This window comes from Medicago truncatula, chromosome 2 (genome assembly GCF_003473485.1).
Source record: "Medicago truncatula cultivar Jemalong A17 chromosome 2, MtrunA17r5.0-ANR, whole genome shotgun sequence".
Lineage (NCBI taxonomy): Eukaryota > Viridiplantae > Streptophyta > Magnoliopsida > Fabales > Fabaceae > Medicago > Medicago truncatula.
The window spans coordinates 5319479-5391069 of NC_053043.1; the positions used below are offsets into that span (position 1 = coordinate 5319479).

The 71591-nt window shown below is 33.2% G+C and overlaps 9 protein-coding genes across 10 annotated transcripts; 3 read left to right on the forward strand and 6 right to left on the reverse strand.

Moving 5' to 3' along the window:
* The first annotated feature begins 7399 nt into the window (after positions 1 to 7399).
* Positions 7400 to 10116, forward strand: LOC11440815 (U-box domain-containing protein 17). The gene has a single exon (XM_003593774.4). The coding sequence runs from the start codon at positions 7721 to 7723 to the stop codon at positions 9881 to 9883; it is 2163 nt and encodes a 720-aa protein (XP_003593822.2). The 5' UTR covers positions 7400 to 7720; the 3' UTR covers positions 9884 to 10116.
* A 7364-nt stretch (positions 10117 to 17480) lies between these two features.
* Positions 17481 to 18551, forward strand: LOC11440816 (transcription repressor OFP5). Its single transcript, XM_003593776.2, has one exon. It carries the CDS (start codon positions 17481 to 17483, stop codon positions 18549 to 18551), a length of 1071 nt encoding a protein of 356 aa, XP_003593824.2.
* A 5249-nt stretch (positions 18552 to 23800) lies between these two features.
* LOC11439776 (heat stress transcription factor A-4a) lies at positions 23801 to 26099 on the reverse strand. The gene is made up of 2 exons (XM_003593761.4): positions 25541 to 26099; positions 23801 to 24929 (listed from the first exon to the last, which is right to left on the reverse strand). The coding sequence occupies exons 1-2, from the start codon at positions 25760 to 25762 to the stop codon at positions 24000 to 24002; spliced, it is 1152 nt and encodes a 383-aa protein (XP_003593809.2). The 5' UTR covers positions 25763 to 26099; the 3' UTR covers positions 23801 to 23999.
* An 8536-nt stretch (positions 26100 to 34635) lies between these two features.
* LOC11443334 (transmembrane protein 230) lies at positions 34636 to 37162 on the reverse strand. 2 transcript variants are annotated; one of them, XM_024777413.2, is made up of 3 exons: positions 36978 to 37162; positions 36174 to 36474; positions 34636 to 35010 (listed from the first exon to the last, which is right to left on the reverse strand). In XM_024777413.2, the coding sequence occupies exons 2-3, from the start codon at positions 36442 to 36444 to the stop codon at positions 34931 to 34933; spliced, it is 351 nt and encodes a 116-aa protein (XP_024633181.1). In that variant the 5' UTR covers positions 36445 to 36474; positions 36978 to 37162; the 3' UTR covers positions 34636 to 34930. The 2 variants fall into 2 exon arrangements, with proteins under 2 accessions (XP_024633181.1, XP_003593812.1); XM_003593764.4 differs by having other exon boundaries at positions 36174 to 36594; positions 36978 to 37160.
* A 620-nt stretch (positions 37163 to 37782) lies between these two features.
* LOC11443335 (uncharacterized) lies at positions 37783 to 41485 on the forward strand. Its single transcript, XM_003593765.4, has 6 exons — positions 37783 to 38394; positions 38633 to 38782; positions 39158 to 39310; positions 39418 to 39462; positions 39747 to 40261; positions 40601 to 41485. The coding sequence occupies exons 1-6, from the start codon at positions 37863 to 37865 to the stop codon at positions 41258 to 41260; spliced, it is 2055 nt and encodes a 684-aa protein (XP_003593813.3). The 5' UTR covers positions 37783 to 37862; the 3' UTR covers positions 41261 to 41485.
* On the reverse strand, positions 41480 to 47701 carry LOC25486015 (uncharacterized). Its single transcript, XM_013607159.3, is given in 6 exon segments — positions 41480 to 41971; positions 42239 to 42434; positions 43125 to 43325; positions 46151 to 46350; positions 46353 to 47082; positions 47375 to 47701. Coding segments are annotated over 6 exon segments (1635 nt in total). The 5' UTR covers positions 47495 to 47701; the 3' UTR covers positions 41480 to 41783.
* A 973-nt stretch (positions 47702 to 48674) lies between these two features.
* Positions 48675 to 51161, reverse strand: LOC112419079 (uncharacterized). The gene is made up of 2 exons (XM_024775940.2): positions 50186 to 51161; positions 48675 to 49468 (listed from the first exon to the last, which is right to left on the reverse strand). Exons 1-2 carry the CDS (start codon positions 50223 to 50225, stop codon positions 48849 to 48851), a joined length of 660 nt encoding a protein of 219 aa, XP_024631708.1. The 5' UTR covers positions 50226 to 51161; the 3' UTR covers positions 48675 to 48848.
* Positions 51162 to 51317: 156 nt separating this feature from the next.
* LOC11446096 (uncharacterized) lies at positions 51318 to 55848 on the reverse strand. Its single transcript, XM_003593758.3, has 6 exons — positions 55285 to 55848; positions 54831 to 54980; positions 53478 to 53630; positions 53351 to 53395; positions 52750 to 53240; positions 51318 to 52027 (listed from the first exon to the last, which is right to left on the reverse strand). Exons 1-6 carry the CDS (start codon positions 55790 to 55792, stop codon positions 51377 to 51379), a joined length of 1998 nt encoding a protein of 665 aa, XP_003593806.2. The 5' UTR covers positions 55793 to 55848; the 3' UTR covers positions 51318 to 51376.
* Positions 55849 to 56791: 943 nt separating this feature from the next.
* On the reverse strand, positions 56792 to 57892 carry LOC11440814 (probable C-terminal domain small phosphatase). The gene has a single exon (XM_003593759.4). It carries the CDS (start codon positions 57784 to 57786, stop codon positions 56902 to 56904), a length of 885 nt encoding a protein of 294 aa, XP_003593807.1. The 5' UTR covers positions 57787 to 57892; the 3' UTR covers positions 56792 to 56901.
* Between the last annotated feature and the right edge of the window lie 13699 nt (positions 57893 to 71591).

A 71591-nucleotide genomic window follows, 5' to 3' on the forward strand; every position in this document is an offset into this window, starting at 1 on the left:
TTTCCCACCATGGGAAAGTCTTTTCTAATCATTGGATCATACAAAGAACACACTGTTACAATAGTCTCTCAACACTAGATTTTTATCTTACTATCTTCCCCAACCACTTTCTCTCACATGCCTCTGTCACCCACTATTCATCTTCCATTTCTTTACACATTTCACTGAGTTTTTCTTCCCGGCATCCCTGACTCTTCTCTTGTTCTTTTTTTTCTTCTTCTTCTTTTATTTGCCTGACTCTTCTCTTGTTCTTTTTTCTTCTTCTTCTTTTATTTGTCAACTAAATTAATGAATTTATTTTGCTAGTTATGATTATAAAGTTACACATATAAATCAAAGGATAGCCATTAGTCGTTTACAATCTTTTCTCATATGATTAAATCAAAATCTCACTGTAAACATAAGATACTACAATCAAATGTTTTAACATAACAATTACCCAGTAAAATGTTTATCAAAATAAATCCTAACTCCCCAAATTTTGGTTTTTTGGTCTGACCCCAATTTATTTTCTTCAGAACCAAAATCAAATTAATTATCCTGTGCAATTTTATTTCTCTTCTTGTTTGTTGTATTGGCCGATGCAAATTTCAGAAAATAAAATGAAGCTTGTTGTGGTGATTTTTCAGATCCGAATCTATTGTTATGTTCCAGATCTGGGTTTTAGATATCAACTTGTATGAAGATGAATTATTTGTTTGAAGAACACATAAATGAATGAATGAATGAAGATGAATAATTGGGTTATAGTCTTCTTGGTGAATGAATAAATGAAGATTAGATTCCATAGGTGACGATAATAAACTTAGTTGTTAAGGTTGGAGATGATGTGAAGAAAATATAGTGTGGATAGACTATAATAACAATGGTGGTACTACTTAATCTAGGTGGCATTTAGCATGGGAAGATAAAGTTTTTTCCCTTGATGGAAAAGTGATGTCTTCACCATTGATTTATTGATTATTTTATTCAATGGTTGGGATTTAAGAGAGGCTACCTGCAACTAACTTATTGGAACTGCATTGATAGATTCTTTTTCGGAAAAAAAAGACCCAACCTTATTGCAGAAACCAGCAGGTCTTCTCTCTCACCCATAATTTTTAGTCAATGTTCAACACCACCACCACCACCGCTAATGGTGGGTCTTTTCTTCACTTGCTCTTACTCAAGTATCTCTTGAAGATGTCAATATTCATTTTGAAATTCTTTGTAGCATTTCTAATTTCAGTTGCATACCCATCATCTTCTAGACAACCACTCATTGTTTCTCTTACATCCCAACTCCTCAGCAAGTGTTTTTTACCAAATACAATTCCATGTTTTCTAGTTTTAGCTGTAACTTCTATGGGTCTTCTAAGATGTTTTTTAATTTTTATTATGTCATAGACTAAGATGAAAATTTGTTTAAAGAAAAAATTTGCAACCCAATTTCTACTTCAACCATAAATTTCATATGAACTCAGTTATAAATGTTATCAAAGTGTAATTGCAAAAACGTGAAATAGAAAGATGATAGAAAGGAATCAGAATGAACGAACAAAGCAGTCACCACCAATGACTTTGAAAACTTAATCTTGAGAAGAAAATATTGTTTAAATTCAACTTATATCATTTTTTTTATACAACTTCTCCAGAAAATAATTTTGCAAGAGCAAATGAAAGAAAATTCTATTGTGAGAAGCTGGTGGACGGTGGAGGTGATAGAGGATACTGACAGATAGTTGAGAGAGAGAGAAGTACTCATTGATTTTTATTTTTTTAATTGTTTTCAAATTGCTTTAAAATAAATAGAATTGTTTTCACAACTGCCACGTGCCTGGAAAAAAGTCACTTTTTTATGGTGGGAAAAAATTTCATTGTCCCAGGTTAAATGCCACCCTTAATCTAATGGTAAAAAAAAGATTTTCCTATGGTGGGAAAAGAAGTCTCTTTTCCCAAGTTAAATGCCGCATGGAAGAGAAATAGTGTTGTAGACAAGTTTTACATAGAATATTTTCATATGTTAAATGTCCTGATAAGAATAATCTTTCATATTGTACCAAAAAAAAAAAGAATAATCTTTCAGATATATATATATATATATATATATATATATATATATATATATATATATTACTTAGCTTTGTTAGATTTGGTTCAGCTCCCCAACTTTTTTTTGTTTCATTATTATTTTCTTTTTTGTTGATAATATATAAGATAAAGTGTATTTCAATGTTTTAGAGTACGTTTGATTTGCTAAAAAATAAGGATATGACAGAACAACTCTAATTGTTAGGTGTTTGATTTGTAAAACTGTTTCAGGTACATGACAAACTGGAGGCAAGGGACAGGACAAAAACTCATATTTTTGTCCCTCACCAAACCACAGCACAATTTTTTGTCCCACGTACAAGTTGTCTAAAATACCAAAATAGCATTTTGTCCTTCAAAAATCGTATAAAACAAAAAATTACTCAATGCCATAAAAAATTTGTCCTGTGCTGTTCTGCCTTGTGTTGTATTGTTCTATCTTGTACTGTTCTGTCAAGTACTTACTGTTTTGCAAACCAAACACACCCTTAAAGTGATGGTATAAATGGGATGTCAAAACATCGTACTATGATCCGTATTTTTTCAACAAAAAAAATTGTATTTTAGTAGCTTGAAAATAGAGTTGAGATATCAACCGTCATAATCAATGCAAGTCTTTTTTATCATACCTAGTGTGTGTTTGGGAAGGCTTTTGGAAGCTAAAAACCATTTCCCAATGCACTATTCACACTTCCCAATGCATAAAAAACATGAAAAAGTAGAAGCTCCAATTTAGAGCTTTAGCCAAAACGTGGTTTAAGCTCCCCCCACCACTATACCAAACAGGCACCTAATGTCATAAACTGGTCCTAGTTTTGCTTTGTTTTGCAATTGAACTTCCTTATTTCAATGGATTTCGACCACCCTTTGTTACTTGAAGTGGCACGGGCTTCCCTTACAACTTTGTTTCAAACAAATATATTAGTCTTAACATGTTCATTCAATAATTATTTTTTAATGAAACTTATGAAGTATTAATTAATATTAGTGCAATTTTCCACATTTTTTAATGGCCGCTTCCAACATAGAGTTAGGTAGTAATTCATTTTTTATATGATGGCAAGGACACGTTTAATTGATTTCGATAATCTCCACAAATTATTTCTAGCTAGTTGAATATTAAAACAGAATTTAGAGAACAAAAAGGCTGAAATACTTTTTATTAGCCACAGAAAGGACAACATTAATTAAATTAAATTAAAGCATTAACAACTTTGGACCATCTCTTTCGAAGCCTCCGATCCACATGCGGTGCACATGACAAGGAAGGACAATTACTTCGTTTATTTAATTGTGAGGAACATAAGCTAAGGTTTGACTAATGAAATTTGTGTGATCTTAACAATTTGAAATCCCCGTGGTCGGTCATTTTGTTGGACCAGAAAAACAGTAACCCTTCTTAGAGGTGAAAGAATGAATCACTTGTGCCTTCACTCAAAGGGCACTCATTTCTTCCAGTGAGTTTTATTTTTGGCTCAAAACTCACAAATTAAGAAGATGCAACATTTGCCACTTGTCAAAATCTCATGCCTACTAAAAGTGTGAAAACTAGGATAAACTATAGATTAAAAAAATCTGTGATTAATAATGTTTTTGAATATGAATGTACAAAATATTTTTTGCATGCCGACAAAAGTGCATGTTTTAACAAAAGAAAAACAAATGAAAATATTTATAGATGAATAAAATGTGAACTGAATTCCCTTAAAAAAATGTGAACTGAATTGTCTTATTAGGACTATGAATGGATTGTCTTATAATTGAACTCAGTTATTGACTTTGAAGAAATACAACGTGGATCAAGTGAATAATCTTATTCAAAATGGCTAAAGCTTTATTGTTATTTTCTAATACAGCTAACACAAGTACGTATAACGTATTATTATAAAATTCCTTTTCACGTTCATGATAAAATAGTCCTATATATGTAAGTACTCCCTCCGTCCTAAATTATAAGAAAAAAAAACAAAAAAACTAAAACATAAGAATTTGGACTATAGTTTTTTTGTGTTTTCTTGGGAAAAAGTTTTCATTGGCTATTGGTTATGGAAAAAATGAAAGAGAGAGAAAATTGAATAGGATAAAAGTTTTTCTTGGAAAAGAGATTTTCTAAAAAAACAAGATTAAATAGGATAAAAATTTGTCTTTTTTGCTTATATTTTGGGACAAAGAAAATAAGTTTTTTTTGCTTATATTATGGGACGGAGTAGATATATACATGAAATGATGATTTAATTTTAATGAAAAGAAGTTTTGAATGGGGATGACATTTATCATTCATGAATGGGCAACGCGTTATGTTCGTTGAGGAGGGCCACAATTTAGTGTTTTTCTTTTTTTGGTCAAGAGTGTTTTTCTTATTTTCTCCATAATCTACCTTCACAAACACTTTTATATTTAACAAAGTAGTTTAAATAACTTGCAGAGAGAGATAAACTCTTTAGGACGTTTGTCAAAAAAAATTTAGAATATGTTTGGATTGAGAGTTTAAAAAAGAAAAAAAATAAAAATATTTACTTTTCTTTTTAAATGATAGGTTATATAACATGTTTTTTCAAAAGGGCTTTGCTAACATTTTTTTACACACGCTAACTAGTGTCTCCGTCTGAGGGCACCGGTTAAGGAAGTATTTAAAAAAATATTTGACTTTTTTGATTCATTGCATAAATGATGTATTTGATCTATATTTTATACCAAATACATTAATTACAAAATAATATAAAAAGTCAACTTTTTCTTATAAATATGATCGGATGTAGTAATAATGTAAAATGAAAATAACATGTTTCACGATTAGGAATTGATTACACAAGTTTATGTACAATACTACTATATTTGTTTTCTTAACCAATATTCCGGATACACCGATTAACATTTTTCGATAAATTAAATTTATATGTATTAGAATTACATCTATATATAATTATACAAGACTATAGTCCAAGAACTAAATAGAGAAGGATGTTTAAGACTAATGAAAATCATGATTCTCACAATGTGAGTAATAACCGTGTTGCTATTTTTTTGGTTACAATAACCGTGTTGCTATTGCTACAATTAAATTGTGATCCTACAATTATTATATAATAATAATCCTATAATCGTAGCAGTCAACTTGACGTTCGGAGTGGTTCTTTCTAGCTCTAGTTCTAGTCAAAAGATCGAAACTCGTATTAATGTAATGTTACACGCAACTAAGGTAGCTTCATAATCGCGTGGTCCCATCATGCTTCTCAGGTCAATCTCTTTTCTATAAAAACACTTGACACCAAATCTATTTTTTATTTTTTTGTCAGATTAATCTAGTATAATTAAAAAAATCTACATAAGTGGGTGTTTGATGTCCGAACTCTGATCCCTAAATATATGGTGCATTATTCCTTATCAAAAGAGTTAAGTTCATAGAAACTATTTTTTTAGTCATGCTGAATTTTGGTTTACATGGAAATGTGATTTGTAAAATATGTATTTTTGTTGTTAATGATAACTTGTAAAATATTCCTTTTTTCTTCGGTAGACGTACAATAACAATAATAATTGATTAAAATACAAACAATTAATTAAAAATCATTTTTAATGACAAGACTTAAATTACATTTAAAATTAACCATTCTATTTGCTTCAATTATGCCTCGTTCAAATTTTTGTTTCAAATTTTATTTTTCTTTGTCGCAATAAAAAAAAGGGTTATGCTAACCGGTGCCCCCGGGACACGGGTTAAACATACAAAAAAAAAATGAAATTCTTACCATAAAAGGAAGTTTTTTTGACTTATTTATGGATTAATTAAACAATTTTCAATGCAATAATTAACATATAATTTCCCCTTTTATTATCCTTAATCAGTGTCCCGGAGGCATCGATTAGTATTTCCCTAAAAAAAATTACTAATTAAAAACTATTTTTAATGACAAGAATTAAATTAAATTTACAACATTGCAAATTGAAGGATTTTTATTGCCGGCCCTTCATTAAAAAAAAAAAAATGAGATCCAGCCTATAAAAACAAATAAATCGTAAATTTCAAATATAAATTAAAAACCAAAACTACTGTAAACCAATTGATAACAAGATGTCAATTAAATTTTTCACGTGGCATCTGTTGACAATTTTTAATCCCTGTGCAGTAATTAATAAAAAAATTCTAGGGAGAATTTGAGACCTAAAAACTTGTTTATTGAGACAAATTCGTTTAAAAATGCTTTAATTGCAATTAAAGACATCTATTCCATCACATTAACTATTGCTCCATCCTCCCTTGATTTGTGACAAAAATAAAATTGTCTTAACTGCCGTTAAAAACAACCATTCATAGTTCACAATAAAAAAACCATTCAAACAATAAATAAAATACAAAGAAATATTTATTTTCTATAAATTTTAGAAATATACGAGACAAATATTTATCATTGTTAAGTATCTAAACACACATGATTAAGTATCTAAACACACATGATAAATGTTTCACCATTGATACATAAAATAATACGGGATATATATTTATCATTTTCTATGAATTTTATTTATTAATAAATATAAATTTAAGTAGGTTCATAAGATGAATTATCCTCTTAATTTTCAAAGGATTTTCTTATAAAATGATTGTCAAGGGTTCTTCCTTCGAAAATGCTATTAAAAAATACAGTTTTTTTTTAATGTTGATGTCCCAATTTTAAATTAAAGCAACTTAACCTAAGCAATAAAAAGTTCCAAACGGCAACAAATCTAACCATCCCTATTTTCATTCCTTGTGGGGAAAAAGAAATGTGACACACACACACACATATCAAGAAACTGCAAACAGTATGGACTTTAGGTAAATCTGATATCATAACCAAGAAAAGCAAACTAATAGGACATCAAAGAGGTATCCCCCACTTCCTTTCAGAAGCAAAGTCAATGCCAATACAACCCTACACAATACCACCAAATTTCCCATTTAAACCTCACTCCAAACAACACTACCAATAACCTCAAACTATACCAATAATACCATAAATGTAATTTCCAACTAAAGCCTACCCATCTTTATATTTTTAGAGGGTTGACAAGGTGTACCCATCTTTAATCTACTACTCCTCTTTTTCCCCTTATCTTACAACAAAGCAAAGAAAAAACCTAAAAAGATAAAAACCAAAAAAATGAATGGACTAGAATCTACATAACCAATTCGTCAAACTTAGGAAAAGTCATTGTCACAAGTCTGCATTATTTTTTTTTTTCCACGTTACACTTAAATTAAATAACTTATTAAAATTTATAAGAATACAAAAAAGTCTTTGGAAATTCAGTCCTAATTTTTTTATTTATTATATTTTTCTTATCATACGCGGATTCAGCCGAAATTTTTTCTTCTCAATCTTAATCTTTTTTCCATCTTTATCTATTTGTTCTTCTTAACCCTTTCAAATATTCAAACATAACTGTTTCATAGTCTTTCTTACCTGTTTCCTATGTTATTCTTTGCAAAAATTTCCCACAAAAGAAATTTCCGCAGATCTGTCGGAAAATTTGCCAAGATTGTTCCTTTTTACCATAAAAGTGTTTAGTTTCCATAATTATCATCTGGGTTTTCAAGATTTTTTTTCTTTTAAGAGTGGAATTTCAAAAGGGGTTTCAGAAACCCTAGAATTTTCATTTTGTGATTGAAATGGCTTCAGGGGCAATTTTCTCATCGCTGCGGCGGCGAAGATCACCAACGTTGGAAGCTTTTCTCGCTCCGGTTGATTTAAGTGACGTTGCTTTGGTTCAAACCCTTGTAACGGTTGTGAATGAGCTTGTGTGTTGTTTTTCAAAGCGTTCATTTTTCTTTCAGAGGAAAAATACACGTTCTTTAATTAGAAAAGTTGAGGTTTTTCAGGTTCTGTTGGAGTATTTGAATGATTCTGGTTCGGGTTCAGGTTCGGTTCTTCCGGCTACTGGGTTGCTTTGTCTGAAAGAGCTTTATTTGTTGCTGTATAGGTCAAAGATTCTGCTTGATTATTGCGCGCAATCGAGTAAGTTGTGGCTTTTGCTTCAAAATCATTCGATTTCGGGTCATTTTCATGATTTGAATCAAGAGATTTCGACACTTTTGGATGTTTTTCCTGTTAAGGATGTTTGTTTGAGTAAGGATGTTAGGGAACAGATTGAGCTTTTGTTGAAGCAATCAAGGAGGGCTAAGCTTTTTATTGATATGGAGGATGATGCTCTTAGGGTTCGTTTCTTTGAGTTTCTTGATCAGTTTGAGAATGGGAGGATTCCTGATTCGGAAGAATTGCGAAGTTTTTATGTTGATAAGTTGCAGATTATGGATGCTGCTTGTTGTAGAACTGAAATTGAGGCTTTGGAGGAGCAGATTGTTAACCATGAGGGTGATATTGAGCCTACAGTTTCTGTGCTTAAAGGGTTGGTGGCCATGACGCGGTATTGTAGGTTTTTGATATTTGGATTTGAGGAAGATGAGCTTGATATGGAAAATGGAAGTCAGAAGAAGATCAAGAAGGGTTTGATTACTCAAGAAATTGCTGATACATTTTTAACTGTTCCAAAAGACTTTTGTTGCCCGATATCATTGGATTTGATGAGAGATCCAGTGATTATTTCCACCGGTCAAACTTATGATAGGAGCTCCATTTCTAGGTGGATGGATGAAGGGCATACAACTTGCCCAAAGACAGGTCAAACGCTTGCTCACACTCGTCTTGTCCCGAATCGTGCCTTGAGGAATTTGATTGTGCAGTGGTGTAGTGCTCATGGAATTCCCCTTGAACCACCAGAGGTGATGGAAGCAATGGGTGAAGCTTTTGCATCTGCTTGTCCCACCAAAGCTGCTCTTGAAGCCAATAGAGCAACTGCAAATCTTCTCATTCAACAGCTGGCTAATGGATCACAATCTGGAAAGACTGTAGCTGCTAGGGAGATTCGATTGCTTGCGAAAACTGGCAGAGAAAATCGCGCTTTCCTTGCAGAAGCGGGGGCAATTCCTTATCTTAGGGACTTGCTTTCGTCGCCTAATTCTGTTGCTCAGGAGAACTCAGTTACTGCATTGCTCAATCTTTCCATATATGACAAGAACAAAAGCCGGATCATGGACGAGGCAAGTTGTCTTGTATCAATTGTTAATGTTTTGAGATTCGGGCATACAACAGAAGCAAGGGAAAATGCTGCTGCAACGTTGTTCAGCTTATCAGCAGTTCATGACTATAAGAAGATAATCGCGGACGAGACCGGAGCTGTTGAAGCCCTAGCAGGGCTGTTACAAGATGGGACTCCAAGAGGAAAGAAGGATGCAGTAACAGCTTTGTTCAATCTTTCCACACACACCGATAATTGTGTTAGAATGATTGAGGCAGGAGCAGTAACAGCTCTAGTTGAGGCTTTAGGGAATGAAGGAGTTGCCGAGGAAGCAGCGGGTGCCATAGCCTTGATTGTTCGACAGCCTTTCGGAGCCAAAGCATTAGTGAATCAGGAAGAGGCAGTAGCTGGATTGATAGGAATGATGCGTTGTGGAACACCGAGGGGTAAGGAGAATGCAGTCGCAGCATTGCTCGAGTTATGCCGGAGTGGAGGTTCAGCTGCAACTGAAAGGGTAGTTAAGGCACCAGCTATTGCCGGATTACTTCAAACCCTATTATTTACCGGGACAAAGCGAGCTAGACGTAAAGCCGCTTCACTTGCTAGAGTGTTTCAGAGATGTGAAAATGCATCTCTGCATTACGGTGGATTAGGTGTAGGCTATGCATTTGCTAGCAATTCAGCTCAAACTAGAGATTCAAGCTTTGCTGCAGGGGATGTTTCAGTACCAATGTCAATCTCTGTACCTGTAATATAGTGGTATAATACTTTTTCTGTATTTGTAATTGTTACGTTCACAATTTTTATTGGAAGTTTTTACAGATTCTTTAATTGAAACTTTATAAAGTCATAAAAAAATGTCACCAATACCATATGTATTCTCTTCCAAGAGATACATGAATGTTGTTGACAAGTTAGTTCATCACATGTGTAACGTTGAGTTATATCAAAGACAGAAAAGAGAATGCTCTACAAAAGAGTTTTAGACCATTTCTTGTGTCATATTTGGTTTTATGATTTTTTTCCTTTCTTGGCTACCACTGCATATTAATTTTAATGGTCCCAATTGAAAGGGTTTTCCCTAGAGTAGTAAAATCCCACTTAATGTTCACAATTGATGATTACAATGGGGCCTAACTGTGCTCATGCCATCATTTCATTTGAATGTAAACCATTCTGCTTGCATTTTTTATTTTCCTGCATTGATTAGATGGAGACTTGTGTGCTATTGGAGACATTTATGCGGGTCATGTTATTATTACATTTACCACAAATTCATAAACAATGTTGCAAATATGCACTATTCTTTCTTTAGGAAAGAATCTACAGACACTATGCTTCTTGTCTTCACGTGGCAGTCTAGTTATTTGTATCTAATTAGAACTTGTACATTGGGCTAGATATTCTGAAGTTGATATTGTATGGCCTATTACAATAGTATTTTTTTTATAATCGAGTGAATTACTATTTTGGAACTTAAAATGTAGTAATTGAATAATTTAGTTCTTCGATATAAGGACTAATTTTGTCACTTCATACATTGAGAGATCAAATTATTTGATTCCTACTATTTGAAGTACTAAAATGGCGATTCACTATTATGTTTGGTATCACAGTAGATATGTTGGAATCACGACGATCCATCCTAACTTTATAAAAGCTATAATGTGTAGCTTTTGAAAATCACGGTGAGCTATCTTGATCCTGGCATAGCCAACATAATATCGAACATAGACTAAAACATTTTTCCTCCGTCTTTAATTATAAGAAGAAAAAAGTTCAAATAGTTGATGTATTTGGTCAAAATTTTAGACAACGTATATTAACTTTTTTAAACCAAATTTGCTTATATGTTGGAAGAGGTCAACCTTTAAATAAATCTAAAGTATTTTGAGAGATTAGTTTTCACAAGTACGTGTGTACCATTTACAAAGAAAAATGGTTATTCACTTGTTTATAGGTTATAGGTATAATTCTGCCGGTTCTTTGTAGTCTCTTTTTGCATAAAGTGTGTTTGTATGAATCCCATTTGTTGTCTAATCTCTCTAATCTTTGGTCAACAAATTAGCTGGCAGTTTTTTCATTGAGTTGCTTCTTGCTGGAGATTCCCATGTGTAACATGTAAGAATACTAAATTCTTAGTTAACACACTCCACAAGTTCTCTACCAAGATGAGAATCTTCTAGACAATAAGGATAAGTTTCTTTTCTTTCTTTATGAGTTCATGTCCACGATGACATCAATGGAACATTTTTTTTTCCATCGAATAATGTTAGAACGAAGGTAGATCATAGAAATGATGTTTTTTGTGCCTAGTTTTTTGATTCATGTGTGCTAGGTAAAAGCAATTACTATGTATTTGTGTCATGAAAAGGTACAAGTATAAGGGGTATATTTATTTTTTGTAGAATTTTTTCAGCTTATTTTATGAAAGATATTGGAAAGTTATAAGATATTTCAAAGATGAGATTATTCTTGAGATAAAAGTTGAGTGGTGCAGAATAGTCATGAGACTAATCACTTATTTATTCTACGGTTAATTAAGTTTTTGGTCCCTATAAATATTTGCAGTTTTATTTTTAATCCTTATAAAAATAAATCATACTTTTTAGTCCTTACAAAATTTTTTGTTAGTGTTTTAGTCCCTAGAAAATTTTTCGTAAACATTTTTAGTCCCTATCAAAAATTTCCATCAACATTTTTGGTCACTAAAATGTTTAAAGAAAATATCACAAGAACTAAAAAATGTGATTTTATTTTGTAGGAACTAAAAACAAAACTATAAATATTTATTGAGATTAAAAACTTAATTAACCATTTATTCTACCCGTACTTCTTCTTCTTTCACATTCCACATAATGACTTGTATGACTTATTGACCGCCGATTTGCTTCAATTACATTCTTGCCATTGGTAAACGTCAGAAAAATATTGAATTGAATTTTTAATGTGAAGTGAAGAATGTGGTGTTTAACAATTTGTTAGTATCTGTAAAAAACGATTTGTTTGTTGGTATCATGGTATGTATTTGACTCGTTAAAGTGATTAATTTTACTATAATGAGAAAATCAAGAATTAATAATACTGTTGATCTGTTGTTAATCACAATTGATATTATTTTTTAAATTCTAACGTGAGTTGTTCACAAATTTCAGAGCATAAGACAAAAATCATCCGAAAAAGAGCGTACAACTTTGTTTGGAAGTCACAAGTGAAAAGAATGGAGAGTTTTGGAGGCACAAGAGTTGAAGAGAAATGAAGACTTTTTTTTTATAAAAGTTAGTTTTTCTTGATTTGAGAGTATTGATAAACAGGTGAAAATGATTCAACAATTTATTTAAAATCCTCTAAAATCTTCTCTTAATATGTTTTTAAATTCTACCATATTGAAGTGTTTTAGTCCAATGAAACAAAAATAAAATTTCCATGCAAGATGAGGGTTTACTCTTTCTATTTTTGTTTCTCTCCTCCCTTTATCCTGAAAGTCTTCACCTCCCTTCCATTTCCATTTTTTTGGGTGAATCTTCCATTTCAATTTTTATGTGCAAAAATTTGAATTCCTTATATTTTACGTTAAATTATTTAAACGAATAAGAAAATTGTTAGAAATTTGTGATTTCAAATTCTCTCTTTCTAGACATTCAAAGCAACTGAAATAGGGGTTCCATTCCTTGAAATTCCATGTGGTCCAAACAATGTGTTATGGACATAGTCAGTCACGGTAGCTTGATTCCACTATCTATTTTGTCGTTAATGATGGAGTCACTGTTGATTGCAGTGTTCCAAATTATTGACACTTTAGCTCCATAAACCTCTCTTGAAAGGAAACTTGAGGGTTTTAATAACACACATACATGTCTCTTTGATTATTATTGTTGTATCATTCCAAGCTTGATTTTCTTGATATGAAATATTTGGCACGGGTGAGGTAAGGTGGGGCATGTCTTTTCCCATCATAGTGTTTAATATTCAAGATTAAATTAATTGGATGCTAAAGTAAGTGGAGGCACAAAGGACACATTTTAAAAACAATTGGAGATTTTGCTAGACTCATACTTAAAGACATGAAGGTGGTTGAGCTTGAGTGATAAGCCACATTTGGAGTAAAAAGGTTGCTAATGATGACAATATCACTTAATGAAAATAGAATTTTACTCTTCACCCAGCACATTTCGCTCGCATCCTGCAACCATGCCCAAAATACCCCTGCGTTAGTTAACTAGCGCAAGTGTAAACTAGTGGACAAGTTAAGTGGTGCAAGTGTAAACTAGTGCGCACGTTACGTGGCACAAAGTGGCTACTTTTTTTTTTTAATTCTAAAATATTTTATTTACTTTATTCTAAGTTATTTGGTCACTTTATTCTAATTTATTTATGCACTTAAAATAAATTCGATTTTATACTAATTCAATTTTTATTCTAATTTATTTATTCATTAAATACAAAATTAAAAAATAAATTCAATTTTATTTATTCAATATTTATTTATTCAATACATAAGCATAAACATAAAATAAATGTGAAAATAAGTACAAATAAAAAACAAAATTAATAAATATAACTATCATTTAATTAATATGATTCAAACATTACAATATATAATACATATATTTTACCGTCTTCGGTATGTACCACTAATTCTTGGGCAAAATAGTGATCCGTTCTGTTGGGGAAAACAACATCAAGACCCCTTGAGTTAAATTTAAATTTGGTTCCTTTTATACCCCATGGTGATTCTTTTTACCCACGGTAAAAAGATTTTGGGAGTAAAAGGAAGCAAACCTAATTTTACCTCAAAGGATGATGTCTTTTTCCCCAACCTAACGGACAACTACTTCCCCCAAAAGCCACCGGTATTTACCTAAAGGAGTATAAAGACCCTAGAGACTATAGAAACAAAGAAGAAGAAGAGAAAGAGGGGGAGAGAGTTGGAGGAGAAAATGTGAGGAAAAGAGGAAGTATGTGAGGGTTTTTATAGGTGGTATAAGGTAGATAACACTTAATGAGGTCCAAAAACGTGTGAAACACTTAAAAAAAAAACGTGTAAAAACCAATCAAAAGCATTGACCACCGTCCAGAAACGTCTGTGTTTCAGTTTTTACCACCGTCCAACTTGCGCGAGTTAACTCACGCATAGGCTCAGTGGTGCGTGACTTAAGTCACGCAGAGCTTGAGAGGTACATGAGTTAAGTCACACAGCGTGACTTAACCCACGCAGGTTATATTCGAAAAACATGCACGGCGCGAGCGAAATGTGCTGGATGAAGAGCAAAATTTATGAAAATATGGGTGTGAATATGATGAACTGAATTAGTGTTTACAGTGCATAAGTCTGAAATATTATAAGGTCACTTTAAACAATTAATCCTAAAATGGTCCGTAGCCTATCATATATTTATTTTGTAGAGTCGTATTATGAAAGTCTAATATGATTTGTTAACATGTTTAAAAATAAATTTCATATGTACATATTTAAATAACTATTAATTACATATGTACATATTTAAACAACTAACAATATCTATGTTTAAATAGACTAATGAATCAATAAACCAATGAGATAAAATTCATTTTGACATTTAACATGACATTTAAAAAATTGACTATATATGACATCATATTTCAATTTTAATTTATATAATATATTTAAATATGCAAAAAAAAAAATAACGCAAACTAATAAGTTTAAATTAATCAAAATATAAAATTAAATATAAATATAAAAACAATAATAAAAATACCTGATAGGTCTATTTTTATTTTTTTAATGATTTATAGCCTAATATTTTCAGCTATACAGACTTTTAAACAATATCTTACCTGAATTTGGCGTAGGCTAAATCATCATGCCCCTATCTCGAAATTACTTTAATTGATCCCAAGCCATTAGCCCTTAGTTATCTATCATTTCATCACACCAAGATGCAGCTCAAGTGGAGCATATTGGGTCCCAGCAAGGCAGCAGTGGGTTGATTTACTTTCTTAGTATTTTGCTTATCAAAACTGCATGACTTAAGATATTTTTTTTTTGTTCTGAGTTATCTCTGTAATGTTATGGTAAAATTTTAATGAAATTGTGATTCTGCCTTAAAGAGTCCCTCTTCAGTCACCGTGATGTTTTCTTTTGATTGAAGGAGGAGTAAATCTTTAATTTAGCCTCTGTAAGTTGTAACTTGTATGATGCTGAAATTGATGTTTAAAATTAAGAAACATATTGCCAAATGAGCTGGTTCAATTTGGTTCTTCATGTGATCATGTTGGTTCGGATCAGTATATTTGACAACTTTGAAAAATGGTAATGTATTTTTGTAGCCATAGAGAAAAATTGGCAATAGGACTAGATCATTGATGATTATGATCCGATCGGGTTTTATTCACAAAAATTGTCCATTGAAAATTACGATCCGATTGGTGGAGTAATTTGAGATGATTTTTTTTTGTTAGAGGGAGGCTCCTGAAGCACAATGAGAGGAACTATGAATTACTAGTTGCCGACTTTGCTAGTACATCTGTACAAACACTCCCTTAGCGAAACGTGTGGCGAAAATATATGATACAATCTTTGTACATGAAATCTCTAATAATCTCTGGCTCATTAGCATGATGATGAAATGAAACTAAGACGTTTTCTTAGTGACAAGTTGAACCACATGCAAGGAATCCGAAAAACATATTATTTTCCTAAATTCAATCTACCAACACAGTATGATATCCACTAAAAAATAAATTTGTTGCGACAAAATATTCCACGTTATCAAGGAAGCTAAGATACTCATTTCATCCACTAATTAAGCCACTAGGATCTTGAAAATATTATCCAAACCAACCTTGAAAATAGGATAACAAGATAATTATCTTTTCATGATAATTACACATAATTTTTTTTTTTAGGAAATAAAAATCTTGACTAATATATTATTAGATCAAAGATGTATTTGGTAATTCGTAAAATTATGGGTTATTTTTATTGATGGTCAAAATTTGAAAATCAATTTGTTTACCGACTCTTGTTCCTGTATGAACACAAAGGATTTGTTCCACATAGTTGATGATGTAACTAGAGTTTAAGTGAGGTCAAGAATGTGTGATCATATATGAGAGTAAGCCTCCTATTTATAATGTATTCGAGCTCTCACCTGTCAAATGGGGGAGGCACATTTGGCCTTTGAGGATGAAAATTGCTCTTCTTGTCTTTGGTTTTGCTTATTCCATTAATTCAGCGTGAGTTAACTTATGTTGACATTTTAAGATTGGTTTAATCATTTTTTTCATTTTTTTTAACCGATATTTAAAGTGTCAGTCTGAGTTAACTAACTCACACCGAAAATGCTGTCACCTTATATTTAAAAAAATGAGCAATTTCATGAGTGAGAAGAGCAATTTTCAGATCTTGATGGTGCTTGATCCAATCATCATTTGGGCTGGGCCTTCAAGGCAGGCCCATGGCTCTTTGATCAACTAAGAAGAAACAAAAAAAAAAAAAACAACAATAAGCAAGCAAATGTTGGAATATAGATAGACATTTCTTGCTGGGAATTACACATGCTAAAATGTCTTCTAGAAACCATTGTAAAATCAAAGGAAAACCCCTATAAATTCTTTGTCCACTGTTGTCCTCTTTAATCTTTATCACTAAAGTTAATACCGAAAGAAAATTGACACAATAATTCATCTTAAGATTTCAGATTTTCAACGATGTTAATTTTGATGATTAGTCGATACATACTACTGACTTTAAACGGACCCTTACAAGTGAATGGTTCCTCAAAGTAGTCGTCATTGAGCCGGATGCCGAGTTTTAAAAAACCTAAAAAATAATCCATCTAATCTTTCAAACCAATAACATAAACTCCAACTTTCATCTCAAAGTAAACAGTATTATAATGGAAGTTAGATTGTTACAATTGCACTGGTATAGTTCATCAATTGGTTCATAATATTTCAGTTTCATTTTCTCTCATATAAGACTAAATCTATGTAAGTTAATTAAATTCAAAAAATATAATAAAGTAGTAATAAGTTGTCTAGATGTAACCAACCACTACTTTACGTGGACCTAAAAAAGGGATCATTCATTGACATTTAGTACAGAACTTTCTCTGAGTAGAAAGTAGAAACTGTAAAAAGCAAGAAAAAGTGATTAATTGGTCACAAGATTTGTGGCGGGTTTCTCTTTTAAAAAGAAAAATTTCATATCAAAGACAAAAAACAATAGGAAACCCACGTTCCTATTTAACATTTCTAACCGTCTTTCACAACTCACCGCATCACTGTTCCACTTTCTTCATACAATCTAGTAACATTTACAAAACATCATCAATTATCACATTTTAATTACAAACAACAAAATAATGATGAAGTGGGGTGCAAAAAAACCATCTTCTTCTTCTTCTTCTTCTTCTTCTTCTTCTACTTCTTCTGGTTCTTTTTCTTGGCTTTCTAAGTTGAAACATATGAGAATCAATTCAGATTCAAATCATGCAAAAATTAAGCAGAAAGAAAAGAAGATTTCTCAACCTTCATGTTTTGATATTGGTGGAAAATATGGTAACAAAAGTGGAAGAAAACAAGGTATAGTCAAGTTAAAGGAGGAGGATATTATTGGTTTAGAAGATCAAAGAAAAATGGTGAATGATAAGAAGGGTTTGATGAAGATTGATGAGTATCATGAATATGATAGAGAAAAGGAATATGAAAACATAAGGAGAAGATTTGAGAGGAAAGCACAACAGGTTTTGGAAGAACAATTGTTGAAATTAGAAAGAGAAGCAAAAGAAGTAGAAGATGTTAAATTTCAATATGAATCTCCAAGAACAATTTGTACACCAAGAACAACACATTCTTTTGCTTCTTCTAATGCAGATTCAACGAAGAATTCTTCTAGCTTAAGAAATATTCGTTTTGAGAAAAGTGAAATTGCATCGTCTCAGAAGAAAGAAAGTTATGAGAAGCATAGTTTGAAAAAACATGAAGAGTTGAAGGTAAAGACTCAAGAAAAACAAAGGAGGAAACCAAAGAAAGTTTCGAGGGTGAAAATATATTCACCAAGATTGGTTTCAAAGGTTGAAATAAGCAGAATAAAGGCATTAGAAGAAATGAGGAACAAAGCAAAACAAAAGATGAAGAAAGAAAGGGAAGAAGAAATTGTGGAGGAAATTATTAGTACTAAACCAGAATTAGATAGTTTTGCTGTGATTAAATGTTCATCAAATCCAAAGCAGGATTTTAGAGATTCAATGATTGAGATGATTGAAGAGAAACAGATTAGTAAGGCAGAAGAAATGGAAGAGTTGTTGGCATGTTATTTGACTTTGAATGCTGATGAGTATCATGATCTCATAATCAAAGTATTTAGGCAGGTATGGTTTGATATAAGTCAATATGGTTTAGGTGTTAGATCAGAAATGCAATGGGGTTTTCTATGAATGATAATTACCAATTAGATTAGTTAATTAACTGGCTTAATCAGAAATGTAAATAGTTTATTTATTGTAATTTTGCAAGTATTTGGTGTTCTTGTTATGCTTTTATTTAACTTGAAACTCTTGAGTTTCTATTTATCAACTTATTTAGCTATTTTAGTGTTGGTTTGCATAGATTTTGTCAAATTTCATGTTTCTAGCCTCTAGTTAACTACAAGCAATAATTATTTTGTGCATGCTTAGATATTTACACATGATATGTTTTATCGCTACAATCAAATCAAGATATAGCAAATATTTGACGCCATCAGCTATAAGCCAATAGCTCTGGAAATGGGGCAGGGGTGGATTTTGTCTCTCATATCTTCGTCTAATCCAACCCTACCCCACATCTATAAAAAAGGAAATTTTTTTACTAGTCAATCGGGTTTGCGTCTAAGGACGAGCATCAACATTTTTTCCATGACCCGATATCCAATATTTGAATCGAAACTTACACTTAGTTAAAGAGAATTTTTTCTAGTAAAGTCGAGACAAACTTAGACGGATATTCGATTCAACTCCTTTTGTACGCCTACTCAGCATTGAATTCAGACATAAGCTAGTATTGTTTTTTAAGCAGATTATGTAGGAAAATTTGAAACAATCATATAAAAAAAGACATGTAATTGGAATATTAGCAAACAAGAGTTAATGCACGCTCAACCATGCACATCATGTTTGGATCTATTGGGAAGATATTACGGAATAGAAGTAAAAGAAATTAAATGACTAGATTTCTATATAAATAAACTATATATTTTCAAATTAGTTAATGTGGTGTCAGGGAAAAAAGGGTACTATTTCTCCATCCTGCAGTACTGCAGCCTTAAGAAAAAAGCTTCCTGCATTTGATACTTACTGTACCTATACTACATACATTTGTATCAGCTCTGTGTGCACTAAACTGAACTCCACTTTTAGTTTGTCACATACAACGATTAAATTGTGTGGATTAGAGTTCAAAATATCCCAATTGTTACAATCAGGTCTATCTATATGTTAACCAATCGATTGTTAATATAATGAGCCAATACGATCGATGTTAACAATGTTAGAGACCTGATTGTAAAATTGAGATACTTAAAATTCAATTTGCTAAATTAAAACTTCGATTAAGATTGTGCAATCATTATATCTAAACAACTAAAACCTACATATGAAACAACATTATCATGTATGAAAAATACAATCCTAGTAAATTAGGATATAGATGTCTTATTTCTAACAGGGTCAGTTTAAAAGTAAGGTGACTCAAACACTTGCTTTAGACCCCAGATTTTGGTTGAAAATAATTAATGGTCTCACAAGAATCAAACTGTTTATATATAAAACCTTGAGAAAATATGGTACCAAAATAAAAATTTGTCAGCTCTGATTTTTCTATACACCAGTCCTTTTTTTTTTTTATTGTAAAAAAGTTGCCCCTTTTCATTTCAACAAAAATAAAAGTAAAACACTGCACTTGCTTTTAACTTATTTTTTGTGTAGCTCAGAAAAAAAAAACTTATTTTTTTTGTGTAGCATACTCTTGTTTTTTTTTTTTTTAAATGGTGATATTGAATTTAATATATGACTTGTTAATATTTATTTTTTAAAAATTATGAATTCTATGTTAATTTCTTCCGCATAAAAAACTTCATACGGTACCCATTGAATTCTATATTATTTGATGAGTATGCATATGATGCTAAATTATGTTTAAAAAGAACGACTTAATCTATGTTTGATATTATGATGGATGCGCCAGAACCACGGTGATCCACCACGATTTTTTAAAAGCTACACTTTATAGTTTCTGCAAAATCGTGATTCTAGCACACCTACACTGATACCACACATATACTTGGTGTATGTTTAGAATTGTGGTTGGAATTTCATTCTCACGGCTTGAGACATTCTTCTCGTGAAAACCAAAATGCTACAAAACACAACTTCCACATTGACGTGGTATTTCAATGTGGTTTAAGAAACAAATTAAACAAGTGCTTATATTGAATAAGTTGTTCATATTCTCACGTTGCTTGGGCTTTTAAGCTGTTGGATATATAATTGTGAATTCTGCTCTTCTCCCAATACGTTTTGCTCGCTCCCAACCAAACTTTCGAAAATATCTCACTTAACAAATAAAATGAGAATTCCAACCTAATTATTACAACTCACAAAAGCAACTACAAAGGGGAGATATACTACAACAAAACAAAACAAAAACAAAAACAAAAATAGGAATCACTACAAAAACCTAGACAAACATTGCTAGATTCTCTTAGGGATACAAGAAGTACACGTCGCCAATTTCTTTTCATGCTAGCATAAATTCTTTCATGTTAGGCATTTATGTAATAGCTACACAATGCCAAAATAACTAATTAATAATAATTGTATAAAGCCAAGTAAACAGTCTCAAGTTACAGTAGCAGTTCCAGAGTTTGGTTGCATGGAATTATAGATATAACTGTTAAAAAGTAGATAGCATTAAAATTTCCTTGTTGCAAAGCAGAGGCTTTTGTCCTTAGCTACATAATATGGCAAAACTAGTTGTTTGATACCGTACGTGTAAGAATTTCTGCCTTATGTCTATGCTATCCATTATTCAGTCATAATATGTTTTGGAACTTGAAATTCATACCTACCATTAATTAATAAATAAATACTAACATTGAAGACTTTCTCTTTAACAAAATGTGCATTCCATTTTGGCATGTTTACCATCTAACATTTTACTGCATGCATATGATGCATGGTAATCTATAGTTTGATTTTGACAATTTACCTATCATAGTAATTTTTATATTATATCTGTTCCAAACCGATCCTCATTGTTTACTTGTTATGAGAATTTCACTGTTAACCCTAATCTAATCCCAAAAAAAGTTTGGCAATTGGAAAATAAATTAGTGTGTTTGATTCTATCGTGACAAATATTAATTTTTTATTTGTCCAATAATGACGGATGAATGCAATGGTGACGGTGCGGTGCTCCGGCACGGTAGCGGTGCGGTCCTCATGATGAACGAAGTGTGTCTTCAGACACGTTAACACTTCAACGTTCAAATCAGCATAGAAAATGAGGTTGAATACTAAAACAAGTCTCAATACAAATAGTCAAAAGCATAGTCAAACTAATCACGTTAAGCACAGCATGAAAATACATAAAACTCAAACCAAAGATGTCAAACATGTAGTAGAATGTATCCACCATCGATTGAGTTCAAATTTGAAACCTTAATCATATGTTTTGAGTCACCACCATGACACCAATTTTAAAAAATTGTAATGTTTGAGGTTAAAAAAACGAAATCTTCAACTTCAAGCTAGAATCGATTCTGCAACAAAAGTATTTTTACTTGATAACATTTGGATACATCATTCCTTTCAAAAAAAAAAAATTGAATACATCAAAATCATTTTTATATATATGTCTGAAATCACAAAACTAATAGAAAACATGCATTTTATGTAAAATAATTTTTTTAAAAAATGAATGAGGAGGGTTGAATATCCCTTCTTTTCTCTTTTAACTGTTTTTGTCTTTGATAGTTGCAAGTTGCAACATTATTAGTGAGAAAGTCACCTCAGTAACTGTTTTACAGGTCACAAATCAAAGTCTTGTAGTTTCGTTAAAAAAAAAATGCAATTCTCTTACTACACAGTGAACAAAAAAACAAAAATGCAAATCCATCCCAGTTTGGAAGTATCCAAAATTGATTTATTTCTTAATTTAACAAAATATTAATTGTACTAGATATTGTTATTTTAGTCCACATTCATACCTCAGTATGTACAGTGTGTTCTTTATAAATTTGGTATGAAGTTGATTGTTTATGATAAATTAAGAAGTAGTTGTGTAATACATTACTCACAACGACAGTGACCATTTACATTGCATCTTTTATTGTGTAAAATACATTGAAATTATAGTAGATACATTCTATAATTTTGTGACATCATGGTGACCACTAAATCTTGGCTTATGTAACCTTTTGTAAAACCAATCGCGGTTGTAACTCATTAATCCACACAATAGTGTGATATAACCAACCCCAAAGCTTCGCCAACTTCCACCGAGCATAAGGGTGTAATCCATAGAATTTTAGACAGCACATAACACCCTTCCTCATCTCAAATACACATACCTATCCCTACTCTATCGAGGGATGTTGAGAATGACGCATCAATATTACATTTTAGCCTCCCCATTGCTGGTTACCGCCATCTTTGCTCTGCAGTTCTGCTAGTCTGCTGTTGCGTTATTGCTGCTACTATTATTCCTTGTACCAGCAGCGTGTGCATTTTGAAGTCTGCGCATAACGCCAATCCTCCAATAAGTGTTTCGCGCGCTCCAGAAAGCTGCTAGTTTGCTGCCAAATTCTGAGATTTCTGCTCTTCCACATCTCCAGAGGATAGTAGCGAAACTCTCAACTTGGCTGCTGTTGCCATGTTGTAACATTATAAAGATTACATCTTCCGCACTTTGATATTGCTGAACCAAAGGCTCAAGCCTGCTCCAAACTCCACTTGCGCGCCATACGTTAGCCGCTGTCAAACAATGGAAGAAAAGGTGGTAGCTGTTCTAAATTGCCTCATTACAAATCATACAAGTTAAGGGACATGTGACACCTCTACTGTATCTCGAACAAAATTATATTGACGGAGGAATCATGTGGGGTGAAAATAGACAATAATTTCAACTAATTTGTGACACCTCTATTATACTCTTTTCCTTGCTCTACAAATCAACAAAAGGAAACAATCATTTGTATCAATGTATTGATAGTTGCACATACCAAGTGATAACTACATTTCCAAATGACATATCAAAGTTTAGCCACATCCTTTGAAACTTTGCTGCAGGCCCTTGAGGGCTAGTTCTTATCTACTTCGAAAATAATTTTCTTCAGTAAGTTTTTATAGCTCAAATCTGATACTTCAAGTCTCAGTTCAATAAATCTACTAATCAAACTAACAGACATGTAAAAATATTAACTGGAGAAAACAACACTTCAAGAACAAAGTCTAAACATATACTCAAAATACTTTGTATTTCTCAATATAAAAAATATAAATCCAATAATCTATATTAGATTTCATTTTAATGCAATCCTCTCATGTCTCATGAATTCAATAATCAATGATTCTTTCCATTCTTATAAGCAAACAGTCACAATTATGCATAATCTCAAAATATATTGGTGTCTGTAGAGAAAACAAGGGACAACGAACAACTCAATTTCATTTGCAAAGGGTTCGCAGTATAACCGCATTTGCAATAACAATTTCATATCATGTAAAGTAAAAACAAAAAATGAGACTACTGAGGAGTAAAATAATTGGCTACATTCTACCATCAACCGAAACCAAGGAGTAAAATTGATTAAGAATGCCGCATCTGTTTTGGAATTGAAAGGTAATCTAGACTCTTTTGGTCTGCCAATATTGGCCAACTCGACTAGGTATGTCTTCATTTTCCGATTCGTCCTGCAAGTATTGTCCCCAAAATTCATTATTATAATCAGTAGTAACCAGGGATGTTACGACGGGTTGTTCTTTTGGTTCAACAAAATCAGGGACAACTGCAACAGTTGGGTCAACTGCAACAAGATCGGAAGCATTGATTACCGCTGGCTCAGTTGCAACCGGATTAGGAACAACGATTACATCCAGCTCAGTTGCAACGTGATTAGGAATAACAACTACATCTGTCTCAGTTGCAACTGGATCAGGAACAACTACCACTGGCATGGAGTTCATGTCGACTTCTAGTGACTTGGGCTGAACTTCGGCACCAACATCATTTGTAATCTCCTCCCAAAATGTCATTGATGAGTCGAGCAGATCCAATTGTTCCAAGTTTAATGATAGACGAGACACACCCGGGTCGTTTTCTTTGTGTATTACATGAGAAGTTCCCACATGATCTTCAGTGCTAGCTACATAACAAAAAGGATTGTTTCTCGGAATCTTCCTTTTTTGCTCCTTTTTCCCAGGTTTCTTCAGCACTTGACCAACAGAAGAGAGCACACTTTGATGTTTCTTTTCCAAAGTTTCCAAATGACCCTTCATGTACTGTGATGTTATCTCATTCATTTTCTTCACCTCTTCCTTTCTCTGAATTTCCAGAAACATTTGTTCTCTGTCGTGTTTAAGATTTTGAACATAAGCATTCAATGTCTGTCGATCGGATTCTGCTAGTGGAGCAGCAACCCCTTGGCCATCAGCATTCTGCGAAGAATGGCTATAGACTGTTTTGCGCCTTTGGATATTCTTCATAAGATGTTTTTGATTTCTTACAAAATCATCGTTTGCGTATTCCCATAGTTGTGTATCAATTTTTCTAAAGCCCTGATCAAACCAAAAACCATAAGACAATTCAAGCAATCAATAAACCTTAATGGGTGATAAAAAGCAAAAAAAAATAAAAACAGAAGATCAAAGCATTGTTTCGATGAGCAAGTTAATTAAGTGCTAATAGCATAAACACTTATATGATTTTTGTTGTTATTGTTATTGTTTTTTTTTATTAAGTTGGCAGTGATGAAAATACAGTAACAACAAAAGAACAAAGCTTGATTGGATCAACAACTTAATAAAGTGTTTATATCATAAGCTATCTCACAACAAAAATAAAATAAACCGAACAACTTATGGACATGTTATGAGTTGTTTTTCTATAAGCTCTCTCGATTAGTCTTACAAGTGCCTATAAAATACATAAGTTCAAATAAATCAATCAAAACAGACTTATATAACAATTAACAAATCCACGATGATAAGTTTTTCTAACGCCACAATCAAATCAAAAAACATAACACATTTTAAGCAATCAAAAAACTTTACCGAGATTGATGATTAAAAAAAGACAACATTAAAACAATAAAAAAAAACATTATACATTAACGAAATAACAAAACAATTTAAAAATCCATGAAATGAAGTACATTAAAGGCGCTTACATAGGTATTAAGCTGTCTGATGAAACTTGAGAAATTATTATGGTTAAAGTATCGAGACAACAAATCTTTTTCAAAATCTTCTTTATTCCAAACAATAAAACTTTTATCAGTAGCACCCCAAGAAACAATGGCATCCGTTGAAGGATCTTCAACCATATTATAAGTCTTAGTGAGAAAAGGAGGCACCTTATCGGAACTACTACCCTGAGCTTCTTCCATCATTCCCAAAATAACTCTCAAACCCAAAATTACAATTTTCAATACACAATGACTCCTCAAGACTCAAACACCCTTTATATACAAAAAGAATATTAAAAAAACCTCTAATTTTCCAAATACAAATCAATAAAAATCCTTCCTTTTTCTTGCCTTTTTTCCATTGGAGTTATGTTTTACCAATTTCATTTATTGTCAGTCAAAAGTTCCAAAAGAAAAAATTATATCTTTTTGGTCAATTTATTCATAAGCTTCCTATGCACTCCACTATCACCTTTAGATGGATTACAACCCAAAAACTGATTTTTTTTTTTTTTGCAATTCCGAAGAAAGAAGAATTGTAACCAGTATAACAAGAACACAAAAAATATTTTTCAGTTTTCTACCAAAAATTGCATAAATTTTTGTTCAATTTTTTGTCCTTATTTGCCAAAATCTCAATGGCTTTTGACCAAATTCTTGAACGTATATATCGTTGAATTGAAATTTCCATATAAAATAAAAGAGTTTTTTTTTAAAAATAAAATAATGTATTTGTAATATTTTGTTATTTAAATATACATTTTTAAACAAATAAAATAATTAAGATTCAATTTCTCAAAAAATTAGCATTAACTTTTTATGGCACAAATAGACGCTAATGTGCTTGTTTATCTATATTTTCTATTTGTATTTTGTCAATTTTAATATAATTTATTTGTTTTAATCATTTTGTAACATTGATACTGCTCAGAATAAAATGTTTTAGAAAAACGTTGACTAAAAATTCATTCCTTAACTTGTAGTTTTCTTTATGTAATGGTGGTATAGATGAGATAAGTTGATGATAATAAGCTCTTAGTCACAATTCACTCAAAAAAAAAAAAAAAAAACTCTTAGTCACAAAATTCATGCTATAACCACTACTATTAAATTTTGGGGATTAAACAAAGGTATATTGACTGAAACTGAATCATAACTAATAACACTACCCTCAAAACACATTCTAAGAGTAAATTTATTCGAGGGTATTTAGATATATAAAAATTAGGTTATGCAAAAAAAAATTGTGCATCATCTTTATTAGTAGTAAGATTTGATAGAAACAAAAAAATTTATTTAAAAAATTATAAACTTAAATTATAATTTTTAATAATATTATATTATCCCAATCAAAAATCAAAATATAAATTATACGATAAAAAAATATATTTATGAAATATTAAATGAGGTCATTTACCATTTTATAAATTATATTTTGTAAATTAATAATTATTAAATTATATTAAAAAATCAATAATATTTTATTATACAAGTCAAAATAAAAAAATATATTATCGAAAACTAAATCATAAAATTTATGAAAAATTAAACGAGGTCATTTAAAATTTATAATATTCTATTTTTTCTTTAAAATTATAAACTTTTATATATATATATATATATATATATATTATAATATTATGTTATGCAGTCAAAATATATATTATACTATAAAAAATCATAAAATTTATTAAAATTAAATGAGGTCGTCTATGCCACTAATAATGGTGATAATTTTTTCATAGCCTATTTTCAATATATATAAATTATCCTCAGACAAGTTTACTCTAAAATTCATTAATTATAATTGGTTATATTAATATGTCTTTGTACCATTAACAATTTAATGATCTTTTTTTTAATCAAATATATTGATCTTTTACCTTTCAATTTTGTTAATGATAAATTTAAATTTAAAGAATTGAAAAAACAAACTACATGTTATTTTTTCTAAACAATATATTTTAGTGAATCTTTTTCTAAATCAATTTTTTCAAAGCGTTATAGATATTATAAAATTAAATTTAGCAAACTAATTTAAATTGATATAATATAAATAAAACATAAACGATAGACGGGTACTAACATGTTTGTCTTTTCATTAATTTAAAATAATAAATATATATATATATATATATATATATATATATATATATATATATATATATATATATATATATATATATATATATATATATATATATATATGTGTGTGTGTGTGTGTGTGTGTATGCATATATTAAGTTTAAGTATAGATAGGAAAATTTAATAACATAAAATGCATATATGTAAAGATAAGTTACAATGATTTAGTCCTTAAAAAAAAAGAAGTTAAAATGATTTAGCTTTTGGGACTTGTTATTTTGTGTTTAATTGTAGGACTATTAATCATGTGGCGCATGGGTTAGCCAAGTTAGCCAAATTCAAGAAAATTGTTCTTCTCCTAAAGAAAATTGCTAACTCTCATGTGACTTAAATCATGTTTAATAGTATCAACGTGACTTAAGACCAGGGCTGTCTCAAACAATTTGTAGGCCCGGGTTTAATCTTGTAAAGGTTGATGAAAACAATTTGGGCCGCACTATATAAAAATTATGGCAAAAATTGCTCAAATGGGACCATACACTCAGCTGAACATGCACACACCACTGGAGCGACGCACATTCATTATATATAATAGATAGTTTAGTTCTTTGCAAATTAAAAAAAAAAAAAAAAAAGGATTTTGGGGCCCAAAAAAATTAAGGCCCGGTGACATAGCCCAGCCTCAACGGGTATTGGCCGGCCCTGCTTAAGACACGTTGGTTTTAGGTAAGTTAAGATTTCATCAAATTTTGCAATTTTTCACAAAGATGCTATTTCTTTAATACCTCAAACATACAATATGTTATTTTCATTTTTTAAAAGCATGTCATGTCTTAGAAACAACAATAACAACAATTTATTCATGATCCAAAATAAATCATAACTAAAAATACATAAGTACACGAAATCAAATCCAAAAATACACAATTTTATTTAGCTTTAATTTAATATACTTTACATTACATTCTCCCTAAATATGTGGTATCATCATGATATTGAGTTTAAATTAAATTCTTGAAAGTTTGCCAAGTAAGTCAGCATTGAAGTGTCTTATACTTAGCGTAAAAATTTGCAACTCTCTTTGAAAACTCAAAAGAATGAAGAAAACACAACACTTGTATTATACTGAATCACTATATAGGTTATCACATCGAATTCCCTCATATAAGACGACTACTCACAAAAAAGAATGCATCCCAATATATTCTTTTTAACTTAATCTTACTGCCTTGCCAACTGACAAGTTTCAATTGACAGAGGATATGGGAATGAGCCCGGGCCGAGCCGGGCTTTGCTTAAATAGGCCAGGCCTAGTTGAAAAAACTAAGGCCTAAGACTTGGCCTTTTACCCGTCAAAGGCTTTATTTTAAGCCTGACCTGGCCTTTTTAAAAGCCTGGTCTGACCTATTAGCCTATCTAAAAGTCTTGTTTGTGTTACAAATTTCAAATAGAGTCCATTCATCCATTTTTATTTCTTTTCAATTTGTGGAACGTACTTAATGTAGAGATAAACATTAATTAGATACAAATTAAACTAATAAAACACAATCGTAAAATTTATAGATTGATAGGAACTCAAGAATAATCATGTCTGATAACAAGAAGGATTTTAAACTTAATCTGATAACTATACTTAACCTTAGGCATATTAGTACCAAGCCTCAAAAGTTCACACAAATCAAATAACAATATGGGTATTTAATGATAACTTAACAAGCTTTCAGACAGTAAGAAACTGAAAACAAAATCAAGACTTAAGCAGAAAAAATGCATAAAATCTTCAATGTGATAAAAAAAAAAATCAGTAACTTAATATAAGAATTTGAAGGAACTATTTATTTTTTATGTATTACTATGTAAATAATAAATGTGAGGAAATATAATAAATTCACATACGGGCGGGCTTGATAAGCTTTTTTATAAGCTTAAGCCTAACCCATTTAAATTAACAAGTTTTTTAAAAAGCTCATGCTTGACCTTTTTATTAAACGAGCTAGGTCGGGTCGAGCTTTCAGTAGGTCGGGCCATAGGCCCCTGACGAGCGGCCTGGCCTATTCCCATCCCTAACAGGGGAGCATGATCAAGCTCAAAACAACATCTTGGAAATGCACTCTCTTTTGTGGCATTCATCCTATACGAAGAAATTCGATGTGAAAACTATATAGTTGATTCGGCAGAATACATGTTGTGTTCTCTTCATTCTTTTGAGTTTCCAAGAGACTTACAAACCTTTTACGTTAATTATAAGACACTTCAATACCAACATCTTCAGCAAACTTACAAGAATTAAACTAAAATCCAATAAAATAATGACACAACATAATAATACTACCTAAACATCTTCGTCTGGCCGAGTCAAACTCTTGAGAATATCTTCAGGAGGTCTCAACAATGTAGCATCCATCTCGATCGTCGGGAAGATGATATCCTGACCAAATATCGAGAACATGCTCCTCACATCGATGTCGTTCGTTAACTCCAGTTGACTGAACGTCAATCTCCACTATGAGTTGAACGGTGGAAGTTCATACCAAACGTATTCCACCCTTCTTGTGTCTTCGGGATTGAGTCGTTGGTTGATTTCATCAAGTTGATCCTTAAGTTCCTTTAACGTGACATCGTCCCGAACCTTGAACAAATTAGGGTTTCCACCGTTGAAGTATACTTGAGTGTTGAACAAATTGTCCATTGTTTCAGATATACACCTTAAGAAATTAAAAACAATCAATGAAAAAAATCATTCAAACATTTCATCGAACACTTAGAGTGAAAATTATACATAAACCCTAAAACTAAAAACTACAACATAAACATGCTATCACCTAAACATTTAAGCAACATAAGTCATTTACATAACATGTAAACATTGTATCATTTCTTGCAAAAAAAAAAAAAATTAAAATTTAAACAAATCCTTAAATTAAAAAAATTCTAATTTCAGAGGAAAAATGTAACATATAAACATAAAATGTCAATAGTACTTGATTATGAAAACTTACTTGTTATTGGAGTGTTGGTTGATTTGAACTTGAAGAAATTGGAGATTTGGATGGTTTTTAGAGATTTTAGATGTGAAATGAAGAAGAATGAAGAAATGAGGTATTGTCTGACCTATAAATGAATGTCATGTGACTTAACTCACGTTGGATATACCGAACGTGACTTAAGTCATGTTGGTTATACCTCAATGTGACTTGACTCACGTAGGTTATATTCCAACGTGACTTAAGTCATGTTCTATTGGTGTAAGCAAGCAAAACATGCATAATTGCTTTATTCATGTATTCATTCATTCATGCATTCATACATACACCCCTTCATTCATTTTCATCCATGTTTTCATCATTCATTCAATGTTAAAATACGCAAATTCATTCAAAGTTATAATACAGAAAAAGAAAAACCGAAAATGTACCAAAATGTCATAAAAATGCGCAAAGGCTAAAAATCATCATATCCAAAAACAATGAAAAACAAAGATATTGTTATAAGCCATTACTAAAATATCTTTTATTCTTCTCCCTCACAAATTTCAATTTCAATATGATTGTCCTCTACAGTTTCTGGGGCACCTAATTTTGGTTGTGGATCAAAATAGCAGGCCCTTCCAGTCCTTCTCAGCTTGTTGAAATTGTATGTTGGCACCTTGACATTGGTTTGTTTTTTAGATCCTTCGCATTTGATGTGTCATGTTGTGATGGTTTTTACTTTCTTTTTCAATTGAGTAACATCATATTCAATTTCACCATCCTTTTCCTGATGAGCATCACCCTCTTTTTCGGCCCGTGCACTCTGTGTCATGCTCTATCTGCCTACTTTCAGCCTATCCAGTCTCTTAGACATATCTACACAACATAAACAATGCAAAAAATCAATGATTTTTTAATAGGGACATTGTGTTATTTCTAACTAATCAACATCAACAATTCACATTGTACCCAAACTACCACATTGTGTCATTTCAATCTCTAAACTACCGCATTGCACTCAAACTCACTATAATCAACATTAAGAATTCAATTTCTAACTAATTTAATCATTAACATTGCAAAAAAAAAAAAAAAAAAGCATTGAGGCATTTTATCAAACACCTAAAATTATGAAATTTCATCAAAAAATCTAACTTTTAAACAAAACCAAAAAACCAATGTCAAATAATCATAATCACGTACTTGATGTTATGGTAGAATTTGATGTTGTTTTGATCAAATTTGATGAAAATTGCACTTGATGTTTTGGAAAATGTTTGACAAAATAGTTGATGTTCTGTTTCTATACCAGAAAGCAACGTGACTTAAGTCACATTGATATATATACCGAACGCGACTTAAGTCACGCAGATTATACACCAACATGAGCTAAGTCACGTGGAGGTATTTTGAAAAGTTTCTATGAGAATGAGCAATTCTCTTTATGACAAGAGCAATTTTCCATATTTAATTGGATAAGGTTTGGATGAATTGTGTTCTTAGCCCAATCCAACAACGATATATGTTTGAACTCTTGTTTAAAATCTTAAATTCATGGTAACATCAATTCTACCTACAAAAATGTTTAAAATCAATTATGAAAATAAAATCAATTCTATTTAAAAACTTCCAAACATATCAAAATCAAATTTACACATTTATGGTTAAAAAAAGTTAAGCAAAAGAAAATAGATCAAATAAAAAGGAGAGTTAAGACACATTTTGGTCCCTCACAACTTTATGATGGGTCAATTCAATCACTCACAAATTTAAAACTTAATTTAGTCCTTAAAATTTTTGTAGTAGGAACAAAGTAGTCCATGATTAATTATAATAGAAGGACTTATTTGTCCACTACTATGAAAATGTTATGGACTGTTTTGAGTTTATTTTTGCCAAGAACATAATTGGTTCGTCATAAAATTATGAATGACCAAAATGAGTATTCACTCTAAAAAAGAAATATTGGGGACATTAGACCTATACCAAAAAAACCACATAAACATTGAAACCAACCCTAAACGATGATACAAACAATGATAAATACACAATAGAGACTAACCCTAATGGGTAATCACATAACCAAAATCTAACAAAGACACACTTCGTCCACAACCCAACAAATCCTCATATGGGAACGAAACCAGATTGCAAAAAAAAAAAAAAAGTGGGATGTGTGAACGTTCAAAAGAACCAAACCAATTGTGTGCTCGTTGAACCCAAACTCAAGTCTTGAAACTGATGAATGAACTTGTCCCCCAACACGAAAGCATATCCAGGAGCCAAAAACTCACTATGATGAAACTTGATAACATCAAGCATCAACAACCATAAATTGACTTGAAACACAAAAAGCATCCGGATCATAGGCTTAAGCTCTTTTGAGCATACACAACAAACCAGCAATTACCATTACGTGGAGCTAACATAACACCACTACCGTCAAGCACCGAACGAATGGAGGATAGGTTGCGTCAATGATGAATCATCATTCAAATGGCTCTTTGTATTCAACTGTGTCTCATTATCCAACGATAATACTTTCTCATCATCCCTTCATTGTAGATACTTCATTCAGTTGAAGTTAGAAGAAGAACCAGTGTAGGTGTTCAATACACCACACTTAAAAATAAAAAATCTATGTTCTTATTGAAAAGATAAATCAAGTAAAAGCTAAGTATGTGATTTTGGAATGCTTTGTAAAAATCCTCTCATGTGAGAGTTATCTATATCATGATGTAAATCAATAAAGTAGTCTGGAGTAATCTTGAATTGATATATGCTTTCATTGTATCATCCTCTTTTAGATAGCTATCATCCTGTACATGGTTTTGTTTCAGTCAGATATAAAATCAATCCTCTTTATGTAAATCGCCTAGTAGTGACAGCAACTTTTATTTGACAACAGGTTTTGGAGAGATATTGAACATTAAGGAAGTCCTTAAAGGTTTAAGGCAAGAACTTGATGGTTTAACTTGAATATGTCCCTCGTATCTTGGATGAAGTTAAATATTTTCATACATAACTTGTGTAAGAAACATTTTTATGATTGTGTCTAATTATTCTTCAATGATATCTTAAGTACTATTCAGAAACTTAATGATTGTCTCATATGAAATACTTAAGGAGAAGATAAAAAATGAAAGATAGTATTAAGTTGGGTTCTCATAACTCAAATGGAGTGTTCAAATTCAGTTTTGAATGTTAAGACACTATCTTATGGAGGATAAGAGAGTGTTATAACATATGCTTCCTTATATAGCTAGAAAACTCAGTCCAGTTTATATGATCTATATGTTTGAGTCATACTTCTGTTGTTTTTGAGTCTAAAACTTCTGTTTTTAATCCTAACATCTTCCAATGAAATTTTTGAAGTAACTTATTACTAAGAACAAAACTAATGGTTCATCTCATGATAAAATCAACTTTTTACATACAATCTGAAAGGTTGAAAAATTGATCATGATAATCATGAGAAAGTATTTCAACTTATTTTTAAAAATTTAAATGTAGAAGTTTTTGTCCTTAACTTCAAGGACCTTCTTTGTATGTTATTTTTTCAATATTTGAAAAAATCCTGATGAGTTAATTCTCAACAACTAGCTTTGTATAGCTAAGTACTCTACTATATATAGCTCACTAAGAGAATTTGGTATGTCACGTGGAAGATTGCTCCTTCAGCTCAACCCCCATTGGTTAAAAAAAAAAATTGTATTTCTAAACCAAGTAAGTATTATTTTCAGCCAAAACAACCACCCTTGGTAACTAAAACAAAAGACATCCCTATCATAATCAAGCAAAAGTACTTTATATATGTACTAATCATCTAAACAAATTACACTTTGTTAGATATCCGTTTGAGAAAAGATATGCAATCAAACATAAATGACATCGAGGCAAACTCATTTTAATCAAACTCGACTTTGCAAAACGAGGTTCAATCAAACATAATTTGACAAACTTCAATCCAAAAAATACATCATTGACAAACCAATGTGACAGGAAAGTACAGTTAGATGTTGATTCCACATAATTAAAATACGCTCAGTTTAAGGAAGAAAGCAAGTACTATGCAAAATAGGCTCAGTTGAAGAAAACAAGAACCATGCAATATTGCTTAATAGAACAATTCCACGCTAGATTTTACTGTTATTTTCTATTCTTACAAATAATCTTGTGCATATTTTTTGTCTTTCTAAATTGTATTACTGCATTTTCTAACCCCATTGTACAATTTTATTTATTCAATGCAAAGCATACAAATAAGGAGCACCGAAATCTGATCACGTCTGAGTTTGGAAGGTATAACCCATCTGCTCTAGTAATCAGGGATGGCAGAAAAGCGATAACCTTTGGCACCTCTCCAGGCATAATACGCAAGTCGAGTCTCATAAAATCCTGCATTCAGAAATCAATATAAGGTATGATGCGTATTTATCCAACAAAAAGTTATCAAGACAGATAAATCAATCTGAGTCTGAGAAGAGTTTAAAGGTGATAACCAGAGAAAGACAGCATGATAGATGTATAAACTAAACTTTTTTCTCTATGAATGCAGGTGTATCCCCTAACAAAAAGTAGTTACACATTTATAGCTAAAGAACAAATAAAACAGGTCAAAAAGTCATGTCAAGCAACATCATTTCACATATAATTAAGATTAAAATAAATAATTAACTTGTAATGGTGGTGACCATAATCATAGCGATAGAGATCAATCGTCCCCATTCCATGCCCATTTTCTCATGATCCACTTCAACAATCAATATGATACCAAAACACTAGAGTTAACGAAGTTGTGTTGCAATAAGTCTTGATAACACAACTTAGTGGTAAAACATATGTAAGTGTTGGGTGGAAAGCGGGAGCACAGGTTCAAACCAGAGTACACTCCATCCATTTTCCCACTCCCCCACTACCATCTGCACTACTAAACAAAAAATGTTGTGTTGGAAGAAATGACTCTTTAATCCTAGGGGCATATGTTTTAAGTGGTGGGACATGAAACGACGACATGTAATCTGGGATCTACTATAGTATGCCTATAACCTATCATGTGTAGTTATACTCCAGAAACAGCATGCAATTTACTTCTACATAATAAAGCAGAATCATTTCCATGAAACAACTTATGTACAGTTGGTGGGGATCCTGTGTACCATCCTATTCCATTGGAACCATTTTTATGATTCACTAAAAAGACGATGATGCATACATGGGGGCTGCGCAGTTTATGTAATGATCTAGTAGTATGAATTATTTCTATGCTAATCATTAAGTGAATCTACTATTCTCAATTTAACCAAATTGTCCTAACATTTAGAAAGTTGGAGTCCTTTATGCTAGTTTATTTTTCTGTTAGTAAATCTAAAAGCGCTTCAGCACAATCATCTTTGTGGACCTTGATGTATAACATAACATTCAACAAACTTAACTTATTTGACATCATATTTGTAGTCAGAAAAAGTGCCAAAATTATTTTCCCTGTTGTTGATATTAACTAAGTCAGAGTACCTAGCACACATAAACAATGCATACAACATTCAGAGACTTATACATACCTGGGAGAAAGCTCAGAAATCCTAATGCTAAAAGGCCATAAGCTTGAGAGCGTTCTCCCCCCATATGACCAGTGAAAATAAAGTATGAAAGAAACAGAAGTCCGGTACCAAGAAACAAGAGGAAGAGTGCAAGGGCAATAGATTTCCAGGGAACTCTGTCCAAGGCTCTCGGTGTGTAATCAAATCGAGGGTCAAATGATCTAGTTTGATTACCAACATAATCATCCTCATCTGTGGCAAGAGGGGTGTAACGAACGCGTCTAGTTGCCATATCAAATCTTTCTGAGTTCCTTGCTTGCTCCTATGATTTTCAACCAAAAGTGATATGAAACCCTCAGCTCGGGTTAGATTTACAGATACGACTAAGCAGAAGGGTAAGTATAGTTCATTAAGTTGCCACAAAGCGCAAGGAAAGGTTCAGCTGCATTACGAAGAAACTATCACTTACTTAACTACAACAAATTAGTAAACTAGAGAGATACAATAAAATAATACGCCTAATATCAATATCTAAAAACTAATAATATCATCAATGATACATTTGCAAACAAAAAAAACTATATGAAAAATGTAATTTTGAAACTTATCCAACACAAGTTCTAACAGAATTCTATCGGCGTTCCTCTTTTAATCAAAAGTATCCACCAAATGGAGACAAAGATTTAGTCTGAGATTTAATTAAAATCCATCACGTAATATAAGCTATAGATCTTTCTAAGAAAAAAAGGGATTAAACAACATGTACAATTATCTTTACATATTTTAATTAACTAGATACTAAATTACAGACGAGTGGGAACTCACGTGCAATTTGGGGGTATCGCCGCCGCGAATCGAATCGAATCGAATCGAGAAGACAAAGCCGTTTCTAGCCGCCGATGGTCAACTCCGGCAACTTGAGTTCAAGACTAATCCTTAGAGATACGACAGTCCTCTAAAGAAAACCAATATCTTCTAACAAGAGGGATTAATTGTTTCACTAATAAATCACACCTTCATTTTTCTATATTCTTTTCATACTTTATTACTCTATTTTCTCATGCAATTAATAGATAATAATTTTATATAAACATTCATTTTCCTTTTTTCACATATAAAATTAATTACATTTTTTATTTGTGTGAAATGATAAAGTGACTTAAAATGGCTTAAACTTTGATATGATGTAATCACATTATAATTTTTCTGAAAATTCCTTCATAACAAATAAAATAAAAAATTCTCAAAAATGTTAACGAATATCTTTGGGATACTCTTTAAAGACTATAAATGATAGATATTTATAAAAATAGATGTATTCAATATATTGGAAATGAAAATATTTGAATTTTTTTACCTTAAACAACTTCATTCAATTGTTAAAGCAAAGATCATTACAACTATCTATATCCACATTAGAGAACTAATAGTAAGTCTCACAAAGCATAATCAATATTTTTTCCAAGCACAATAGGAACAAATAATATTCCAAAGTAAAAGGAAAACCTCTAACTTCAATTATTCTAGTCCAGCTAATGCACTTTATTAATTAATTAAGCAAAGCATATGCTCAACAATTTTTTCCCTAATCTTGTGTGATATGTGATTCCTAACCATACATGATACATATTTATAATTAGTGAGAAATATACTTCAAATATATATCAATTTCCATCACTAGTAGTGAGAGTTAATTTGAGCAAGTTAGTGATGATGAGGCAAGTAGGTTCAATTGAAAAAATGAAAGAACCATATATATTAGCAAAGAGATATAATTGGAAAGGATTTTTAGAATTTTTCCTTAAACACAAAGATCTATTGGATAAACAAATAGACTTGCATCAAAGCACTCCTTTTCACTATGCAGCACATTGTGGTAGCCCAGAAATGTACAACAAAATGCTATTAAAGGTGGATCCATCAAACATGCAACATGTGTTGAGGATGCAAGATGACATGGGAAACACACCACTTCATGAAGTGGCTTTCACAGGTGAAGTTGAAATGACAAAGAGTATATTGAAGAAAGAAGAGGAAACAATGTCAGAGCAGTTTCCGAGGCCATTGTTACAGTTGAGAAACAAACTTGGAGAAACTCCAGTGTATAGGGCTGCTGCTCTTGGGAAGACAAGTTTGGTTAAATGCTTTGTTGAAGAGTTGGGTGTGGATTTAAGGGATCATTTTCATAGGACTGGTGATAAGATGTCCATTCTTCACACTGCTGTCATTGATCAATTCTTTGGTTTTTCTCTCACTTTCTCTTTTTCATATCTTGTAATTTATTAGTATGTTCTCACATGCATAATTAACTTTAATCTTCATACAAACTTCTTACTATTCCGATTTTATATAGGCAAAAGGTACGCGTATTTAGTCTAAATTTGGACAAAACACATGTATCTTTTTGCTTGTATAAAAAACCGGATGGAGTATCAATATACTTTTAACAGACCTTTCTATGTGACCTTTAATCATTGCAGGCACAGCTTTATGGTTATTGAAACGATACAATGAACTCGCTGATCTAAAGGAACAAAATGACTTGACAACCCTGCAATTGCTAACGAAAATGCCATCTGCATTCAAGAGTCAAACCCAAATGGGAGCCTTCAAAAATTTCATATATCCTCGTAATTTTCTGCTAACTTTACCTCTAAGTAATAAGCATGCATGCATATATTCACAGAAATATTTTTTGACAGAATCACACAAGTTTTTAAGTTTGAACTTGCAAACTAAGTTTGTTTAATTATAAGGTAAGTAAAGTTTGACCGTGAATTATTCCATCACTAGAGATAGAATGCGGATACTAGACAATTCTTTCTCTTTAAATGGAGGGCATTAACCACTTTCTTCCAACATCATGTTTATAATTTAAGTATATAAAGTCTCATGTTCGATTTTCACCTGGTGTCAATTTGGGTGGGCTAATTTAGCTTCTTTAAAAAAATAAAAATTAAGTATATAAAGACTGTTTTAGCTAACAGTTGGAATGTCTAGTTCAGTGCTTCCTGATTATCAAGATTATGCATATTACCTTCATGATAAGGATGATACTAGAAAACGACAAGATTTGGAAATTGGCGAAAAAGGCATGAAAGAACAATATCAAACTCAATGGAAGCAACCACCCCAAATTCATCATACAAAGCTCTCAGGTATGTGTGTTTACATGTAATATTATGAACAAAACACACATTTTATGTATAGTTTTGATTCACATGCTTGATACTCAACCATAAGAAATTTTCAACCAAAATTGCAGGATTTTCATGGATGTGGTATACTATGTGGAAGGCTCTTTCCAAAGGTGCAACCTGTGATCAATACTCATGATAAATTTCTCAAAGCGAAATATTTCTTTCGAGAATGTTTTGACATTAACTTGTTTTCACTAGCAGCATAATTGTTTTTTTCGCATTCAACCAATCACAGCCATTGGATCAACAGAATTCATTGACTTCAATAAAATCTACCTTATAAGTCGATCATACAAATGATGATTTCTGATTGGTTGACCGTGTAAAAAAATTTACATGCATGAAAATTAATTCTCTGTTTTTATCGTTGTATATGTTGTTCTTGTTACTACAGAATGGAAGGGAATTGAAAAACTTTGGAGGAAAAAAGAAATGCATAACTTGGCACAAGAACTTGTACACTTGTTAGCAAAGAATGACAATTCATGGCAACATAGTTCAGTACATTGGGACAAAACAGTTTCTATGGGAATGCCACATCACATTATAGAAGAAAAACAAAAAGAGAAACAAGAAAAGCAAGATGATACAGGCATCAAGGCTATTATTTACACGCCTTTGCTTATGGCAGCTTGTAGTGGAATTATAGAAATAGTAGAAGTGATAATTCATTTTCATCCTCAGTCAATTGAGCATGTAAGTAAAGATGAGCAGAACATATTGTACATGGTTGTCAAACATCGCCAGTTAGAAATTTTCCAAATGTTGAAGAAACTGAAAATGGTGGGACGTCTTGCTGGAAAAATAGACAAGGAAAGTAACACTGTTCTTCACAGCACTGCTGATTTTAAAGGAGGATCTCAACCTGGTTATGCCCTGCAACTGCAAGAGGAATTGCATTGGTTTGAAGTAAGTATCGTTAATGTAGTATTTTTGAATCAATACTCTTTAATTTATTTTTGAAGTTTATTATATAAATTTTGAAAGCAAACTCAAAAACTACTAACAGACACTGATCTAACAAATCTGAGCTACTAACAGCTTGAATTTGTAGAATCTCTCACCGCAGAAAATTAGAATTCGAGGAAACATAACAGTTGATAAATTTTGTTTTTGATGATTTGTTGTGTTTTCATTAGAGGAACAAGAAAAGGGAGCATGTGATTTCAATCTTTCTAATCAATGCATAGTAACACTAATCTAATTCTCATTACTATCTATCTATACATGTTGTGCACACATAAATAGCGCATAGAGAAGCGACTTCCTTATCATTATGTCATTCACAAGAACAACAACAACCAAACTGCTAGGGAACTCTTCGAGGAAAAACATGAACAACTGCTGAAGGATGCTCGCGAATGGATCAAAGAGACAGCTCAGTCATGTTCTGCGGTAGCTGTCCTTGTTGCGACAGTTGTCTTTGCAGCTGCTTACACGGTCCCAGGAGGCACAGACGACTACGGCTTGCCAAGATTACTTCATCATCCTATATTCGTAGTGTTCACAGTCATGGATGTTGTGGCCCTTGCAAGTTCATTGGCTTCAGTTGTTATGTTTCTCTCAATCCTCACATCACCTTGTGAGTTGTGGGATTTTAGGAGGTCTCTACCTAGGAAACTAATGGCAGGTTTCGCATTCTTGTTCTTTTCCATGGCTACAACCGTGTTGGTGTTTAGTGCAACAATTTTGGTGAACATCAAGTTAGATAAGAACAAATGGACTTCAAGCTTGACTTATACTGCAGCATTCTTCCCTGTCAGCATATTTGCAATGATGCAGTTCCCTTTATACGTTGCTATGAAAGGATGTGTGGTTTCACTCCTTAGGAGACTTAAGAAGATTGTTCCTCGTTTCTTCCTCAATTTGATCAAAAGGAGCCAGAGAGATAGACTCTGGGACATTTAATATCTAATTTATTTTGGTTGTGTACATCTGGTTAATAACATTTTGCTTTTTCTACCATTGGACGTGGACCTTCATAAAATAAGAGCATAGTGTCCCCTTAAATGGTTATCCGTTTCTTGTAATTTTTGGTAAGAAAAAAAAAAAAAATTACCACACCCGTTATGAATTGGTGTGGCTTGTGTTCCTCATTAAATCATCAAATAAAAAACACAAAATTCATTTGAACACAATTGATCAACTTTTGACCCTCATTAAATCATCAAATAATGTGCAAATTTTAGTCCACTGTGTAGCGAAATAAAATTAAACTTGATACAGGTCACCATCACTCAATTATGGTCAAAGTGGAGGATATGATATCTACATCTTCATTTACTTATTTACATGACAAATAATGACACCAGGAAACTTTACAATCAGAGTGGAACAAAGCAGCTGTACAAATTATTCGCGGTCCATTGGTTCTTTTCCTTTATGTTGATGTCCAAAAAATGAAAGGAATATGAAATGTAATGCTGAACAATCAATAACCATCAATCTTCAAATACAAATCTGCAAGTGAACGGTAGAGAATAGCTGCAGCAGGTGGCCTAGGCAAGGAGCCAAGAAGTATATCTGATGCATTTAAAGACTGGCTGCCATAAAAACGACAATTTTCATGTGTGCGAGTGGTGACAATACTGCCTTCAAGTGAACAACCAACAAATGCACCTGCAAATAATATAGAACTTGTCAACCACTACTCTAGAGGAGTCATTCCAATTCCAAACCTCACAAAGAAAAGTCTCAGGCTCTAAGATTCATCCCTCCCCTCCCTTAGTCCACTCTTAAGTCTTCTATGGAGCTACGCATACTAGTAAAAGTGGTACACTAACAAGAATATAACTACTTCCGTCGAAAAGAAAAGGCTGAATTGCATACTGGGCGAAAAACAAGAAGGATTTCAGTACACAAGATGAACATAAATAACAAACATACCTTTACTGCAGCTGTATGTATAACAAGCAGCATAGCCACCATCACCAGCTCGTACATCAGCTTCAACTGCCCTTCCAATAACGCCAACTGCAGCACTCATACCAGCTCCAAGTGACACATGTGCATTACCACTAAATGTCTTGACAGCTTCATTTGTTCTCAGAACAATGATGAAATCTGTTAACTCCCCTCCAGCCTATGGTGGAAAAAATAAGTTAATGAATGAAGAAGACATGGAAATAAATAGGTGTCACAAAAACCTTGAGACAGGCTGCATAGATGCGGAGTTCAAAGATGGAATCGGAGTTGGGTACAGTTGAGGATTAAATAGAAGAATACTAAATGAAGATTCATATTAAACTTTTTTTTTTTTTTTTGCCTTTTTAAATGAAAACATTTTTTTTATTTCCTATTTTCAATCATAATTATGAAAGTTCTACGTAAGCTTCACTTTGTTTCTTGTTATCAATGATTTGTACAAGAAATAGTGAAGATTTTTTTTTTTTTTGTTTTAACAATTTCTTGTAGATCTTAAAAGCAAGAAACAAAATGAGCACAAGGAACTTATTGGAAACATACAAACACAATGTGGCACTTCTGTAATTTTTAGTTAAACCAAGAAACAAAAAAAGTGATTGCTTTCTATAACCAAACATGCCATTAGCTATTATGCAATATGTCAAAAAAAATTCCATAAGTGCCATCAGAAATTACTACAAAATTGACAATATAAAGCTCCTGATATTAGAGTTAACTGGAAACAGTCTGTGGCAGCCTATTGTGATAAAATTTTGGCTTTCAATTCATATTCACAAGCAAAGTCAATGTTAATTATATTGTTTGGTCGATACTGTTAATTTGTTATTGTTACAGTTAGTTACTTCACCTGAGCTCCCCACCCCACTCCGAATGTCGAAACAGCAGATGGTGGAGACCACGAACCATCTTCCCTACGCGCAACCACAATTCCTGTTCCAATATTATAAGTAACCACCACTCCTACTTTGACCACAGTGATAATTGCAAGGCCTTTTGCTTGCCTAAGAATGGCATCTGGAATTGTCTTTTCAGGCTTTAATAAACCTATCTGCATAAAATGAAATTCTTCATAAGCACAACAATTTTTTTCAAATAGAATATGGTGTAGACTTCCACAGCCATGACATGTTTGGCATAATACCATCAATAACTTAAACTTTAAACATCAAAATCACAAAATGATAATAGCATCAAGGAATCTGAGTTGCCTAGACTAACATCTGCAAAAATATAAAATCATGCCTGGACAGAATTTGCAATTTATTTATTTTATGGTTTGGGGGGAGGGGGATAGAACCAAAAGCAGCTGAAAGGTCAGGAAGAGGGGTAATCAGCATAGCTGCTAAACTTTTTATAGTCACAATAATAATATAGTAAATTTGGCCTGCATTAAGGTAGTCAAAATCGAGATCCTAGGCAAGATCGGAGAGAGGTCACAAGATCGTAAATCGTAACACGGATCGTAAGATCCTATCAAATTCACAAATTGACATATATATGCCTATAAATTCAAGTATATGCATAAAAAATAATATATATTGGTAAAAAAACACTTCAAAACACCTCAATTACTTGATAAAAAACAAATAAATTATTTTCTTTAAGGACGCCTTATTAATTAAAAATAATATAACATAAAATATTTTCTTTTATTATTATTTTTATAGTTTTTTTAGGGGAATTTTATTGTGTTTATGTGTATGGATTTTTAAAATCACATTATAAGTTAATAATTTTTTGAAAGAATAACTTTTTTTTAGGAATTTTTGAAAGAATTATTATTAGTTATTAATTATTGAAAACAATAAAGATAGCAAGTTGTAAAAGGAGTAGGAAAAAAGCGTGTAACAAAAAAAAAAAAAAAACGTAAAAACAACAAAAAACCTCAGCTTATAACAAATAAACAAAAGGCAAAACCACAAAAAAAATGAAAAGAAAAAGGAAACAGCGTCGTTTTAGGAAAACGGGTTGTAGATCCGACCCGTAAACAACAACTCTGAACAACATGTACAGCAGCGGCCGCCGCGTACGATTTCACAGTTTTCACATCTTCCGCGGCGATCCATACCGCGCCGCATCCGTCAGATTACGATTCCGACCATATCGCAGCACGCCAAGGGGTGACAAGATCGCAAAATCGTACGATCCTACGAGTTGGATCGCGATTTTGACTACCAGCATTATATTATACTAGATTAACCATTCAGCACTAACCAAATCTCAAATGAAAAACACAATTGTTTGGTGTGAGTTTTAGACCCACCCATCTTCCCATAAAACTAAGAACACTTAATGAAGTAACAGAACAATTTTTAACTGATACTCTAGTTCAGTTAAGCATTGGAGAAAGTTCATTCGTGTCACAGATGTTTTCTTTTCCACGGTGAAAACTAGAGTCATAACTCATGCCTAGGCACCTATAGAGTGATTAGTTAACAAATTCACATGTATTTTTATCTTTTTAAAATGTTTTACTCTTCAGGTCTGATTTTGTAAACTTATATAGTAGAAACCAATGAGACCTGCAAACCAGAAACAGTAAACCAACACATAGAAAGAGAAGAAAAAGATGCAGTTAAGGAAATTAGGGTGTGTTATTGATAGTAACGATTATAGTGGTAGAGGGTTTCTCTAACTACTCCAAGAGCAAAGCTCCAACACAGAGGTATCCTACTCTGGCCCTAAGAGAAAGTTATTTACATCATAGCCTCTAAAACCTAGAACTTATTCTTATATACTGCTAAGGAGATAATATTCCTACTGCTTAGACACCCTACTAATTACTTAAACACCTCACTAGTAAAATTAGCCACTAGTCATCTTAGGCTCTGTTCGGGAGTTTAGAGAGGAAGGGAATGGAGGGATGAGATTGGAGGAAAAAATAGATAAGTCTTTCAAAAAAATTGAGTGTTTTTGTAGAAAATGATTAATGTATTTTTTTGAAAGTATTATAACAACATACATTGGATACGGAAAACTCACCAAAACCCTCCAAACTCCTCCTGCAAAACAATTTTTTAGCTCCCCCAAATTAGGGGGACTTTGTATTATGAAGAAAACTAAACCCCCCAAAGCCCTCCCCTCCCCTCCCATAGCTTTTCATTATTTCCACTTCTTCCTTCCTTTTGTTACAAGCCCTCCCCTCCCCTCGAAACTCCCAAACAGAGCCTTAGGCTTTGTTTGGGAGTTCGGAGGGGAGGGCAGTGAAAGAGAGGGCTTTGGGGGGGATAGGAAATATAGGGGAAAATGGTGAAATCTTTCACATTTTTAGAAAGAGTATTTTTTTTAGAGAATGCTATATTAATGCTTATGATTGATATATTTTTAACTTTAACAATATTACAACAACATTGCTTAAATTTGAATAATTCATATAAACCCTCCAAAACCCTTTTCCAATACAGTTTTTGAGTTCCCCCAAATGAGGAGGATTTTGTATTATGAAGAAAAATGAACCCCCAAAGCTCTCCCCTCCCAATGTCCTCTATCTTTTCCACTAGCTCTTTCCTTTTTTCCAAAACCTTCCCCTCCAAACTCGCAAACAAAGCCTTAGCCTTAGTCTTTTTAACCTTCCTTTGCCCATAATATCTTTATCATTAGTTGTCTTCCCATCGGTATATGTTATTGCATTTGGTATATATGCATATAATAAGTGTGTACACGTGTATTTATAAATAGGCATAACAAATAACAAGTGAGGTTTGCATTCAACTATAAATGAAAGGTTTCATAATCATGCCTATGTATCAACACCAGATTCATTCAACTAAATTTATACGGGTGAAGCATAATCTACACACATATCCCAGGTGTATAAATGATGGATATGAAATAACTCTAAATTGAATTTTATAAATAATTGAATGGATATACCTGATTATAAGACTTGATAGTGTTAGTTGCCTTGTAAATTTCATATTCCATGGTCTGTCCCCAAGGAAAATTAACCCATGATCTCAAAGTGCTGAGATCTGTCAGGTCGTGAGTTGGCAACTGAGAAGCATTACTTACATGATCCATCAAATAAGGCTGTATAGACTCAAGTCGAACACAGCATACATCGCAGACTCTTTGGGGTCAGAAACTCGGAACTTTGATGGCATCAAGCTCCGCCCTTTAGAACATTCACCGCAAAATATTCCTCCACAAAACCGGCAGTGATGCCTGGAACACATGATGGGATGAAACCTCACGCCACAAAGCATACAAGCAGCAGCAGCACTATCTGCCAACCATTTCGGAGGTTCTGCTTCTATTAGTTCCTTCACATTACCAAAGCTAGCTTCTGTTAGAGTTTGTGCCATCTCTCTCCAAGCTTGTTCAAGTACATGGCTTGTTAGCCATGAAAAGCTATATGTATGAATATCTCCTGATGCCAAAGAAGACACTTTTCCCCTAGCTGCAAGTAAAATTTCTACCAACACTTCCCACATAGTCAATTCCTTATCTCCTCCAACATATTGATTCCATCCCATATCATCGTCCGGAAAAAAACCACCATTCGAATGAAACCCTTTTTCCCATTCTTTATGATCATCTTCCAACATAGGTGGAACTGAGACCGGTATCCAAACTCCAGTATCCTCATTCAATGGAGCATCATAACAGAAGTACTTTCTCTGATTCTGAATATCAGCTAAAGACTCCATGTCCCCTTCATTCCTTTCGAATGATTCTTCAGGTAATTCAGGATATAACCTGGATAAATTCATACTATTCTCTTCGGTGCTAACAGAAGACAAAGAATCATTATTTTCTTTAGTAACATGATGATTCCTCATATTACCACCATCCACCCTATCATCCTGTCAATTATGTAATATCAAATCAACCAAATAAGCCACAAAACACAAAAAACAAACACCAGTCTTAAAAAGGAAAATAAAACAATACTATAAAACAATACATGTTGGTGTCAAACACGACACCGACATATGTGACTGCCTACGATTAATTAATTTGTGTCGGTGTCGTGTCTGGTGTCCAAAAATAGCAGAAAAATTAAAACAATAACACATGAAGATAATCATCAAAACCCACAAAAAATAAAGCCAAAAAAAATGCAGAAATTGAAAACAGAGACCCATGAAAATTTACCAAAGGAGAATAGGAATTGGATATATGATGATGATCACCAAGGGAGAAACTAGAAACCCTAGGTGATAAATCTTCTACAGGTTGAATTTGATTCTTAGAATCAAAATTTTTGTTTTCCATTGAAAAACCTAAATTATCAAATTAGGGTATATACATGCATATATTAGCAGGGAATAATGAAATTTTTACACTTAATTTAGAATTTTGGGGAAAAAGAACGAAACTTTGCGGATGGAGATTAAATGGATTAGGGATAGAAATTGAAATTAGAGGTTCAATGGCGTGTCGTTGTTGATGTGTTTCTCTGTACGTCTCGCTTGCGTGTACACCCTGGACCTTACTATTTAACTTTATTTCTCCTCATTATTTTCTTTCTTTCTTTTTTTTTTTTTTTTAAACATCGTGGTTATTTTCTTTCAATTTCGTATATTTTTTTTTAAGGATGAAAAATAATATTTTTTTATATCCATACATATACCTAGGATTTACCCTTATAGTATATAGGATTCAGATTAAAGTGACTAAAAAAAATCAAGAGTTTTTTTTTTTTACATTTGAGGAAAAAAATAAAAAGTTTTTTTTGAGATGAAATTATAAATATAAATATAATACTTTTGACTAATGGTATCATTGAAATAAAAAAAAATATAACATCAAAACCAAATATTCTATAATATTTTTTTTAAGAAGCCCAAAATAGATTATATTTCTATAATATTCTATTTATATATAGGTCTTCCTTTTTATAGTAGCTGCATTAGCGTGTTTTTTTTTTTTTTTTTATAAAGATCTTCTCAATTGTTGTCTAGGCCAAAATCCATAAGAGACAGAGTTCCCAAAAAATATTTTATCCAACATAACATAGCAATCATTAGACATGAGAGGATTGTGCCAACCAGGTGAGACGTCACATTATGATTGGTCAACCTCCCTATGTGCTTCTTCTCTGGGTTGTATGCCCAACCCAACCACTCTTAGGCAATATGCCCCTAGCATGTTCATCCCCCAGATTTGTATGCCCTTTGACAGGGTAATGAATTATAGATACGGTACACAACTCCCAATTTTTAAAGTATAACACTTAAAACTGACAAGTGATTTTTTTTTTATAAAATAATATATTTTTTCTAACAATATATAAAACAAACGCAGGGGCGGATCTACATCATGTCCATGTGTGGCTATAGCTACACATTAATTTTTTTAGCGATTGAATTTTCAGTCGCTAAGGCATGAAAATCATCTTGCTTGTGACATAAATAGGGACAGAAAATTCAGTCTCTAAGGTAACAATCGGTCTCTAAATTGTTTACCGACAAATAGTAATCGAACATTCAATCTTTAAAGTATAAATTATTTTTTTGAACAATCAAAAATGAAATTATATTAACAACAAGAGTCTCATTAGCACAAGGCGTGCCTCAAAGACTCGTCAAGAAACACCAAAAAGTAGAAGTACAACAACGAAACCAACTCAGCCAATATCCAAACATTGTAAAGGGCTTGACCACCAACTATTAGTGCCAAACATAAAAGAGACTTTTCTAACTTTCAACCAACCTAAGGACAGATATTTTACTTTGTCAAGCAACCTCGGCAAAGAAGTAACGTAATTATTAAAACACCTATTGTTACGTTCAATCCATAAGATCCAGACACAGAGTAGCCAAATTAGTTGGAAAAAAGACTTTGTAGCCTTACTCCCACCTGTTGTGTGAACAAACTGAACAAAGTGGTCAGACAAAACATTAGTATCCACTCCAACAAAACCAATCCAATCACGAACCATCGGCCAAAGTGAAGCGAAGGAAGAGCACGAAAGAAACAAATGTTGCGCCGACTCCAAAGCACCGCAACCAGAGACACACAAACCAGCTTCTGGTGAAATGACACCTCTGTATATCAGATTCGATTTGGTAGGCAAACGATCACGAAGAAGCCTCCAAGCGAGAACTGATACCTTCAACGGAACCTGTCTGTGCCAAATCATCTCCGCTGCTAAGTCCACCAGAGATAAGTCTGTAGAAGTCAACACGTAATAAGCCCTCCGAACAGAATACCCTTGCGTAGGGTCCGGGATCCACAACCACTGATCTGAAACATTAACAAGCAAAGAAACATCAAACAGAAGAGCCCTGCACTCCTCTAACATCTCATCCTCCCACGCCCACAATCTCCGCCTCCACTGCCACGCCTCACCCCCCTCCTCGACCCCAAGAGAAAACAAATCTGCCACTGTAACATATTTATTCTCATATTTAAAGTATAAATTATTAAAAATCAATCGTTATTTTGGTTGCTAATCTGTTTACTACCTATTATTTATTAGGCTAAAATGCACTTTTGGCCCCCTATATTTGGCTCTGTAGCAATTTTGGCCTCCTATTAAAAAAAAATCACTTTTCAGCCCCCTAACTTTACCCCCCTTTTGCAATTCATAGGCCCCATTCGATTTTGACCCAGTCAAAAGCCAAGTGCCCATTAGGGGGACGACACGTGGAATTTAATGAATTAAAATAAAATAAAAAAACCAGCTAATTATTTACATAATTAAATAAGTAAAAAAAGAAATAAAAAATTTGCAAAAACTCATAAACCTAGCCATTGTATTCATCATCTTCACTTTCAACATCATATTATTCATCCTTCAAACTAATTGTGCTCTTGAAAAAAAGTTGATTTTCTGTCAAAACTAATCAAAACATAACTGGTATTCAATTGCAATCACAATAGCCCTTTGAAAACAAAATGTTTTTTTCTTCTTCTCAAAATTAATCAAAACTGAACGCTAGTGATTAAGCAAAATTAAACCTTCCACAAGATACATCCCAGGATGACGAAATGGAAGCATGTGGATCCAACCCAAGATTCTGAAATGTCAAAACCAAATCCGTTGCACAAAATGAAGAACCAGATTCCTTCTCCTCCTCCTCTTATCGATCATCACCCTCATTCTTAGGTTCAAACAAAAACTTCTCAAAAGCCTTAACCAAACTCTGAACCTTCCTGACCCAATTTGTGTAATATTGTCTCTCACTTCTTCCCTCAATATCTCTCTACTTCTTTTCACAATCACATTCAAACCCTCTTCTTGTTTTTCAACAACTACACTATCAATTTCAGGAATTTCAGGAGGTAGTTGTGTTGTGTTTCTGGATTTTGAAGGATGAATAATAGGATGTTGAAGGTGAAGATGATAGCAATTTTTTTTTACTTATTTAATTATATAAATAATTAGCTGATTTTTTTTATTTTAATTCATTAAATTCCACGTGTCGTCCCCCTAATGGGCACCTGGGTTTTGACCGGATCAAAATAAGAGGGGCCCTATGAATTGCAAAAGGGGGTAAAATTAGGGGGCTAGAAAGTGACTTTTTTTAATAGGGGGCCAAAATTACTACGGAGCCAAATATAAGGGGCCAAAATCTACATCATGTCCATGTGTGGCTATAGCGACACATCAATTTTTTTAGCGATTGAATTTTCAGTCGCTAAGGCATGAAAATCATCTTGCTTGCGACAGAAATAGGGACAAAAAATTCAATCTCTATGGTAAAAATCGGTCTCTAATTTGTTTACTGACAAATAGTAACCGAAAATTCAATCATTAAAGTATAAATTATTAAAAATCAATCGTTATTTTGGTTGCTAATCTGTTTACTACCTATTATTTATTAACGTAAAAATGGGTCTCTAATTTGCTTAACATGATGCAGCTTTTTCTAAAAAAAAAATATACTGCAAAAGGATTTTCAATTTTTCATACTAATCTGTTTACTACCTATTATTTATTAACGCTGCTTTTCAAATTTCTTTTCTCCCAATTTTTCGACAAGCCACACCAATGCATAAGGTCTGTCAACGATTTTTTCTTACCATATAAATAATAAGAAATGCATAACTATAAAAGCATAAGTATGGTCTTATAAGGTCCACATCCAACTATAGAAAAAAGCAAAATAAATTATGGCTAAAGGAAAAGGGTAAAAAGAACACTAAATATCAAATATCCCATAGTCTATTTTTCTTACTCCTTTTGATCAACTTGAGTAAACGAGGAACAATCTTCTTAAGGCTCCTAAGGAGTGCCATAAGACATCCTTTCATGGCAACATATAAAGTGAACTGCATCATTGCAAAAATACTGACGGGGAAAAATGCTGCACTATAAGTTGAACTCCATTTGCTCTTATCTAACTTGATGTTCAACAAAATTGTTGCAGTAAACACCAAGATGGTTGTGGCCATAGAAAAGAACAAGAAGGCAAAACCTGCCATTAGTTTCCTAGGTAGAGACCTCCTAAAATCCCATAACTCACAAGGTGATGTGAGGATTGAGAGGAACATAACCACTGATGCCAATGAACTTGCAAGTGCCACAACATCCATGACCATGAACACTACAAATATAGGATGATGGAGTAACCTTGGGAAGCCGTGGTCGTCTGTGCCTCCCGGGACAGTGTAAGCTGCCGCAAAGACAACTGTCGCGACAAGGGCAGCTACCGCAGAACATGACTGGGCTGTCCCTTTTATCCATTCACGAGCATCCTTCAGAAGTTGTTCGTGCTTTTGCTCGAAGAGTTCCCTTGCAGTTTGGTTGTTGTCGTTTTTGTGAATGACGTAATGATAAGGAAGTTTCTTCTCTATGCGCTATTTGTGTGCACAACAATGTATATAGACGGATAGTAATGAGAATTAGGCTAGTGTTATTCTCAAAATAAAACATTGTATACACATATAGTAAAGAGAATGAGGTTGGTGTAACTAGGAATTGACTACAAGAGTGATTGAAATCACATGTTTATTTTTCTTGTTCTTCTAATAAAAACAACAAATCCTCAAAATAATTATCAAGTGTTATGTTTCCTCCAATTTAAATTTTCTGCTGTAAGAGATTTTACACATTCGCACTGTTAGTAACTCAGATTGGTTGGATCAATATCGATCAGTATCAAGCAACTTCAATTTTGAGTTTACTATTTAAAGCAAGTTTGCTAAGCTTAAAATCAGAGCCGTCGGGTCCTGATCCAACAAATTCAAGCAGATTACTGTGTGAATGGATAGAATATCTGACTTCATTAGAGAGACGCCAACATAGACCACCAATGAAAAATGAGTTTTTCTATCATGTCCAAACTTGCATAGTTTAAAAAGTCAAAAGTAGCAAGTTTATCTTGGAACTTGAGCACATTATACTATATATATAATTTTGTAATAAATAACTGTTGTTTTCAATAAAACCTTGCCATTTTAAGTTGTCTTAACCTATATGCAATATTGCATAGGATGCTACAAATAGTAAGTGGAATGCATGCATTAAATTAGGTGAAAATGTCAATTCTCAATTTTACATAATCATAAATAATACTTACTTCAAACCAATGCAACTCCTCTTGCAATTGCAGGGCATAACCAGGTTGCGATCCTCCTTTAAAATCGGCAATATTGTGGAGAACAGTGTTATTTTTGTTGTCTATTTTTCCAGCAAGACGTCTCACCATTTTCCGTTTCTTCAACATTCGAAAAATTTCTAACTGGCGATGTTTGACAGCCATGTACAGTATGTTCTGCTCATCTTTACTGACATGCTCAATTGATTGAGGATGAAAATGGATTATCAATTCTACTATCTCTATGATTCCATTACAAGCTGCCATAAGCAATGGTGTATAAATAATAGCTTTATGGGTTGGAACATCTTGTTCTTCTTGTTTCTCTTTTTGTATTCCTATACAGACTGTTCTGTCCATTGCTATTGAACTATGTTGCCATGAAATGTCATTCTTTGCTAACAAGCGAACAAGTTCTTGTGCCAAGTTATGCATTTCTTTTTTCTTCCAAAGTTTTTTAATACTTTTCCATTCTAGTCATGAACAAAATGTACAAGGAAACAAAATGTGTCAAAAGTCAAAACATTCTAGCAAGAAATATTTAGTTGAGAAATGTATCATGAACAATAATCAAAGCTTACACCTTTGGAAAGAGCCTTCCATATAGTATACCACATCCATGAAAAACCTGCAATTTTGGTTGAAAATTTCTTCTGGTTGAGTATAAAGTATGTGAATCTTCGATTTAGTAGCTACATCAAAAGACATACCTGAGAGCTTTGTATGATGAATTTGGAGTGGTTGCTTCCGTTGAGTTTGATGTGGTTCATTTTTGCCATTTTTGCCAGTTTCCACATCTTCTCTTTTTCTAGTAATATCATTATCTTGAAGGTAATATGCATCATCTTGATAATCAGGAAGCACTAAACAAGATATTCGAACTATTAGCTATAGTTGGTATATACTTTTGAAGTAAAACAATCTTTTAATTGTCGTCGAAGGAGAAGCTGTTAGTAATAGGCCTCTTATCACTTAGGATCTATGTTAGACTGAAGTCTAGAGATAGAATTAGGTTTGAGCAGAAGTTATATTATATTAGTAAATTGTATATCTAGTATTTTATAGGCTGTTTGTTTAATTATAGGTCGAGGACACGAGTTAAGGAATCCATTAATAGTAATCATGTATTGGAAAAACAATTTTTAACTTTTAAAGAAATGGAATGCATAATTTGCAATACAAGATTTCTATTTTTAGTAAACTAACTTCAATTATTTGTCATGAGCTTATAGGTTGTTTTTACTAACTTATAGCCTTTTTTGATAAGCTAATTTAAGTAGCTTATAACTCATCAATATCATGTTTTCTCTCAATTTTACTCTTGTTTCCCTAAAAAATAATCTTGAAAAAATTAAATACTAATTAATCATTTTTTTTTTCTTTTTTATATCTTAGTTCAACCACTAGTTTTACCACAAAATATATGCCCAAGGTATGGGTTCGAGCCCCCGATAGCTCCATTTTTGCGCGAAATTTCAACTAATGAACAAAATACTCCCTTTGGTCCTATTTATAGGAGACATTTCGGTAAAAAAAAATGTTGATATATGTGGTTCAAATGAAAAGACAGTGTGTGGTTTTTAAAATTTAAGGGCGTGCAGTGGCTGCAAATCCGCCGGTGGTACAAATGGTTTCCCTTCCACGAACTTAGAGATTCTTGTTCTCTTGGTTCCGAAAATATTGAGAGTCTTGATCTCTCCCTTCTAAAAGTTGAAGAGCTTTATCTCTCCCTTCTTTAAATATTCAATAACTATCCCATAATCAATTTCTCTTTTCCTTTCTCTTTTTATTCCCAAAGTTAAACAACATAACAGACATAGTAACCGCCCAAAACTGTCATTATAAGAAGTCTAAACATAACCTTATATGCAGTAAGCCACATATGCTATCAGCAAAGGAAAAGGTGTGTTTGGATGTAATTATATGAGCTTAATTTGAAAGTTCAAACTTCATAAAACTGGTGTGATTTTGACACAAAAAAGAAAAAAGAAATGATGTGTTATGTTTCTGTATATATATGCGTGCATGCTTATTACTTAGAGATAAAGTTATCAGAGATTTACGAGGATATATGAAATTTTCAAAGGCTCGCATCTGGGTTTGACTCTTAAATGCAGAAGGCATTTTGGCTAGCAATTGTAGAGCTGTCAAATCATTTTCTTCCTTTTGAACAGCGAGTTCGCCATACCCTTTCAATAAAAATAAAGCTGTGCCTGCATGCGTTCAAAATCAACACCTAGCCAACCTCATTTTTCTTCCCAAAGAAAAAGAAATAAGAAATATTAATACAGCATAACAGATATAAAGCATATTGATATTCCCTCCGATTTTTCATATAAGAAAAAATTCATATCTATTCGTCTAAATTTGGGCCAAATACATGTACCTTTTTCTTATATAATATATCGGAGTAGTAGGATTTATCTAAATGAGATGAGATGAGATTAGTGTTAACTATATGAGTGCATATGCTAATAAATTGCAAGATTTCAAAAAGACAGAGAGAGAGAGAGAAACCGAAGAATTGGCCAATGACAGCAATGTCAAGAATAGACATTTTATCAACAGTTCTATGAAAATGAACCCTTAAATCCACGCTCAATTCGTCAAGAAAACACTTAATCAAATTTGTCTTTCCAAGAGCAGCTGTCCTATAAACCGGGGTTTCTCCAAGTTTGTTTCTCACTTCTAGTAATGGCTGCTGCAATGGAAACTCTGACTGTGCCTGTGCTTCCATGTCTTTCATCAATGTACTCTTTGTCATTTCAACCTCTCCTGTGAATGCCACTTCATGAAGTGGTGTGTTTCCCATGTCATCTTTCATCCTCAACACATGTTGCATTGATGGATCCACCATTGATAGCATTTTGTTATACATGTCTGGGCTACCACAATGTGCTGCATAGTGAAAAGGAGTGCTTTGATGCAAGTCTATTTGTCTATTCAATAGCGTTTTATTGTGATCGAAAAAATTCACAAACCCTTTCCAGTCATATTTCTTTGCTAATATATATGGCTCTTTCATTTCTTCAATTGAACCCAACTAGGTTTCTCAAATTAACTAATTGAAGTATATATCTCATTAGTTATGTATGTGTATCATGTATTCATGTATGGAAGGAATAATATATAACACAAACATGATTAAAAAATTATGTGCGTTTCTTAAGCATATTATTAAATGAAAATATTAAATGAAATATATTAGGGTAGACACGATCATGACAATTAATTCTCCAACCCTTTTCATGTGCCTTGCTTAATTGATTAATATAGTTCACAAGGTAGACTAGAATAATTGAAGTTAGAGGTATCCTTTGACTTTGGGAACATTATTAATTTATTCCTATATCGTGCTTGTAATTGGAAACGATCACCCTGTTTTAAGAGTATAAAACTTGATAGAGGTCATGGAAAGAGATAGAAATTAAACAAACTAGAAAATGAAATTGGCTAAAGTGTGATCACAAAGTGATTACATCGTGTGAGGCCTTTATTGTAGTGTTAATTTAATAAATTCAGATATATTAAGTCTTTTGATCTTCACATTTATATTAATCAACAAAAATGCATAAACTGAAGTACTAGTGTTGTTTAACAGGTATTTATACGATTTCATTGATAAGATGGTTTCAATGACTTGTCAGTTGTCACATCTAGAGCAAGTGCTAACATAGCATGGCTCCAACTTGTTTTTAATCCATGTCCATGAACTCAGTAGAGAAATTAAATTGAAGAAGAAAAAAATTACTCATAAATTCATAGTACTCTACTAGTCAAAGTAAAGGTAAACTCTGGACTGATACACTTATTTTTGCAGAAAAAGCTATTAATAGCTGCCATACACATGTTAAGCAAAGCCAAATTTAGTGAAATTCTAAACAATTTCTGCTATATATGCAAAATCTTATCCGATTCACTTTAACCAGTAAAACATACAATCAATTAACAGAACAATTGAGGCTAAACAAAATAATAACCAGCACTAATCCACATCATTACATTCATTCCCCTGTTTTTTTACTTTTATCTTTCATCACTAAACAATTGAACAATTCAATGTTCAACAACTTCAATCTTTCACAATTTTCATACAAGAACTTACAAAACAAAAGAATCTATAAAGCACCGGTGTCACACACCAGACACGCCTTTGATCATATTTGAACACGAGCGACGTTCTTTCTCAGCAGCATAGTGTTTAACTGCATCTCTCATATCATCAAAACAATCACACCCATCAAAAAAGCCTCTCAATTTCCAAAGCTCACGATCACAAGCATCATCAACAAAAGGCTTAATCAAAATCGCATTTGCAGGTTGATTCGAAAACGAAACTGGATTATCATCAACAATAACAACCTTCTTCAAATCTCTTCCCACAAAACCCAAATCTTTCACAAGCTTCCCATCAACATTCCTACACGAATCCCTATAAAGCCGATGCGAAATAAACCCATTCCGGTCCAGCCGGTCCACAACCAAACTCGCATACTCCTTCAACGCAGCTGTAAAAACCACCACCTCATATTTCAACGCTAACGCTTCCAACAGTTCGTCAATCCCCGGTCGCTTCCGCACGTAGAAATCCATCGGTTCACCGTCAATCACCGGCCGGACAACAAAATCGAATTTCTCCGGCGGTGGTGAAGTTTTTGAATGAACCAAAGTTTCATCTAAATCAAGAAAAATGGTTTTCCGATTTGATATTGAAGGTGGAAGAAGAGAATTTTCGACGCTATCTTCGAAAAGCAGGGTTTTGCAAACGGTGTCTTGTTGTTGAAAGTTGAAATGTGCTGATTTCTTGAGGATTTTGTAGCTGTTTCGTTTCCGATTTGAAGAACTGAGACGAGTGAGTCCCAGTTTGGTGAGAAGCTTTGAAATGCGGCGGTGGATGGAAGAAAGAACGGCGGAGGAAGCTGCGACGACGTTCTTTATCGGAGTTTTTCGACGCCAACGGCGGCGGTTAATGTCTTTGATTGATTTGGTTGAGGCTTTCTTCTTTGTCTTTGAAACCATTTTTTGAATTTCGATTTCAAATCTTGAATATCAAAAAATGAAGAGAAAAAAGAAAGAAAGATTGCGTTGTTTGGGTTTTTTGTGAGGTGAGGGTGAATTTAAATGTAGGTTTGGTGTAACGGTCATATGTAGGTTCGGACCCGAAGCATATGCTTTGAGTCGTTAATGAGTAATTTTGCTGTTGGTTTGTTTCTAGAATTTCTCTTTCAGTTCACCAGCTTTTTAGTTTTGAGTTTTGCTGTTCCCACATATAGTAGGGCTGTGCCACACCAGTAATTTACGCAAATATCCTCTCGGCAGTTAACTGTCGAGGTTTTTAGGAAATCGGCGGCAGTTCCTCAGTAGTTAACTGTCGAGGAAAATGTTTCATACGATGATACAGCTACCTGCTCCCCCTACACACTATTTTTCATCACCTTCATTTCCAACCTCATTTCAATCCCAAAATCCATTTTTTCTATAATCAATTTTGGCTAAAATATGGTTTTGGTCCCTGCAAATATGCCTCGTTTTGGTTTTAGTCCCTGCAAAAAAAATTTGTTGTTTTTGGTCCCTGCAAAATCAAAAGATTTTGCAGGGACTATTTCTCTAATAAATAGTTAAGTCATCATGTGACACATGTGCAAATTATCGCAAAAGTGGAGCCAGGGACCAAAACCAAAATGAGACATATTTGCAGGGACCAAAAACAACAAAAAAATTTTGCAGGGACTAAAACCAAAACGAGGCATATTTGCAGGGACCAAAACCATATTTTAGCCATCAATTTTTGATCCAAAATCATTCAAGCATCAAGCATAGGAGGTATCAACACACTATTGACGTAAAAAAACAGGTATTGTGCGTTTTATTTGAGTCATTTTTTGGGTGTTTTAGGGGTATCTACGTCAGTTACGTAGAACCCTGTCATGGGAATCCTCGGCAGTTAACTGCCGAGGAAAACTTCGGTTGTTTAGTGCCGAGGAAAACCTCGGTAGCTAGGTACCGAGGAACTCTTGGTGAAAATTTTCACCACGAAAAAATGGCAGCCACTGCCAAATTTTCAAATTTTTTTCTCTTTTGTTTTTTTTTTGTTTTTTTTGTTTTGATTCATTATGGCATTGATGTTTATGCATTACTTAGTTGTTAATTCATATTTATGTGTTGTTTAATTATAGTAATGGTAAAGAATGCGAAAGATGTTCCGGGAGAGACAAAAGAAAATTTTGTCGAAAATTCCGGAGATGTCAAACCGCCTAATTTTGAAGCGAAAACAAACATAGATGAAGCTTCCGTCCATGTTGAAGCTTCAAAGTATGTTGGCGGCTCCGGTGTACTCCCACTTCAACCCCACGAGGTCGACACGACTAAGTTTTTTTCAGACGACGTTAAGTCGAAAAATAGAGATGAATTGCTTGAGTGGGTGCGCCGACAAGCAAATAAGGCGGGATTTACCATTGTCACACAAAGATCTGAAGTAGATAAAATAGTCACAAGGAAGGGGGGGTTTGAATTGTGACCCTTTAAAAATTAACCTGAAACTTAAAAGTGATTCTCAAGTAGTTTACTTGGAATAGTTAAGTTAATATTCTGACTTCAGAACGTTCTGAAGTTCATACACATAAACAGTTTAATAAAGTAAATGTGTAAGTGTGTGTTGTGTATACTGTAATTAAAGAGTATAGGGAAGAGAGAAAGAACACACAGAGAATTATAGTGGTTCACCCAATGTGGGCTAGTCTACTCCTCACAATCTTGTGAGAGTTTCCACTATGATGCTTGAGATAACCTCTCAAGTCCTGCACCATACAATCTTCGTTCACCTGAACAATTACAATCCTGTATTCTCTAAGCCTCAGCAGGCTTGCACCTTCTTGCTAAGTTAACCACTTAGACTTTTACAAACTCATCTCAAACTAACACTTTAGTACCCCTAAAGCTAGATGAGATTTGTTTCTTTTCTTCTTGCTAAGTTACCCACTTAGACTTTTACAAACTCATCTCAAACTAACACTTTAGTACCCCTAAAGCTAGATGAGATTTGTTTCTTTTCTTCTTGCTAAGTTACCCACTTAGACTTTTACAACCTTTGCTCAACCTAACACTTTAGGACCTCTAAAAGCTAGATGAGACTATGTTTCTTTTCTTCTTGCTAAGTTACCCACTTAGACTTTTACAACCTTTGCTCAACCTAACACTTTAGGACCTCTAAAAGCTAGATGAGACTTTGTTACAATTTGTGTGGAAGTTGGATGTTTGTAAAACAAACAGTGGAAGAAGAAGAAGAGGTTATCCTTCAGATAACAAGAGTATTGATTTGCACTAAGTTGATGAAGGACTTAGAGATTGATCAATTTCAATTTGCAAGAGCTTCAAACAATCTTTGTTGTTTTCTTGTATGCTTTGCAATGGTGCAAGTTTTGCTAAGGCCAAGCCCTCTATTTATAGAGTCTTTGGGCTCATATAGCCGTTGTAGGGTGTCCAATGGTGTTATGCCATGTGTCCTGGGTCCCACAAGCTTTAACTTGAAATTCTGGGCAAACATTCTGATCTCTGATGAATATCAGAATGTTGTTGTGTTCATGATGATCTTCATCTGGGTTCATCACGTTCTTCATCTGGGTTCATCATGTATGAATGAACACATGAAGTTCTGGGCTATGCATATGCTTTTCATATGAATTTCTGGACAATAACCAATGTATGGACTTTTCTTCATACATCAGAATGTTCCTTTCCCAGATTTTGTCTTGGAACCGGTGCAGGAGGATTTAGTGGGATTCTGCATCTTCATGCCCATGCTTTGAGAGATTGTGTTGTCCTTGTTCAGTACCAACTCTCAGACGTGTCTATCTCTTGTTGAAGATGACAGATTTGCTTTGCTTTTGCTTTTTGCTTTTCACCTACTATACTGTTCATAAAGTAAGCATGAGCTGAGCTTGAACATTCTGATTATCAGAATGTTCCATCTGTTTCACTTAGGCTGATTTGTAAGACTATCATTTGATGTAATCAAATCCTAATAGTGAAACAATAATGAAGAGCAGTGATGATAACATCTAGGATGATATTCCTTTGTGAAATATTCCTAGTACATCAATGTTCATAGTCTTAAATGAACATTGAATGCCTTCTTTGACATAACTCTTGTATATGCCTTTATTGCTTGATTGATCCATGCAAATGTACTTTCCTGGACATATATTCATGTCACATGTGCCTTGCATGACCTTGATCACAGTTCTTGAGATTCTTGGCTTGTATAAGAACAACCTTCTGAACTTGGTTGCTTCTGAACAACCTTCTGAACTAGGTTGCTTCTGAACTGGTTGCTTCTGAACAACCTTCTGAACTAGGTTGCTTCTGAACTGGTTGCTTCTGAACAACCTTCTGAACTAGGTTGCTTCTGAACTTGTTTGCTTCTGAACAACCTTCTGAACTGGGTTGCTTCTGAACAGAGTTGCTTCTGAACAACCTTCTGAACTGGGTTGCTTCTGAACATAGTTGCTTCTGAACAGAGTTGCTTCTGAACAACCTTCTGAACTGGGTTGCTTCTGAACAGAGTTGCTTCTGAACAGAGTTGCTTCTGAACAACCTTCTGAACTGGGTTGCTTCTGAACAGAGTTGCTTCTGAACAGAGTTGCTTCTGAACAACCTTCTGAGCTCTCATCAGAACGTTCTGATCAACATTCTGAACTAATTTTCTGAACTTCAGAATTAGTTCATGGATTCAATGTCCTTTGATTTTATGCATCTTGGTATGATTCAAACCTTGTTCCTGTCTTAGTGAAAACACTCAAGAGCACAAGTTAAATACCAAGGAATTAATCAAAGTCCATTTAATCCTTAATCATTAAAGTTTATTATCTTTAAAATTAATTAGGGATTTTGCCTCAACAATCTCCCCCTTTTTGAAGATGATAAACTTATGATTTAGGATTATGGATTTTGATTATAAATGAAGAATTTTTAGAGCTTGAAAATTTTATTTTAATGCTCCCCCTCATTTTTATAATCCATTATGAGTTTTTAGAAGTTTTAAAAAGCTCCCCCTCATTTTTATAATCCATAGCATAAATAAGAATATGCAAATTTGAACCAACATCAATATTCATTCATTAATATCATTCATGAAGTCTAATTGTATGATGAACATGGTTCAAAAACAAAAAAAGCATATAAACTAAGTTTGATCAAACAAAAATGAAGTTTTATAAGACTTCAATAACTATTGATCACTAGCCTACTTAGGGCCTAAACTTAGAGAACTTAAAGACATAAAATCCTAAAGCTTCTCCCCCTTTAGTCATCTGCAAAAAGGTTAGGGAGTAGGACCAGAAATGATTCATGGAGTAGAATCCCTAGAATCTGAGGACGGTTCAGATTCAAAAACTGTTGGATCAACAAAGACAGGCTTGTCCACTGCTAAACCAGGAGCCTGAACATCCCTTGTCCAGTTAGCAAGTGCACACACAATTTTGTGAGTTTTAGTGGCAACTCTTAGAGCCCTTGCAACCATTTTCTCAGCCTTAGAAGGCTTGGCAGGTGCAGCATCACCAGAAACATCAGCTTTTCTTTTGTTTGCTGTGACAAAAGTGTTTAAAGAGTCAAACAAGGAAGACATGTTTGGGAGATTCTGAGTTGTTTTGGTTTGTGGTGGAGGTGGTGTGAATGAAGGAATGGTACTTGGTGTTGGCAGGGAAGACACCAGATACTTGCTTATTCCAGCAGTAGACCCCATTGTTGATGTTGACAAGTTTACAAACTGAGCTTGTTCCATGTTCTGAGCAGATGGAACATTCTGATCTCTCTGAACATTCTGACCAGTTTGAGCAAGAAGCTGAACTTTCTCAGAAGGCAAAGATCCTGAACCCAAAGGATTAGGATTCTGCTGACAGCTACTCAACAGGTGCAGTAGGAACATTCTGAGCTACATCCTCCAGAACATTCTGATCAGTGTTGTTTTGAACATTCTGATCATCTTGCTGAATGTTTTCTCCCTGAGCATCTTGAAAAAGCTCTTCATAGAGATCATTTGTAGTGTCTTCAATGTTGAGATCAAAGTCAGGATGAGCTTCAACATTTTCTTGTTCCAACACAACTTCTTCTTCAACATCCATTGGTTGATTTTCACTACCAAAGGTGTTGGATACTAGAATTTCTGCAGTTTCTCTAGTATCTGTAACAACATTCTGAGCTTGTAGCTCAATATTTTCTTCAACTCTAACATCTTCAGAGGGTGCTTCAACACCTTGATTCAAAGAGTCTTCAACATTCTGATGGTCAGCATCAGATTCTCCAACATTCTCAGCAGCTTTCTTACCCAGCATAGCTTCAAACTGTTATTGGCTTTCTTCAATTAGCTCTCTTGCATGTTCAGCAATATGAGCAAAGACTTCAAGAGCTGGAGTAGCCTTTCCTTTCTCAACATTTTGAGAGCTTGAACCAATTTCCTTCTTGGCAGGCTTGTCAGTTTTCTGCTTCTTCCTCACTTCCTGAACTTTCTGATCAGCAAGTCTCTTAACTGATCCAGTCTTTTGAGGAATAGGCATGTTTGAAGTTGTGATGTGAAGTTGACTAATGGTTTTGGCTGTAAATCTCATAAAGGTATCCTGACCTTTTTCTTTGCCCAGAGAAATTCCAGCAGCTTCAAATATGGGTGTCAAGTGCATCCCATATGGCAACCCAGCAACTTTCTGTTTGAAGGAGTAGCATTGATCCATCATGTGTTGGAGCATGACAAAACACAGATTCCGCTTTGTTTTGGTTATGAGGTGATAAATGATGCAGAGATCAGTATCAGTGATAACCTCAAAGCTTCCACATCTAGGAAGGAGAGTATGCCTGATCATGTTGTGAAGAATCTTGGGTGTGTCTTCAAGATTTGTGGAATTGATATCATGGTTTGGTTTGATATACTCTTCAAAGAGTTGTTCTCGTGTTACTCCTACACTAGAGAACCAGGAATTGTACAGTTCATTACCTTCATTTGGGATTTTCAGAATATCTGAAAGAAGGTTCTGAGAAACTTGGATTCTCACTCCTTTGACTGTGGATTCCAGAAACTTTTCTTCATTGTGTTCCTTTACAGTCATGTTGACATAGAATTCCTTTACCAAGTCTGGAAAAGTCTGACATTGAGTGGAAACAAAACTTGACCAGTCTTGAGGATCTGTGAACTTCTTCATATTCCATCCTTTTGTCTTAAGACTTTCAAAGTCAAAGTACTTAGCTCTGCTGATGGGTCTGTTAGCCATCTTTTCAATACTTTGAATCTTTAAAGTAGAAGCAAGTATGACAATGTCATTGCCTTTTCCTCTTTTCCTAGGAACATATTCCTCTTCCTCTGTTTCCACTTCTTGTTCATCTTCAGAGGAGGTTTTCTCTTCAGGTAGAGGCAAAGCTTCTTTTGCAATTTGCTTCCTTCTTAGGTAAACTATCTTTGCAGCCTTGGCCATTTCAAAGAGAGTTTCCTCAGTTTTCTCAGAGGTTGATCCTTCTTCTGCAACTCCTTTTCCTTTTCAAGAGGATTCTTCTTCAACTTTCTCATAAACATTTCTCTTTTCAGAAATGGTTTCTTCATCAGAGTCTCCATGCATCTCTTCATTCTCTTTCTTTTCATCATCAGAAACTAGATCTACATGAGTAGTAGTTGGTTTAGATGAGGATCCTTTTCTCATCCTTTGAGATCTTCTAGTTGGCTTTTTAGAAGATTTGGGTTGGGATGATTTTGGAGTATCATGCGCAGGGATGATTACATCTTGTAGAATGGTATGAAGAGGGGTTTCGTTGAGTGGGGAATGATCAGAGGGTTGATCATCAGCAGCGGTTGGTGGTGATTGAGAACGAACGCGTGAAGAATTTTTGGTTCGTGCCATTTTTCGCAATAACAGAGTATGAACTTGTTTTGAGAAAAAAAGTTAGTTTGAAAAGAAGGGGTGTGATGGAAATAATCTAAATAGTTGTTGGTTATTATAGAACCAAAACGTGTTCAGTTGAGGGAAGAAAGAGGAAGTGACTTGACAGTTTTTGCATTGGAAAAGATGAAACTGAAAAGTAGTGGCCAGGAGAGAGAAACTAGTCGTTTGAGGAAAAGTGAATGGATGGTTTGATTGATGGTTAAGGTTTTACATGGTGGTTAATCCTAAAACCTATCTTCTTATAACCAAACATTAAATGCTTTAGATTATAGTGAGATTTTTGGTTAAAGTCAACACAAAATCTTTCGTTTGAGATTTCTGACCCAGAATCCAGATCCTGAACATTCTGATAAATAAGAACATTCTGATGAACATTCTGATCTCATGAACATTCTGATGATTTGTTCAGATTAAGATTGATTTAACTGAAATGAATCAGATAACATCAAGGGGGTAAGTTCAAGGCCCTTAGTGATTAATGATCAATCTTTATTGGGATTTTTCATGATTTGCAATATTTCTTTAAGAAAATTGAATCTATCCTCAACAAGGGGTTTTGTAAAAATATCAGCTAGTTGATTTTCAGTATCAACAAAGCTTAATACAATATCCATTTTCTGAACATGGTCTCTTATGAAATGATGTTTAATTTCAATATGTTTAGACATAGAATGTTGTATAGGATTTTTAGAAAGATTTAGCACTAGTATTATCACACATAATAGGAATATTTGTGTACCTTAGTGAATAATCTTTCAACTGATTTCTGATCCACAAAATCTGAGAGCAACAACTTGCAGTAGATTCATACTCAGCTTCAGTTGTGGAGAGTGCAATGGTGTTTTGCTTTCTGCAAGACCATCCAGTCAATGCTTGTTCCAAGAATTGACAGGAGCCACTTGTACTCTTCCTCTCAATTTTGTCTCCAGCATAATCAGCATCCAATAAGCTACAAGATCAAAGCTAGAACCTTTTCTATACCAAAGGCCAAGATCAGTAGTACCTACTAGATATCTAAAAATCCTTTTAATTGCAGTTAAATATGATTCTTTTGCACACGTTTGAAATCTAGCACATATTGACATGCCATTGAAGTTTACAACTCTATCTTTGTCTTCAATTTTTGTAATTAAAGTAAGATAATTATTCAACAATGCTTAAAACAAACTTTTATGCTCAAAGCTGGGCCAATATAAGTGTAAGAACACAATATGCAGACCTTAGAGCAATTTTTTGAAGATTATAACAAGATCACATACAACATCATAATGAAGATCAAGTATATAAAAAATCTTCTAATGATAAATTCAAACATAAGATTCATTTAAAATCATGTTTGATGAGTGATATTTTCTTAAACCATATCAAAGTTAAGTGAAATCTTCACGTTTCAGATTATTCTGAAGTTTGACAAATTAAGACATTTTTATGTTTCATATCAATGAACAATCATGATTTAACATTTATGATCAAACATAAATCTTCCTATGAATTATTTAACAACAATGATGATTTAGTTTCCATCTCATGTCAATAACTCGGATAGAAATGCTTAAGAGTCATTTATTTCAAATGTGAAGAGATAAGTATTACAAAATGATGTAACACATTTAACATTTAACATGATAGTTAAGAAAGAATTTTGGGGCAAATAATGAGAGAATATTATGCATGAATTTATACATAACAGAAACAACACATTGTTCAATTATAAGAACATTAATTCATTTTCAATGCACCCTTAATATATCTTGTTAAAGCATAAGACATCATGCAATGATTTCAGTCATTAATTATGATGTGTGCAGTTGTAAATGAGTATAATACCATCATGAAAGGAGTATGAACAAAGTATGAAACACTTATTTGCATTTAAGTTCAAACATTTGATATATGCACATATTAGACATGACATAATTTGATGCATTCAATCATATATCATATTTATTATAGTGCAAATAAATGTGTACCTTATGCGATGATATCCCTCACTTTTGAGATTCAATGAAGAGAGCATGTTTCTCTTTCTTTGAAATACTTTCTCGTCTGGATGGAGAAGTCCAAGCATCAATAAGAAAAACCTTCTGAAGCAATTTAATCATCAGTAGCTTTCTCTTCTTCTTAGTCTTTTCAGCTTTCTGATATAAGTGTCTTTTAACATATTCAGAAGTTCCAGGATTTGCAGACATATGATCAACATATGGAATGCTTTGTTCATGAAGAATGTTTGCTTGAACATTCTGAACTTGATTTGAAGGAATTGTTCCATCATTTTCATCTGAGAATCCTCAAAGACACTTGCATTGAAGTCTGGGCTGAATTCCTCCGCATTCAGTTCAAAACCATCTTGATTTCAAGCTAGCTTAGCTTCATCAGATTCCTTTGTGGTAGTGTTTCCACTAAGCATATGTGTGGCTAGAACTTTAGCAACATCATACATATCATGATCTTTTAATGACAGAGGGTCATTTCCCATATCAGATTCTAAAACAATTTCTTGTTCATCAAACTGGAGTTTACTCATGATGTTTGTAACATCACTTCAGATTTTGAAATTGTTTCAGCAGTAGAAGATTTAAAGGATCCTTCTCTAATAAAAGCTTTCAGCTTTGTTAGCTTTCTGAGGTATTTTCTTAAAAGCTTTTTCAATTTCATTAACCTTCTGAAGTTGTTATGTAGGAACTTCATCAACTTTTTGAGTTCCATCTTTTAGTAGCTGCATCAACTTTTCTGAATTCATGTTTCAGTAGTTGCATCAGCTTCCTGAACCTTATTGGCTGCAATCTCAATATTTGAGGTATTGCTTCAACTTGCTGACTTTCATTCTCAGCAACATCAACTTCCTTTTGAAGTTCTTCAACATTCTGAACTTCATCAGCTTTCTGAACAACTTTGTTAGCAATGTCAGAAGCTTTTTGGAAGGTTTCTCCAGGGATGTCTTGATCCATTGTTGGAGAACCTCATTGTTGTCAAATTCTTTAGTTTAAAGATTTGATACTCCTTCTCATACACTTCATTTTTTCAGAGGCATATTAAAATGCTTGAGTGTGAGTGTGAAAGCCAATTCATATAAAATATGAGAAGTCTTCTTGTTCTTCAATCATATGTTGCAGAATCATGTAGTTGAGATTTGAAAGACAATTTTGTTGAGAACATGATATATGATACATGATCAACATTAATGACATTCTCAAACACTTCCAAAGTTATTTCTGCCTTGCTTGAACACAAAGGAATGAACTTTGAAGCTTTCAACTTTTAGGATTGAGTAGCTTCAGCATCAGGAGCATTTTCCTGAACATTCTGATCTGCAGACACATGAACATTCAGATCTTCAGTTTCAGATGTTTCTTGCACAATCTGAGCTGTTTTTCTGAGCATCTTGAAACACATCAGTGTTGAAGTCTGAGTTTAGATCTTCTATGTTGAGACTAAAACTAGTTGCAAATTCCATTTGCTCATCTTCTAGTGATTGAACATTTTCTCCACATATCATCTTGGAAGCAAATATTTCTGCATCACAGATTGGCAAAGCTTTTGGTACCCATATTACTTTGGGTCCTTGAAGGTTAGTGTTTCTCTTCTTGAGAGATTATTTCTTATGACCACATTCTGATTTAAGATAATCAGCTTTGTTGTAATAAGAACATTATGTTTTACCAATCTCAACCTTTTGAGACCAATCTAATTTAGGATAAAATGTCTTTTTGAAATGAGGATTTTTCTCAAGTTTCTTTTCATAAAACAATATACAGGTTCAAAATGTTGAATCCTTTTTCAAAATGATCATTTTTATTTACCTTCTCACTTTTGTTTGGTATAACATATTTTCATGACAATTTTGTTTGTGATAGGTTATGAATCCTAAACCATCCTTTTTGAAAGGTCTTAACAGACTTTATAAAGTTGGTTATGTCCTTTTTCAAAATATTACTTCGCTTTTCAAAATAACATTTTATTTCAAAAATTCAGACTTTGCTAAATCTTACAATTTTTGCTCATTGAGAATCTTATGTTTCTCAAATATTTTAAAATGAGAGTTCTACAATTTTTGAATGGTTTCAAGATATATCATTCAAGATTAGCGGTTTCACATTTTCTTTCTTTATACAAGAAAAGTTATTATTTTAAAAGTTCATACTTTTAAGATAAAATGCATGAGTCATATGAGATAATAGTAAGCACTTTATATAAAAGATAAGGATCAGATTTCTTACCTCTTTACTTTATCTACTGTCTTTTACTCATGTGTTGACTTCTTCTTCAAACTCATCTCTGAATGCCATCTTTGCATTTTCTTCTTCAGAGGGATTTTACTTTTCAAATATCCCACATTGTTGCATATGTGATATGCACTTTGGCTTGCAGGTTTTGACATTACTTCTTTCTGGATCTTTTCCTCATACACTGTTAAGTGCTCAACCCATAGAGGCAGGCTCTGATACCAATTGAAGTAGATAAAATAGTCACAAGGAAGGGGGGTTTGAATTGTGACCCTTTAAAAATTAACCTGAAACTTAAAAGTGATTCTCAAGTAGTTTACTTGGAATAGTTAAGTTAATATTCTGACTTCAGAACGTTCTGAAGTTCATACACATAAACAGTTTAATAAAGTAAATGTGTAAGTGTGTGTTGTGTATACTGTAATTAAAGAGTATAGGGAAGAGAGAAAGAACACACAGAGAATTATAGTGGTTCACCCAATGTGGGCTAGTCCACTCCTCACAATCTTGTGAGAGTTTCCACTATGATGCTTGAGATAACCTCTCAAGTCCTGCACCATACAATCTTCGTTCACCTGAACAATTACAATCCTGTATTCTCTAAGCCTCAGCAGGCTTGCACCTTCTTGCTAAGTTAACCACTTAGACTTTTACAAACTCATCTCAAACTAACACTTTAGTACCCCTAAAGCTAGATGAGATTTGTTTCTTTTCTTCTTGCTAAGTTACCCACTTAGACTTTTACAAACTCATCTCAAACTAACACTTTAGTACCCCTAAAGCTAGATGAGATTTGTTTCTTTTCTTCTTGCTAAGTTACCCACTTAGACTTTTACAACCTTTGCTCAACCTAACACTTTAGGACCTCTAAAAGCTAGATGAGACTATGTTTCTTTTCTTCTTGCTAAGTTACCCACTTAGACTTTTACAACCTTTGCTCAACCTAACACTTTAGGACCTCTAAAAGCTAGATGAGACTTTGTTACAATTTGTGTGGAAGTTGGATGTTTGTAAAACAAACAGTGGAAGAAGAAGAAGAGGTTATCCTTCAGATAACAAGAGTATTGATTTGCACTAAGTTGATGAAGGACTTAGAGATTGATCAATTTCAATTTGCAAGAGCTTCAAACAATCTTTGTTGTTTTCTTGTATGCTTTGCAATGGTGCAAGTTTTGCTAAGGCCAAGCCCTCTATTTATAGAGTCTTTGGGCTCATATAGCCGTTGTAGGGTGTCCAATGGTGTTATGCCTGTGTCCTGGGTCCCACAAGCTTTAACTTGAAATTCTGGGCAAACATTCTGATCTCTGATGAATATCAGAATGTTGTTGTGTTCATGATGATCTTCATCTGGGTTCATCACGTTCTTCATCTGGGTTCATCATGTATGAATGAACACATGAAGTTCTGGGCTATGCATATGCTTTTCATATGAATTTCTGGACAATAACCAATGTATGGACTTTTCTTCATACATCAGAATGTTCCTTTCCCAGATTTTGTCTTGGAACCGGTGCAGGAGGATTTAGTGGGATTCTGCATCTTCATGCCCATGCTTTGAGAGATTGTGTTGTCCTTGTTCAGTACCAACTCTCAGACGTGTCTATCTCTTGTTGAAGATGACAGATTTGCTTTGCTTTTGCTTTTTGCTTTTCACCTACTATACTGTTCATAAAGTAAGCATGAGCTGAGCTTGAACATTCTGATTATCAGAATGTTCCATCTGTTTCACTTAGGCTGATTTGTAAGACTATCATTTGATGTAATCAAATCCTAATAGTGAAACAATAATGAAGAGCAGTGATGATAACATCTAGGATGATATTCCTTTGTGAAATATTCCTAGTACATCAATGTTCATAGTCTTAAATGAACATTGAATGCCTTCTTTGACATAACTCTTGTATATGCCTTTATTGCTTGATTGATCCATGCAAATGTACTTTCCTGGACATATATTCATGTCACATGTGCCTTGCATGACCTTGATCACAGTTCTTGAGATTCTTGGCTTGTATAAGAACAACCTTCTGAACTTGGTTGCTTCTGAACAACCTTCTGAACTAGGTTGCTTCTGAACTGGTTGCTTCTGAACAACCTTCTGAACTAGGTTGCTTCTGAACTTGTTTGCTTCTGAACAACCTTCTGAACTGGGTTGCTTCTGAACAGAGTTGCTTCTGAACAACCTTCTGAACTGGGTTGCTTCTGAACATAGTTGCTTCTGAACAGAGTTGCTTCTGAACAACCTTCTGAACTGGGTTGCTTCTGAACAGAGTTGCTTCTGAACAGAGTTGCTTCTGAACAACCTTCTGAACTGGGTTGCTTCTGAACAGAGTTGCTTCTGAACAGAGTTGCTTCTGAACAACCTTCTGAGCTCTCATCAGAACGTTCTGATCAACATTCTGAACTAATTTTCTGAACTTCAGAATTAGTTCATGGATTCAATGTCCTTTGATTTTATGCATCTTGGTATGATTCAAACCTTGTTCCTGTCTTAGTGAAAACACTCAAGAGCACAAGTTAAATACCAAGGAATTAATCAAAGTCCATTTAATCCTTAATCATTAAAGTTTATTATCTTTAAAATTAATTAGGGATTTTGCCTCAACAAGATCAAGCTTGATCAATCCAATGTTCCGGCTAGTGTGTGAAAGGAGTGGAAGTCACATAGTTCCGAAAAAAAAAC

Excerpts from the sequence above, each read along its gene's own strand:
- LOC11443335 (XM_003593765.4), top strand. The coding sequence starts at position 37,863 with ATGATGAGGCAAGTAGGTTCAATTGAAAAAATGAAAGAACCATATATA. Across the intron at positions 38,783-39,157 it reads CAAAAATTTCATATATCCTC|TGCTTCCTGATTATCAAGAT; the intron begins GTAATTTTCTGC and ends TGTCTAGTTCAG. Across the intron at positions 39,311-39,417 it reads TCATCATACAAAGCTCTCAG|GATTTTCATGGATGTGGTAT; the intron begins GTATGTGTGTTT and ends CCAAAATTGCAG.
- LOC112419079 (XM_024775940.2), bottom strand. The coding sequence starts at position 50,225 with ATGCTTCCATTTCGTCATCCTGGGATGTATCTTGTGGAAG. Across the intron at positions 49,469-50,185 it reads TGGGATGTATCTTGTGGAAG|ATCAGTGGTTGTGGATCCCG; the intron begins GTTTAATTTTGC and ends TTAATGTTTCAG.
- LOC11440815 (XM_003593774.4), top strand. The coding sequence starts at position 7,721 with ATGGCTTCAGGGGCAATTTTCTCATCGCTGCGGCGGCGAAGATCACCA.
- LOC11440814 (XM_003593759.4), bottom strand. The coding sequence starts at position 57,786 with ATGGTTTCAAAGACAAAGAAGAAAGCCTCAACCAAATCAATCAAAGAC.
- LOC11446096 (XM_003593758.3), bottom strand. The coding sequence starts at position 55,792 with ATGAAAGAGCCATATATATTAGCAAAGAAATATGACTGGAAAGGGTTT. Across the intron at positions 53,396-53,477 it reads TCATCATACAAAGCTCTCAG|GTTTTTCATGGATGTGGTAT; the intron begins GTATGTCTTTTG and ends CCAAAATTGCAG. Across the intron at positions 52,028-52,749 it reads AGGAGTTGCATTGGTTTGAA|CGCATAGAGAAGAAACTTCC; the intron begins GTAAGTATTATT and ends GCACACAAATAG.
- LOC11439776 (XM_003593761.4), bottom strand. The coding sequence starts at position 25,762 with ATGATGGAAGAAGCTCAGGGTAGTAGTTCCGATAAGGTGCCTCCTTTT. Across the intron at positions 24,930-25,540 it reads TCAGACAGCTTAATACCTAT|GGCTTTAGAAAAATTGATAC; the intron begins GTAAGCGCCTTT and ends TGGTTTGATCAG.
- LOC11440816 (XM_003593776.2), top strand. The coding sequence starts at position 17,481 with ATGAAGTGGGGTGCAAAAAAACCATCTTCTTCTTCTTCTTCTTCTTCT.
- LOC11443334 (XM_024777413.2), bottom strand. The coding sequence starts at position 36,444 with ATGGCAACTAGACGCGTTCGTTACACCCCTCTTGCCACAGATGAGGAT. Across the intron at positions 35,011-36,173 it reads ATTTCTGAGCTTTCTCCCAG|GATTTTATGAGACTCGACTT; the intron begins GTATGTATAAGT and ends TTCTGAATGCAG.